The 71,882-nt window shown below is 45.6% G+C and overlaps 2 long non-coding RNA genes across 4 annotated transcripts; both read left to right on the forward strand.

Annotated features, from left to right (window-relative positions):
• Positions 1 to 23,683: 23,683 nt before the first annotated feature.
• On the forward strand, positions 23,684 to 43,725 carry LOC118880616. Of its 2 annotated transcripts, none has more exons than XR_005016349.1 (3): positions 23,684 to 23,837; positions 24,119 to 24,228; positions 43,679 to 43,725. It is a non-coding gene; the product is annotated as an uncharacterized LOC118880616 (long non-coding RNA). The 2 variants fall into 2 exon arrangements; XR_005016350.1 differs by having other exon boundaries at positions 24,122 to 24,228.
• A 568-nt stretch (positions 43,726 to 44,293) lies between these two features.
• On the forward strand, positions 44,294 to 48,610 carry LOC118880615. Of its 2 annotated transcripts, XR_005016348.1 has the most exons (5): positions 44,294 to 45,223; positions 45,378 to 45,419; positions 46,558 to 46,733; positions 47,162 to 47,368; positions 48,464 to 48,610. It is a non-coding gene; the product is annotated as an uncharacterized LOC118880615 (long non-coding RNA). The 2 variants fall into 2 exon arrangements; XR_005016347.1 differs by having other exon boundaries at positions 44,294 to 45,419.
• The last annotated feature ends 23,272 nt before the right edge of the window (positions 48,611 to 71,882 follow it).

The following is a 71,882-nucleotide window of genomic DNA, read 5'->3' on the forward strand; positions in this document are numbered from 1 at the left end:
CCACCTGCTGAGACACACTCCAGGGACCTCCTTGGCCCATTCCTCCCTCCCTCCCCTCCCCCACCCCAGGCCTGCCAAGCGCCCTCCACCTTTGGTCAGCCAGTGGCCTCTTGGACCCAGCTGAACACAGTTGGGGGTTGGGAGAGCAATCGCTGTCTGCATCGCCTGAGCACAGCTTCTGGATGGGCTGCCACAGTCTTGGACACAGACCTCTTTGGGGATAAAAGCGAAAGAAATTGGCAAACTTACTCTGATGATCAGTGCTTTTAGGTTCTTAACAAGAGCCCCATTTACTCCTCCATTAGAATAGAGAAAGAGAAAGAGGTTCCTATTGCCCGAAGTTTGCCATCCTCTGAGTAGACCTTGTGTTTTAGTCGAGTCCCTGTCATGAGCTCTTCTCCAGGAAGAGGTTTGCTCTGCTGTCATCTGTGGACATCACATTCTGTCATCTATGTGTGTAAGATAAACAGAAAGACATAATTGCCAGTCATTCACAATAAGAAAGATTAGGACAGATCCTAAACAATGATCCTTTGAAATTCAATAATTGTAAAAAAAAATTAAAAGTCAAATGATAAAGGTCAGTTTTCCTGAAGGTGTTCGGTGCAGTCAGCCTGCTACGACGGTGTTTTCAAAAAATGAAGTAACTTTCTTTTTCAAAGTTGGTACTGTTTCAAAAGAAATTCCTTTCTTGTTTGCTTAAACCCCTTTCGTACGATAAAAAAATATTTTGCAAATGAGATCGGCTCAATACCGTTTTCCCAAATCAGCCAACCTCAAGCAAAAAGGTTTTTGAAAGACTCACCAATGTAATTTCTGGATCTATTCTTTCCAAAATGCCAAAACTCTAATATCTTTTAATTTCTGAAAGTCACTAACATTGTCCGTGAGCTCTCCAATTAAAAAAAAAAAATCCTACGAAATGAGACAAACATTCAAATCTGTAAATTTTTAGGATTTAAAATAGGAATAGCTTTCACGGTATTGAGTGTTTCACAGTAATGGACATTAAGCAGATATATATGTATATATCTATATTTTCTTTAAATGAGGTATCGTTCCTGAGAGTGCTATTTTATTATATGAGTACCTCTGGACAGGCCAATTAAGTATGTCATTTCTTTGCTCCTTACCTCTTGTAGCACGATGTTGTGAAGGAATATAAAATGCATTTGGGGTTTTGATAGATTTATTATGTGCCAATCTATCTGTATATTTGATGAGGTTCAACTATCTCTTTGCGAGATGTAAGTTGTATGGTGTATTCAAGGATTACCATCTACCCGTGTTAGTCTTTGGCGTAGCTGCTCCCATGATTGCAGCTTCCAGCATCCTGGCTCCAGGGTTAGGGACAGTGGCATTTTGTTAAATATCAGCTTTGATATGACTAAAGCTAATTACCCAATTTCACTTCGTATTTTTCTCTAAATTTTTTTTTTTATAAAATAGCTCCAGGGTGCTAATTAAACTTCTCCTTACAAAGCCTGTCTCTTTGTATTTCTCAATGTTTGTCTTCCTAGCGATGAAATTTACACTGAAAGCATTTCTGGGGGAAGTGAGTATATTGATCATTTTGGGATTGCTTAAAACTACTAATAAAATATTTTTAAATGTTTCTGGGTAAAATTAGAATAGATTCTATGTAGAATAGGAATTTGTTTGCTTTGTCTCCTTCCTTTGGGTCATGTTTGTGGGGGTCCCCCCAACCCGTGTGGAGCAGTTCAGCTATTTTTAATAGGCCACCCTTCTGGCGCCCAGGCGAAACCGCGCTACGTTTAGGAAAATAATTCAGGAGAAACCCGCAGACATTATTGGGACGGGGTGTAACCTCCCCTGGCACTCCAAGGCAAGCGACATTCTGTTTGGTGCAGGGGGCGAAAAACACGACCTAACAGTGTTTACCTGTGTATTCAGCCATGAAATTGAATATTATAGAAGTTGAAAAAATGCAAATCAAATTAAAACCACGGAAAATTGTCTTTGGAATTACAGCGGCCTGGAGCCCCCAAGTGTTTGCTTAAAATTGAAGCGTTTAGAAAATGAAAAACCTCTAAATTAGCCCCCTCTGCTCCCTCGCTCCCCCCAGGAAGGAAACGTACTCCTTAATTCTACTTTTAATTCTATTACAAAGATACTGAGGCTCAGACACCCATCATCCGCCCGAGGCAGCAATCACGCTGTAATATGACTCTTTATTAAAAATGAAGTATCTCCTTTTACCTAAGCTTTACTAACGTCAGGCCCGCTTCAGAAACCGAGCGGCCCCAAGGTCTTCATTCTGAAAGGAGCCCCCAGCCGCTGGACCGGCTTCTCCTCCCCGCGAGGGTCCGGGACCCTCTGCCAAGGCCCGGGCGCTGGCCCCTCCTCGGGTCCGCGCCGGCCCCACCCAGGGTCCGCGCCTCCTGGGGCGTGTGTCGGGCCGCGGTGTCACCAGATCCGGAGCCTGGCCTCCCCGCGCGGCCGAGCGCCGGCGGCAGAGATGCGCGCAGCGCCGAGAAGATGCGCGCACCCCGCCCTGAGCTCACTTGGCCAATATAGGACTTCGCAGGGTCTTGGCGGAGGAGCCCGAAAAAGGGAAGCGCCAGATAGATATTATTTCTAAATAATAATAATAATAATAATAATAATAATAATAATAATAAAAAGCAACAGGCAGACGGGCGGTCATTCTTGACTTTTCCAAGTCCTACAGCGCAGGGGACCGACCCCAGGCGGCCCACCCAACGGACGGGCCAACCCCACCCGCAGGCGCCCGGCGCCGCAGGCTTTACTCCTCCCCGCCCAACCAGCTCTCTCCAGCCTCGGGGAGACGCAGGAAGCAGGGCCGGGACCCTGCAGGTGCCGAGGGCGCCGCGATGGGCGGGAGACCGCCGGGAGCGCGGCGGCGGCGGCGGCGGCGGGAAGCGCGGGTGGAGCGGCCCAGCGCTCGGCGCGACACGCGGGCGGTCAAGGGTGGGAGCGGGTCCCGGACAGCCACGCCCACTGGCCTGAACTGGGACTTTGGGGGTCGTAGGGGACGTGTGTGGCGAGGATGTGCTGGCGCGGCCCGGGAACGGCTTTCGTCTCCGTCGGTGACCTCTGAGGATGCGCTGCCTCTGGTTCTACCCTATCCACCCGACCCCAGCCCGGGAGCCTGGCGCCAGGCCCGTCGAGGGCCGTGTGGCTTTCTCTCCCCTGGGGAGGGAGGACAGTTGGTGGACCCCGCGACGCTCGGTCCTCCCTCCTGGCCTCCTCCTCACACCTCACAGATTGAGGGGCAGCTCCCGTTCCAGAAACGCAGTAACTCCCGTGCAGACCACCCCCCAGCCGGGGTGGGGTGGGGAGCCGCCGACGCCGATTCTCACGTGGAACCTCCCCCTATATTTCCTTTCCAGGGAACCCCTGGATCAAGACCCGCTCAACGACTGCTGAGAAAACAGACCCGTGTCCCCCGGAACTCTAACCCGTCCTTAAGTTGTGGTCCTCTCTTGGAGACTCGGGACCCTATTTCCAAGGACAGTTGTGGGGGACAAGCTTATGTTTGTTATTTTCAAAACCGAGCGGAGGAAACAGCAGCCAATTAAAATGACATATTTTTATTTGCCTCGCACGTTGTCAGTGATTTGCCCCCGGGGATCCACAATTTTCCCAAGCCTGTTAACGGGTGACGATGAATGAGTGTCTCGTGTAATTTAATTTTCCTGTCACACTAAATAGAGCTACATTGTAAACCTTAGATCTACTCTTACTGATAGGATCGCCTTGTTTTGCCATTTGCACCATAAAGACCCCCAAAAGGGACACTGTATTGTGACCTCTACTCTTGAATTATTCAAGAACTTAATGACATTTTCCATTTTAAAAAGGGAACTAATTGCCATTGATGTAAAGCATGTGACCTTCTCTGGGTGCCCAGTATGAGAATGTAACCATCTGTATGCGGACCCCGGAGCTGTGGAACTGCAGGACACCGGCAAAAATAGGAGAAAGATGTGAACACAAATGAACCCCAAATGGACACTGGAAGCAAGCATATTGTTTAATTTCACCCCAAGCCATGACATATAGTTCCACAAAATCCTTTAACCTGGCCTAAAATCTGTATAAAAAATCCTATCAACTCAGGCCTGTTTTTTGGGGGTGTGACATGACTTTTTAGCTAGGACAGGAATATTGAAAATTGTGAAATCTAGTATCCCTTCATTAATGTGAAATTACTTTGTGTGATATCAAGCAAAATACGTAATAACCTACACCCGTCCCTTTTAAATTATTATTGTTATTATTATTATTGCTTTTCATCATGTATTACTACTTTCTTACTCAAAAGAAAAAAGAAACTCACAACTGTAAAGAAATTGCACCGTGGTATTTGCTCTTTGAATCAGTCTCAAGTTTCCAGGAAAGCCGCATTGAAATTCTTCAGTATCAGAATTTTCACTCTTCCAATTACTTGAAAATGGAGGCTTATCTTTGTTCAAAATAAAAAGAGTTCTGGTGTATTCCTTACTGGTCTTTCACTCTTTCCCCGGCCCCCAGAGGAAAGCAAAATGAGAAAAAATGCACTTCTACCAATGTTCTTTGACTTCATAAATTCACAAATCAGTGTACGAAGATGAGCTGGTGCTTTTCCTGATTTATCGGAGTAAGTCCACTGCCAGCATTAACCATTTTAAAAGTCTGAGTGAATTGGGAAGTAAAACACTTTCCCATGCTGGGCTTCAGCTATTTCTTTTGAACTTTTAAGTGATGCTTGAGACAAGGAACTGTCATTTCTGCATCAAGTAGGCAGTTCCTTTAAAAATGACACTGAATAAACACACCCGGGCTTCACTGAGACTAAACATCCTCTGTGTTAGGCTGCAAATCCACATCTTTCTCTTTTAGAATCTCTGGAAAAGAATATAAAGTGCATTTGAATATCCAACTTGGTTCTAATGGAGCCCACATTATGTCAACAAACTGGACAGAATCACTGCTGGGGCAGCCAGGAGAGTCAGAAGAGGATCCCCGGCCCTCCATCTGTGCAGGGGGAGTAAGTGCTGCTTTGAAGGAGTTTGTCATAAAGCTGTTGTGGCCCAAATAATATAATGGAGCTACTGTTTTCCTATTTCTTTAAAAGAAACCTGTTTTCCTCTGTGGTGTCATGCCCTCTTTGTGGACAACATGGCAGAAAAAATTGAATAAGGATACATATCTCTTATTGTCAAATAATAAGGACATACTTAAGAAATACATTTGAAAACGTTTTCAAGTCAAGAAAAGTTGTAACACGTATGGCATGAGTGGCGATCCATCTTCTTGCATGGTTCCTGTGATAAAGGCAACACTTTCTGCGTCAAATGTTAATTTAATCATAGAGATTTTTCATTTGGTTCTCCACATTGAGAAACATTTTGAACAACTTGATGTAGACTATGAGACACAGAAGAAATGATATGTGTCTCTCTAGCATTGTATAGTATTAGAATCCAGTAATTTTTCCATGGTGACACATAAGCACTCAAAATGAAAATTTCACCTTTCAAACTGTCATCATGGATAAGTTACAGTTATTTTTCTTTTCATTTTCAAAAGCAACTCTCTTGCTCTAGGACCACTTGAAGTACATTTTAAGTGCTGTGGAAAGTTTGTGGCATCTTTAGGGCTGGCAGAGCCCTCTCCTGGCCTCATTCCTGGGTCTCACCGTCTTCTGAATGGATTTCTGTGTTGATAATTCAGAGAGCCGGGAGAAGGGGTTTTATCTTTACTGCGGTAGAGTGGAAGGTGCTAGAGGGGTGTGCAAGAGATTCTGATTTAGGGCCATGTTTCATCCAGTTCCATTGCCAGCTCCTACCGTCCTCCAAAAAAAAAAGAAAGAAAGAAAGAAAGGAAGGAAAGGATGGAAGGATGGAAGGAAGGAAGGAGGGAGGGAGGAAGGAAGGAAGGAAGGAAGGAAGGAAGGAAAAAAGGGGGAGAAAAGAGAAAAGTAAAACAAAAAACAACATTGAAAAACATTCTCATTTGACCTTTCTGAATGGGTAAGTACCTCACCCACAGGGCAGGATGACACTGTAGTTCTTCATCTGGAAAATGGGTTCCTTATTTCTCTATCAAGCCTGGTGTGAAGGGACGCACTGGGGCTTTGCAGTTGTGTCTCTTGGTTTTGGTGGCGATCAAGAGAGCTTTGCACTTCGGTTATTTGTAAAGATGCTGTACACTCACTAGAAGGGAAGAATGAGGCAATTACTGAGAGGGAAAGTGAGTTCGCTTAGGATACCTAGACAGATAAATATGATCAGGCCAGCTGGCTTATTCCTATATGATATAATGTCTTCAGTTTCCCAGGTTCCAGAGGGGGTTGAGCAGCAGCTGGGGGGCTGGGGCTTGTCCTCATCTGTTAATTGACTCCCAGCCAGAAAGACCAAGAGGGGCATGTGTTCACCCTCAGCCTGAATTTGGTTACATCCTTCATCTTCTTTATGTATTTTAACTGCTGATATATGTTTTTTTTTAAATGTCATTGCTAGCAACAGTTGACACTAACTTTCCATCTGGTTCTGTTCATCTGAATGTGTACACCTTCATACATTTACTGGACTTCTGACTCTCCGTTTTTCTTCCCTGGGAAATGACATCAAGACAGGACATCTCTGACATGATTACTAAAAATACCTTTGGAAGAACTCAGTTTCTTCTGTTTAGCAAATTCTTATTTTATAAACAGGGACTACAGCCTGACTCTGGGTCAGGACCTTGCTTATGCATGGAGACAGTTATGCAGGATCAGTAAATGTGTCTGTGGATGTAGAAACACCCTGTTCTGGCATGTTCTCTTTCTTCAGGGAGCTCGGGGGTACAAAATTCCTACAGGATTTTCCGCCTGGTGGGTGAAGCTCATGTGCTACTTACCATACTGGGTTCTCCAGGACACAGATCACATCCTGTGTTTGGATCATGGAGTAATTAAACCTTGGACAAAATATGCCTTGAGTTCATGGAGGCTGAATGCTCTAGGCATAAAAGACATCAATTTTGTAATGAAAATATAGGGACTTTTCAAAGTGTGCCATCAGGATGTAGTTCAATTTTCAAACGAAATTCTAACGACTGCCTAACTCTCTTTGACTGCATTCTTAGTTTTCTCTAGCTTTGCTTATTCACAGATACTGGAACAAAAAGATGGGATGAAGGGAGGATGCTTGTTTTCCTAAGAGACGCACGTGACTGAAAGCACACAAGCTTCTCCCCATACTGAACTTTGACCATTACAGGAGTGTCCCTAAAAGTCTATAACTCTGCTGTCAGACTGCTCCTGGGGGCTTTCCCCATAGTTTTCCATGAGTGTCTGAGGAATGAGGTGGGTGCTGGGCTTGAATATGAGCTCTCAGCATAAGGGAAGAGGGTGCATGAAAATCGCGGTTTGCAGACTTGGACCAAACCATCCAACCAACAACCACCAAAACTAGTCAGCACAAAGATATTAAACCATAAAAGAGTTGATTTGTCCTGCTGTACAAACTAAAGTTGCCCAAGTAGACATTGAACCTCCCCTGAAGTTACTAAAGCTTCTAATGAATGAATAATGACGAGCAGGCACGTTTTCTATCCTTGGCCTAAGACATCATTACTTTTCAATGACCGGAAAAAGTCCATGAACTCAAAGTGATTGTTTGGGGCAAAAGGTGGTCCAGGACCCATCCCTCATGGGTTTTTTTGCTGGCCAATAAGGCATGGGCAATTAGTCCCTGCCTCACAGAAGGGACAAGAGTGGCCAGCCTGGAAACAGGCCCAGTAAGCCCCCCAGGCAGGTGCACATTCCCCAAGGGGTTCAGAACCCGATGGGCACACCCATGGATGCCTCTGCCATCTGCCCACCATGGCACACACATGCAGTGCTGACGGGGACGCATCCCCAAAGGAAGGGAGTGGCCAGGACCTGGGCGTGGCCCGTGTGGACAGAGCTGTACTGTCCTTAGTATCATTTCTAGGTATTGGGGTGAAGAAGGGCACCGGAAAAAGGGATGGAACTCAACTTGTTTAAAGGAAAAAAGTCACCTCCAAGGGGCGCAGGGCACCTCTCCTTCTTTTTTGAAGACTGAGGGTCCCTCACAGCTGGCCCTTTGCTGCAGGGGGGATTTCTAACATAATGTGATTTTTCAGTGTGCTTTGTCTCCGTGGAGAGGCTTCAGAAGGCCCTTGAAGTCCTCAGCCTTAAATCCATGTTAATAGGGCAAGTGTCTTTTTTTTTTTTTTTTTTTTTTTTTGGCGGTGGGGAGGTTTGGCTGGGAGAAGCGTTGACCCAGCCTGCGCTCTGGGTAGACCCGATATCGTCGGCAGGGCACTTATTAACCAGTGCTCATTTGCAGGATCAATATTTCCAGCAAAGGAGTCCACACTCCAGATACACAACTGTGTCTCGTTGTTTTTCCTTGACACACCATTTATTTTATAAATACATCTGCTGGAGAAGAAAAGGCTGTCCGAAGGACTGTGTCTTTTATCTCCGGGATATGCAAAGCACATTTATTTTCAGCTTTTATCTCCGGAATTGTATGTTGATCCCATACATATAGATTGATTTTGTTCAGGTAGATAATGAAAAGTCAAGTGGAAAATTACACAATGGCACTCACGATCCTGGTCTTATATCGGTATATAAATTGGTTTATTATTTCATTCTATTAAAGAGGCTTTTTTTTGGTACCAGGAAAACTTCAAAATACATCAGGTTGTCAGCCTCACTGAATTTTCTTTTGGGGGAGGAAGTGGGGAGGGGGAGTAGGAGGAGGGAATTTCTCCGGCTGCCTCTGCTAATTGCACGGGCTAAATGAGCTTGCACAGGGCAGGGTCTGCAGCTACCTCCCCGGCCCACGTCGAGGTTACTCACGCAGTTTCTGTGACTCTGGGACCTTTCTGGGGGCAGGACAAAGATGCCCATCACCCATGTCCTGATACACAGGTGGGTATTTTTTCACTCCAGGCAATTCGAAATTTTGTCACGATGACTGGATAGGCAAGCCCTCCCACCCCCAGCACCAAGAGGCCAGGGGTGAGAAGGTGGCAGCCAGATAAAGGCCACCACCAAGGGACAGCTTGGAGCCAGAATCCTGGAGGAATCGTTATTAATAAACATCTTCTGGACATTTGGTAGCCCGTGGAGCCTGCTTCAGCTTAAAGCAATTAATTCAGGACACTGACATAAACTCTCCAGGTCTTTGACAGCTTGGAGCCGAAATAAAAATGCTAGTTCTCCGGGGAAGAGAAGAGGATGGTTAGCTCTTTTCTGGACTGTTTGCTTATAGGCCCAGAGAGCAACCTTCCTTGCAGAATGAAATGCAAGGGCACAAACAATGTACCAGGGAGAGAATAGGAGATGGGAATGAGCAGTTTGAACTATTTGCTCAGCAGAAGGGCACCACAATGCTGGGCTGCTGGCTGTCCCATGCAGCCATCGTCCCTTCTTTGGGGTCTTTTGTTGTCCCCTGGTTCCTTTGGCCACATAAGAGCACAGCTGCAGCGTTGCAGCTAAGTAAGGCCGCACTTATCCCCCTGAATCTCGGGGTGTCTTTACTGTTAAGGGTGAGGCTTGGCTCTCTGGTTTTTTCCTAGGGGACAGTGAGGGAGAGAATGGCAGAATGGGGGGTGGGGCACTGTGACATCTCCTGTGTCCAAATTCCTGATTTTTCTTTCTTTCTGAAATCCAAGCTGTGATCAAACAGGATCTTTGTGCGGCATTTAAATGGAAGGGTTCAGAGATTTGTACTGGTTGCCAAGCCAAAATATTGCCTTTGGGGGAAAGGAAGGGAAGGAGGTGAGTGTGTAATGCAGGAAAGGGGAGGGTGAGGCAGAATTTTTGGTTGAAACACTCAGATTTCATGGCTGTTAAAAAGAAGAAGTTTCGAATTGGCCATTCTGAAACTGTTCAGTGGTGATTTTGTCACTTCTGAAAATCATCGTGGACTCCTCCTTCCCACACTGATGTCGTTCAGAGTCTAAATGAATAGAGGTTGCCGGAATCAGAGTAAAAACAGGATGATCTGGCGATGGGACATAAAAGGTACTTTTGTAATTGCTGTAAATTACACCTTTAATCAGAGTAAATGTCACCGAAAATATAATCAAAATGTTCTTTCACATTTGCTCTTTTAAAGTCAAAGCCTATTTTAAATGCCATAAGAGAAAGTAGACGTGATAATAATATAAAAATAAGCACAAAGTATGGTTTACATTAGGTCGATTTTAAAGTCAAAATCTTACACAGATTTGTACCGTCTGTGTGTTCGGACTCAGTGGGTTTTACCATGGATGTTGGATTGAGAGCCAGGCAACAAGGCTGCATTCTATTCTAATAAGGTTTATTTAGCCTGAATGGTTTTCTAAGGTGAAAAGGCAAAAAGTTTACCACCAAAGAAAATTAATGGTTTACTAAGATTGCACGAAACGTTCGCAGGCCAGAAGCCCACCTGCAGGAAATTTGAAGTTTCAATGCTGTTTGTGGGTTTTTTTCACACTGACAAAACTCACAGAAAAAAACCCTTCCGTAGATTTTTCCTGCTGGGTGGTCAGAAGGGAAGCCCATGAAGCCAAAGGCCTCCCATTGAGATGCGGCTCCTGAAGAGCTGACCTCACGGGGCGGCACCGCAGGAGACAGAGCACCTGTGTCTGCTCTGGGTGGCCTCGTGCCTGCCCACGGCCACGGCCATGCGGGACAGGGCAGCCCTGCCTGCCCACATGCCTACTGACTGCCCAGCCCACTCAGGACGTCCCGTGGGATGCCCCTGTCCAGGAGAGCTGCTAAGTAGTTTTAACGTCAGGGAGATCAAATTTGGTGAAAAGGGTTTGTGTGTGTGTGAGTGTGTGTGTTCTGGCCTGTGTGCGATGCAGGGAAAGGGGATGGAACATAGGGATGGTTTCTTTTAGACATTTGCACATGTTTGATGGCCCCATAAAAGACCGGAAAAAGGATCTTGTAACATTTTCGTTGTGTCATTTTTGTTACGATTTTGTATAAACACGTATGTAAGAATGATAACCTTTTTTTTTTTTTTTTTTTTTCTGTAGGGACTATAATAAAAATATCAAGTTTGGGTTGTTCTGCATTTCCTTTGCAAGTACAAAATTTTAAAATTTTGTATTTAGGACAGAAATCATATCCCATAATAAAGGAACAAACATATTGTCCTCTCCTGGTTAGGTGCTCAGGCTAAATGTATACTATCCTTCTGAAAACTGAGGCCAGGGTGGAAACTGCAGTCTCCCTGGGAGAATGTGTTTCTTTTCTCTAACTCTTGCCATAAAGAAAAACTAGTCCAGGGAAAATTTTCCAGCGTGGCATTTTAAGAGTGATCTGAAAATCATGTTGAATCTTGGTAGATAACTCAGGGAAACGACTTTTCTCCTTTTGAGATCATGGGTTTCCAGGAGAGGGGAAATGGTTTTTTAATTGCCGATTTTTGCAAAGAATGCTCGGGAACTGGTCTATGGTGCAAAGCTACACGTGTTGGGAGGCCTCTGAGGGCAGAGGATAACACAGGGAGGGTGGACGCACAAATCATTAGAATCAGGTTTAAAAGACTGTGGTCAGAAGCAAGGAGCAAGTGATACCAATCTTGTATGAGATGGGCTTGGACATCACACCAACTGCCACCGGGTTTGATTAATGAGGCATTAAGGAGATCGAGTGACACTTACAGCTAGTTACTTATGGTGCTAATTTCAAAACACTTTGCAATAGACAAAGAGAGTCTGCTCATAATGCAAAGTAATTTGTGGTGTGTTCCTGGTGAATGCATTTAGTGAAGCAAATATAGTTATGCAGAATTTAAATTAAGGTTGACACTAATGTAAACAGAGCCCAAGAACCACTGTCCAATAATTTGATGAGGACACAGGTTTTAATCAAGCCTCTTCCACTAAAATAGCAATTTAAATCCCCGTCGTTTAAACTGGATAAATGCTTAAGCCGTGAATGTTGGGGGGAAAAATAAAAATTTACTAGAAAAGAAACAAGACATACAGTATCTCTGGGGAAACTGTGATTATACTTTGACACAAAAGAGGGATAGCCATGCCGATTTAAATATCAGGTTGATTTCAAGGCCAGATTCTGGGAATTTGTAGGCATTTGCCTTGTATCTTTTGTGTTGGGAAGTGATGGTTTACGGGTAGTACCGATCTCAGAATAAAGGTGATCCTGGTAGGAGAAAATGGAGACTCTAAGCTGATTCAGAGGAAGTATTTACTTTATTTATTAAAAGGAGAAATATTGCCCCCCCCAACTGATTTCTACTTGAAGTGAAAACTTCCAAATTGACTGGGGGTGCTGGGAAGGGGGCAGGCCAGTTAGAGAGCTGGGGGCACCATCCTGAGGGCTGGCGTTTCCCTTTCCAAGAGGTAACACACTGACCATAGCCTTGCCGGGGTTTGCTGGTTTATTTCCCTTCCTGAAAATCACTGGGGAAGGGGTGGGGGTCACCCAGGCTTTCACGTTAGTTAAAATGCCGGCAGCCCAAGTTCCAAGGCTTGGATAGCCTGTATATGGGAAATAAAACAAAACAAAATAAAACAGCAACTTATCCCGTTACTGCTCTTGGAAGGAAACATGGGGGAAGGTCTGTCCACATCTCCTAGGGTCTCCTGACATGACTCTTAGCAAAGGAGTCAGAAGGTGAGGGAGCCCTAAATCCTCTGAATTGTGGTCTGACTGCTCCAAGCCACGTTAATGACGCATCTTCCGGGGAAAGAACTTTGTGCAAAAGAGGTGTGTTTTAATACCTATCCTGAAGAAAGGGCCAAACACTATTTGAAAAAAAAAATTCTTTCAACGTAAAGGGCTGTGGAGATGCTCCCGGCGATGACATTTACGCTCACCCACCCTGGGGACCTGAGGGGAAAACTGGAGACTGTCACCTCTGGGGGACGGACGAGCGACAGTTTACCTCGATCCCGGCCCCACCTTCACAGTCACAGGCTCATAAACGAAGAAACTGAACCCACTCGGCTCCATCACGTTCCCAAGGCCTCGTGGGCAGCAAGGGCAGGACCGGTATCCTCCTCCCTCTGCCCAGAGGAAAGCCCTGCTCCTCGCTCCACACCCTTCCTGTGTGGTGCTCAGGGGCTCTCGGCGCTGATCTGGGGAGATTCCCCTTTGGGGGGTGTTTCCCGAGGGAAACTGACAGCTCAGACTCCCTTCCAAGGAACCTGTCTGAGAGGGGAGGGGACAGGTGATGACCCACCCCCCCACCCCGGAGTCAGAGAAAACGACCTGAAAATGCATCTGTGTGAATCAACTCTGAAAACACTGAGTCCGCACTGCTCTCTGTGTCCAAGAAGGACAGACTCTCGGCGTCCTCACGTCGGGGCCCCTCACGTCAGGGCCCCTCACGTCGGGCCTGGCGGCTGGGAAGGTGCCACAGGCCCCTCGGGCAGAGGCTCCTAACCTGGAAACCGGCTCCCAGGCTCTCCTTCCTGCTGGATGAGGTCCAGCATAGGGCACAGTGGCCGGCAGGACACAGAGGGCTGGGGTAGGAGACAGGGCACGGGCCACTGTGGACCATCAGTGGCTTCCAGAATCAGGTAAGAAAGGAGAGCATTTTGTCAGGTTTGGGAGGCCTGGCGCTTCTCTGGGGCTAGCCTCTTCACCTTCCCTCTGACCCCTGCTGTGGCCGTGGAGGGCAGTCCCCAAGAGCCGCGCTTCACCTGCCATTGACACAGGATTTCTGCCCTTGGGAGGGCCACCCACCCAGCCCGGCCAGCGAGCACAGGTTGGAGGGTGACCACGTCTCTGCTCATGGCTGTTCCCCATTCCCAGGGGTCGGGTGATCATGGTGCTGCTCCAGCACAGCCCCCCAGGCCCCCACTCAGCTCTGTGCGGCGTCCTGGTGGGCCGGAGCCCCTGCTGCCCATGGCCATGACCAGCCCAGGGCCATTCCTCCTCCTGCCTCATTTTCCCCGCCCTCACTCTGCCCCCTTCCCGGGATCTACACACACACGCCTCCCACTTCCAGTAGAGAGAGTGGTCCTCACGCCTCTCCCTGGACTCATCTGCACCCTCCAGTTGGTCCGGGCTCAAGGGATAACACAGACCATTCGCCACTGCCTTCATTTCACCCTTTAATCATAATCCCAGAGTCCTCATCCCTCGGAGGTGGCCTGTCACGCGCTCTCTAAACAGCAGGACTGACCCCAGCAGCTCCCATTTCCACCCTCGCTACCCCAACGCCAGCCTGGAAATGCCAACTCCTGTCTTTTGGCATCAGTCTCTCTCTCTCTGTCAGAAGATAAAATAAAAATGATTTTACAGACAGTTGTTTAAAAGACAAGTTTCCTGGAAATGAGTGAGGCCGGTGACGTGTTTTGGATCCGTTTCTTGTTCTAGAAACAGGGGCAGAATAGGGTGGGCGCAGTTAGCTCTCGAGATCCACTGGGCAGCCCTCACGTCCTTTCGCCTCCTCTGTGAAAGAGATCGGAAGCTGTTTCTCTGCCCCACCTCTCGGTTTGGGACCTCAGCACAAATCCCAACATCAACAAGGTTGCTATGGTTTTTACGATTATCTTAAGAATTTGTCTCGAATGAGGCTCCAGGACCAGCAGGGACAGGTGCAGGGATCCCTGTCGGCCAGCCGGTCACCCGGCATCGCCGGCACCGTAGTCCGCCCTGCACAGCTGCTTTCCCACTAGGACCTTCTGCCACCCGCTCTGGGCCCAGAGGCCTCCACCGCTTGCTCCCAAACAGAGAAGAATATCTGTGTTTTTCTCATCACCTTTGCAGCATCCCCTGGACCGAGCCTGGGCCCCTCAACAGCAGGCTGGCCACTGAGAGGGCCAGGTCGTCTGGGGCAGGCTCTTCCCAGGGGTCAGCTCTCCCTCACAGCTGTCCCAGTGGACGCCTGCTTCTGCCTGCCCGCGAGGGCTGTCCTTTGTCAGTGCCGGTGTCTGTGGTTGGGTCTTATCTTAGGGAGGTGTCTGGGAGGGGTGAGACCCTTGACCTGCATCAAGGGCAATTTTGCATCTTGATGGGTAGAAACGGTTGGCCAATAGGTTTTTTTTTTTGTGGTCTGGGAATGTCCACTGATAAATAGTTTTAGTGACAGGCTGGGGGGATTCTTCTTTGAAATCCTAAACGAATCTGCTGACATCTGCATGCTTTATTCTGATGTGCTGCTTCTAATAAGCATTTTGGGGGCCAGTTCCAGGACTGAGTGGTTTCTCTCGGACCTTCATTTTCTACGTTTCACCATCTCCTCTCCCCCCCCTTCTTCCTCACCTCCGGGGCACAGATGTGGATTCCTGGGTGCCCCCCCCCACAACCTTTTGTCAGTCCTCATGCCTCAGCCCTGCAGGCTCTGCCATTGCTAAATCATTAATAGCATTGATTACATAGAAGAGCCCACAATTTTTACTTATTCTACAGAACTCTTTATATGTGCAGGCGTGTCAGCAGCTCCTCCACCCCCCCGTATATTTCCTTAACCACTCATTACTCAGGATCTGAAGCATTTGGGTATTTTTCAGATAAAAAGGTAAATACTTTATTCCCTTAAAATGCTGTCTGGCACATGGCTCAGCATTTTAGAATATCCCCTAGCTGATGGATCTCCTTGTTATGTATGATCAGTTTTCTAAGAAGTATCTAGAGATGAAAGGGTGGATTCTGATGGCCTGGGGATATTTCTGGGGTTATCTGAGCACCTGTTATCTGCAAAGTCAGAGCCATACCAGCTGAGACATCCTTGGCTTAAACCAGAGGACAGTTTTCCTGTTCTTGTGAAATTTCCAATTCACATTCTTTTGTTACTTAAGATTCCATTGGTCAAGGTATTAGCAATACCTCAACTCTCTCTTTCTTCAATTATTTACCAAATCCTGTTAGTTCTTCTTTCTTAAGGTCGCATTTATCACAACTTTTCCATTCTCTCTGCCAGCAACCTAGTCTAGGTCCTGTATGACGAGGAAAATCTCTTTTTTTTTTAAAATTGGGGTAGAGTTGTTTTACGATGTTGTGTTAGTTTCTACTGTACAGAGAAGTGAAGCAGAGTTCCCTGTGCTATACAGCATGTTCTTATTAGTTATCTATTTTATACATATTAGTGTATGTATGTCAACCCCAGTCTCCCAGTTCATCCCACCCCACCTCCCCCGCTCCCGACTTTCCCCCCTTGGTGTCCATACGTTTGTTCTCTACATCTGTGTCTCTATTTCTGCCTTGCAAACTGGTTCATCTGCCCCAGACGAGGAAAACCTTGATGAAGAGGAAAACCAGCTTCCAGTACCACCTGGTTGGTTTCTAGAACTTGTGTCACTGTCCACAGAGGGGGGCATTTTGCACAAGATGCCTCCCTCCCTGGTTGTCACTGTATATTTTTTTTGGCCATGTCATACGGCATGTGGGATCACAGTTCCCCGACCAGGGATCAAACCCGTGCCCCTTGCAGTGCAAGTGCAGAGTCTTAACCACTGGACCATAAGGAAGTCCCATCATTGTACTTTTTATGAGGCATTTCATACTTATTATTTCAATGTCAGTGACAGACCACATTCTGAACATTGCTTTCATTTTAGAAAAATCTGTAATTTGTCATGGACATGAACACAATTTTTATATTTAAGAGATATTGATGTTTTATATGTATTGATCTGCTGTATCTAGAGTCTTTAATTTTTCTGCTGATCAAAATAGATGAGATTTTCTCTAGGAAAGTAAGAACTTGTATTTTCCTGCTAACGTGGTGAAAAGTACCAAGAATTTATAATGGATGGATGAGGTGGACTGCCTTTGAGCCCACACAACAATCGGAGCATCACAAAGAGAGAGGCCACAAGACATTGGACACTGATGTCATGCAAGAGGAAACAAATCTAACGTGAGCCACATCGAGCCTCTGGGTCTAACTTCTAGCCGACAGGAAACACAGGGGACAGAGGAACCTCTTAAATGGCACCAAGTGGGTGCTGTCAGTGAAATCCAGATGGTGGAAAACAGGACACATTACCTCATTTCTTCAAAAAGTTATCATCAAGAAGAAAAAAAGAGGGAGAACTTAACATTTAAAAGAGACTGAAAACATAGGTTAGTGAAATGCCAAATGTGGATCTTGTTTAGATCTTGATTTCAATAAAGCAACTCCTCCCCCACCAAATCCTATGAGATAACTGGGGAAATTTAAACACTTCTGGGCTATTCAGGAAATACTGTTAACTGTTTAGATGAGGCAATGGTACATGGCTATACTTTTTAAAGTCTTTATCTTTTAGAGTGGCATTCAAGGAATTAATGGAGGAAGGAGTGATTTAATATCCAGACTTAACTTCCGAATCAACCAGCTGGTCAAGAAAGTGGGTGGGGGCTTCCCTGGTGGTGCAGTGGTTGAGAATCTGCCTGCCAATGCAGGGGACACGGGTTCGAGCCCTGGTCTGGGAAGATCCCACATGCCGCAGAGCAATTAGGCCCGTGAGCCACAACTACTGAGCCTGCGCGTCTGGAGCCTGTGCTCCGCAACAAGAGAGGCCACGATAGTGAGAGGCCCGCGCACCGCGATGAAGAGTGGCCCCCACTCGCCGCAACTAGAGAAAGCCCTCGCACAGAAACGAAGATCCAACACAGCCAAAAATAAATAAATAAATAAATAAATAAAACCAAAGTTTAAAAAAAAAAAAGTGGGTGGAGTAAGGGTAGATCAGGATTGGCTATGGGTCAGTGATTGTAGGAGCAGAGTGATGGGATATACTATTCTTTCTAATGTGTTTGAAAATTTCCAAAATAAAAAGTGAAAAAATTGAGGCTCACTTTCATTAAGCTATTCACCCCAAATCTCTCAGCAGTTTAATGTCAGAGGAGGACTGGGCCTGGGGGGCTATATTCTCATCCACTGTGGCCCCATGCTCTCCTGGATTTTCATCCACCTCCCTCCTTGTGGTGACTGCTGACCTAGCTGAAGTCCTTGGTAGGCGATGCAACGACCGCAACGACCGCCTTGTTTCTCATGCTTCTCCCAACTCCCCGCTGTTCTGTTTGCTAACAGAGCAGCCTCAAGGGATGACCCCTGAACACAAGCCTAATGACCGCCCCCTGTGACTGTGACGGAGGTGGACACCATTCACCAGCTCTCCCTTCCTAAGACTGTCTTTCCCCGGCTTCCATGATGATGCAAATACTGAACTTCTTCTGGTTTTGTAACCACGTCCTTAACTAATGGGTCATCCTCCTCCTCTTCATCCGAGCATTGCCTCCCGTTCAAGGACCCTCCTCTCAGCATCCAGCTGGCCTCCCTCCTGAGCTCTGTAGTCTCAGCTTTTCAGCTGCCAGCCGGACAGCCCTAAGCAGAGGTTCCGTCATCACCTCACACCCACGGTTCCCATATTTCCTGAGGCACCATATTTCCTGCCTGCTCTCCTTTCATGAAACCTCATCTCTCATTGATAACGCTTTTCCATCCTCACCTCCAACACGTACACCCAGGGCCTCCAGTCTCACCTTCGGGCTGGCATTCCCAGCATCTTCTGACTTGTGCAAAGTACCACCGAGCCTCCCCGCGGCTGTGCTCAGCCCTCCTGCTTCTTACAAGATGAAATTCTACACTACTTGTCCACCAGCTCCATCTGGTCTCAGATGACTCTTTCAGCCTCATTTGCCCCCATGCAAACTCCACGCTAACCTGCTTACTGACAGCATTCGCCCCCTGAGCTCTGAATCTTCCTGGTCCTTCCTCCAGGGGGTAAGGCGGGTCCTTCCTCATAGAAGCCAGGATCCAGCTGCTGGAAGCCACAGATGGGGACTGGGTTGTCTGACATCGTCAGTGTGCCCCAGTGAAGGGCATGTGGTGGGAACCTGCCTCTGGGTTGGCCGTTCCTCCAGGTGTGAGAGTTCACCTCTCCTGCCCATTTTTAAATTATTTATTTATTTATTGAAGTATAGTTGATCTACAATATTGTGTTAATTTCTGCTCTGCACCAAAGTGATGCAGTTGTACATACATATACACATTCTTTTTAAACTATTCTTTTCCATTATGGTTTATCACAGGATACTGTATATAGTCCTCTGTGCTATACAGTAGGACCTTGTTGTTTATCCTGCCCATTGTAGAATGGAGATAAACCCAACTCAGGTGCCCACCCTGGCTGGGTAAACCTGGGGGCACGGTGCTGGGTGGTTGGAGCTTGTAACAACTACTGTGTTAACTGCATGTGTAGGTTTTTTCTCTCTTGCATGAGAATATGAGCATCTTAAGGTTGAGGCTGTCTTCCTTCCTCACGGCTTGCAGTCCTCAGCATATAGTTGTGAACAGAAAGTGTCCACTAAGGATTGTTGAGTAAAGTAATCACCTGTGACCTCCTCCCCCACCCCGCCCCGCCCGCAGCCTTAAACCCAACCCAATCCTGTCAGTAATGGGCTGTGTGCCCATCGGCAGATTTCTGAGAATTGCCCACTTTCATATGCTCTCCCATTTTTCCCCAGTAAGTGTACTTGTATTTCTTGGTTTTAAAAATACTGCTGACTGCGGCATACCTTTGGTTTACATAGGCTGGAACTTTCTAGATGGTGTCCCTCGCTGGCCTAAGTAACTTGGGGTGGGTATGGGGGGTCACAGGGAGGGCTGGGTGGGTGGTGCAGGAAGATGTGTGGGTCATCACACACAATCACCCCCCATTTCCGCAACACAGCTCACTTAAGCTGCCTTTTCCCTTTGCAGATATGCTCTGAAAGGTAATTGCTAAACTTGCTTGGTATGTGTTTTACACATTAAAATTCAAAGCAAAATTTCACTACTCAAAAGATTTTTTTCACTTATAAAACATATTTGTACACTTGCCTTGTGTCACCCACTGTTCTATGAGCAGGGAGCACAAGGGTAAACGTGATATATACATTTTAAATTTTTTTTAAATTTAAATTAAAAATTTTTTAAATTTTATTAAAGTATAGTTGATTTACAATGTTGTGTTAGTTTCAGGTGTACAGCAAAGTGGTTCAGTTAAATATATACATGTGTGTATATACTCTTTTTCAGATTCTTTTCCCATATAGGTCATTACAAGATATTGCATATAGTTCCCTGTGCTGTACAGTAGGTCCTTGTTGGTTATCTAAGTTATATTTAGTAGTGTGTATTTGTTAATCCCAAACTCCTAATGTATCCCTCCTCCTGGTAAACGTGATGTTATTCCCTAGGAATAACTCGGTCAAGAGACAGACATGCCCTTGGGATGTGAATTCAGCCCCACGTGTCACCACATTGTGTTGGGCCAGGTGGAATAGATGGGTAAGAACAACGTCTTTGGAAGCAGAGTGGACTTATTTCCTAGGGCTGCTGAGACAATGTACTATGTACCAGATGGCTTAAAGGAGCATCTATTTATCGTGTCACAGTCTGGAGGCTGGAAGTCTGAGATCAAGGCTCCTTCCGAGGCTGTGGGTGAGAATCTGCTCCGTGCCTCCCTCCTGGCTTCCCATGGTTTGCCCGCAGTCTCTGGCTTGTAGACCCATCACTCCAGTCTTCGTGGGGTTCTCTCCTTGTGTCTCCATCCCTTTCCACTGTGCCCCCTCTGTGCATGTCTGTCTCTGTGCCCTAATTCCCCCTTTCCAGAAGGACACCAATCTTATGCATCAGGGCTCACCCTAATGACCTCATTTTAACTTATCTTTGTAAAGACCCAATTTCCAAGTAAAGTCACATTCTGCGGTTCTGGTGCTTAGAATTTCAACATATCTTTTTCCAGGGAACACAGTTCAACCCATAACATGGAGGAAAGAAAAAAAAAAACAACAACTAATTTCAAGTTCTGTACCACGCTGTGTGACCTTGAGCATTTCCTTAACATCTCTGAATCTATTTCATATAGTATAAAATCAGGATATCAACATCTCCCTTGTAAGGGTGCTGGGATGACTCACTTAGTCTCACTTAGCTAAAAAGATGGTGCCCTTAGCATCTTGTCTGGCACACAGTTGTGGTTCAGTAAAAATTAATACTCTTGCTATAAAAGCTACATAATATATATACATATTCACACATTATGTCAGTTCAATTATCTGTCTTAATTTATCTTTATTCAAATTCATAGCTAAGGTGGCAGTATGATTTATTTGAAACAAATTAAATGTGTACATTTTATTTATCTGTATATCATGTATCTATATATTTTACTTATCTATATATCTATGTATCTATATATTGCCCTTTAAGTGGAAAAGCCTCAATTCCAGCTTGAGTCAGCTTGACTTCAAAGGCCGGGCCCTGGACCCACCTGAACCCACCTGCTGCCTTAGGAGGACTGGAGACCGAGCATGGCCCTGGCAGCCCAGGGACTGCGTGTGGGTCATTTAGCAGCGTCACACACCCCCTGGATGCATGGGGTGGGGTGGGGTAAGGATGCAGGGGGTGGGCAGGGCACGTGTGCAGAGTCCTCTTTGTTTCCAAACTGTCAGGACCAATAATAACTTGCTGCTATTTTACTGATTTTGACTTACCGATGCAGCATTGCTAATGGTTTGACCAAATAGTTTTAACACAACTTCCAAGAGACCTTTCACAATCTGTTGTAATTATAAATGCTTTTCTCAAACCCTTGAAATCCTAGTTGTCTGTGAAGGGAGATTTCAAAGGACTGAGAAAAGTACTGTGAAAGAATCAGAGACAGGTGTTTAAATTGTTGGGGAGTTCGAGGTGGTTTTGAAGGATGTATAGGAGTTTTCTAGGCAAAGGAGAGCAGAGGAAGGCTACTCTAGGCAGAGGAGAATCCATACACCATCTCCTAGTCCTGAATTTCCTGCTTGTGCTGATGGCACCACCTTCTCTTACTGAATCCAGATGAGAAGTGAGATGCATTATCCATCTGGTTTCCTGCTGTGTCCACAGTCAGGAGCAGTGCCTAGCACAGAGCAGTCACTCAATAAAAACGTGTGATGTTGAACCAGTGGCATTCCCCGTGCCAGCAGTGGAAGAACCACTGTTTACCTGCTCAGTTCTCACCCTGTCAGTGTGCTGCCACACCCTTTTCTTCCATTTCTGCTCCCGTTCCCACAACAAGAGTCTCATTTCTGAAACAAGTACAGCCCTGCAGGTAATCTCCCCACCTTGTGTACGTACTCACTCCATATATCCCCCCACTGCTGTAAACCAGGTTCTCTGGAAGGGTGGTTAGAATGTTTCTTCCTCTGTTCAAAAACCATCACTGACTCCCCAGTACCTGATGTGCTCAGTACAAGTGCTTCTTGGCTTTAAAGACTTATCCCAATATGACCACTTCACTTTTTCAATATTATAACTTACATCTTATCTCTCTAAGTTCCGTGCTCCAGCAAAACGGAAGTATTTCCTGTTCCCAGAACACGTTATTTCCTCACCTTTAAATCTTTCCTTCATGTGGTTCCCAGGACATGGAAGCACTCTCCATTCCAAGTACACCTGAGGAAATCTGCCCCCTACTGAGGCCCAACCTTGGGCACCACCACCCTCATGAGTCTTCTCTGATCAATCCTTCCTAACACTTTGTGTCTCTCTCGTGATACTTAACATATTCATCTTGGAACATTACTCTCTGTACCTGTGATTCTAGCTGAGATCCTTCAGTAGAGTGGACATGCTAGGTATTTGTGGGATTGAACTAAGCACCAGTTATGTACAATGCCCTCTGCTAGATGCAGGGGATACTGCAAGGGTGACCTTCTGAGGAAGATACAAGAGAAAGTATGAGGACTTATTTTGTAAATCCAGAAGTAGTATGCACATTTGAGGTACTATAGAGATGATGATGAAGATGAAGATGGTGGTGATGATGATGATGGTGGTGGTGAGGATGGTGGTGATGGTGGTGCTGATGGGGGTGATGATGGGGGTGGTGATGGTGGTGATGATGAAGATGAAGATGAAGATGAAGATGGTGGTGATGGGGGTGATGATGGGGGTGATGATGGGGGTGGTGATGGTGGTGATGATGAAGATGAAGATGAAGATGAAGATGGTGGTGATGGGGGTGATGATGGGGGTGATGATGGTGGTGATGATGGTGTATGCACCGGACATTTGCATTTCCCCCTCCAGATCTACTCTCTAACTTTATCATCCTCTTCTGTCCCATGGGAGGCCGACCCTATAGACTGTTCAGCCAGCCTCCTTGTCCTTTGGTTTTCTGTTGGTTTCACCCAGTAGAAATATCAATGAAAAATCAAAGTGAGAGGAGAGAGAGCTTGGGTGTTTGTTCCCCCAGCTCTCTCTCTTTGCTGGGCCTGCATTCACAGTGGCTGCATTCTGAAAGTCTCAATCCCTCCCAGCTGATCTGTCCTCTATAGTTAGATGTCCTACCAGATTCCAGTAACTTGTCCCCATGTTGTCCCTTCAGGACTAGGAGGGTAATACTACCCCCACCACATGGTTGTCAGTCCTAGGGTGTGTCACTAATAAGTTCCCTCATCCTGCCCTAACCGCCTTTTCAAAACTCTCCACAATTTCCTTTTTTCAGTGCAACATCTGCATTTCTTACCAAGACCCTGATGGACACAATAGTGATGGTGGTTGTGGTGACAGTGGTTGTGGTGATTTTTCTCTCAGGTGGTAGTTAGGGGATCCATATGTGTAACCATGCAGAGAAGCCAGAGAATCATGGTAGAGGCTAGCAACATGCTCACTGTGTTAGTTACCTACATCTGTGTGACAAGTCACCCCCAAACTTAGTAGCTTTAATCAATAACGAAAAGGTACTATTTCTTATTGTTTTTGCAGGTCAGTAATTCAGCAAGGGAGAGTGGATGGCTCGTTCACTGACAGGTCTAGCAGTTGATCCCAGCTGGTGGCTGGGGAACTGTTCAGCTGGAACGTACACATGGGGCCTCTCCGTGTGACCTGGGCTTCCTCCCAACATGGCGACTAGAGTCTAAGGTGAGCCCCAGAGACACAGAGAGTGAACCAAGCCAAAGCTGTGTTGCCTTTATCACCTGGTCTTGGAAATCACTCATGGTCACTTATCACTAGCATGTCCACCATGTTAGTTATAAAGGTCCACCCAGGTTCTAGCGGAGGGAAAGAGACCCCACCTCTCAGCGGAGGAGTGTGGACATCTATGATTGATTGTCGATTGTGTGAAGTGGACTAAAGTGATGTAAGTTACTGGACTCACTCATAAATCTCCCCGCACCCCTCCCTCCCTCCTCCTTCCCCAGCAGGGCACCTGTGTGTGATACATGGTGGAGATGACAATGACAAAAACGTCAGGGAGCCTGGATCCCTGAGTCACCACCTGGAGGAGAACCATCCAATCCATAATGTCTTTGTAAGCATGAGAATTACACTTTTAGTGTGTTAATCCTCTCAGAGTTGACAGTTGCTCTAAGGGTTTTATCCATATCCCCAAACTTGGAGCCAATGTCCCCCTCTTCTCCTATTAACAGTACATGTATCAGGACCACAAATGCAGGATGAAAGCAAAGGACTGAGGTTCATTTCTTTTTCCTCCTTATAACCTATGTGCCTCCCCGCCCCAAGGAGCAGCAATACAATGAGAGAAGGAGACGGAGGACCTCATGGGACTGCCTGGGTCACTGACCAGCAGGACCACTGATGCAGCCAAAAATGTCTCAGCCAAGCCAAACAGTGGAAAAGGGAAAATGTTAACATGAAGGCTGTAAATATTCAGTCCTTCTTTGAAGGATTTAGGGGAAAATGGAGATTGTTGTGTTGGAAATGATTGGCAAGCGGGTATCTGCAGAGGCCTTCCCACACCACCCAAGACATTGTCTGAAGGAGACAGCATACCTGATGTCTGTCCCAATAAAAAGCCTGGGAGAAGCATCTGTCAAGTGATATTTAGAACTGACATTTTCATAAGGATTCGGTCTACAGAGGGTTTTCGCAGGGCTCGGAAAATCACATTTCTCATCCTTCCTCCCCCCACCTTCTGCAATTAACCAAGCTTGCAGTGTTAAACGTACATTCAAAACAACTTGCGTTAGGGGCTACATTTTTATTAATTAATTAATTAATTAATTAATTAATTTTATTTTGGCTGCGTTGGGTCCTCGTTGCTGTGTGCGGGCTTTCTCTAGTTGCGGCGAGCGGGGGCTACTCTTCGTTGTGGTGCGCGGGCTTCTCATTGCAGTGGCTTCTCTTGTTACGGAGCACGGGCTCTAGGCACGCGGGCTTCAGTAGTTGTGGCTCACAGGCTCAGTAGTTGTGGCTCGCAGGCTCCAGAGTGCAGGCTCAGTAATTGTGGCGCACGGGCTTAATGGCTCCACGGCATGTGGGATCTTCCCGGACCAGGGCTCAAACTCATGTCCCCTGCATTGGCAGGCGGATTCTTAACCACTGCACCACCAGGGAAGTCCCGGACCTACATTTTTAAAGGCTTTTTTTTTGGCCTGGCTCACTCTGCCCCTAAAAGCTTTTTATTAATAATTTTGACAGTAATAATCATTCCAATTGTAATAATAATAATAATGCAAATAATGTCAAGAATTGTTTCTTTCCTAAACCGTTTAAGTTGCACACATCATGACTCTTCACTCCTAAATATTTCAGTGTGTATTTTCTATGAAATGGGAATTTTTTTGCATAACCATAGCACGGTTGTCGACCTCAGTAAATTTAACATTGACAATATTTTTTTTAATCTACCAATAGTGTTCTGATTTTATCAATAATTTGACTCAAGATTGTAGGGTTTGGCTTTTTTTCCCCTTAGCACATGATGTCATGTGTCTGCGATCTCCTTTTTCTGAAATATTTCTTCAGCCTTTTTTTATACTTTATGATATTGACAGCTTTGAATAATACAGTTCCTTATTTTCATTTTCCCTTGTTTCCTCATAATTAGATTCAGGTTGTGCTCAGCTGCCGGGTACCCACAGGTGATGCCATATTTTGCCCAGGGCATCCCTTCAGGCACACAGTGGTCTGTCTCCCCTTGTTGGTATTGATTTTAATCACAAAGGGTAATGACTTCTGTGAAACTCTTCAAAAGGAAGAGGCCTCTGAAGGTATAATTTCCTGGAATCTATTTTCTAAGTATAAGTCTGTGGACTTTCTAAGAATGAAACACGGGGTGTGAATGTTTTCTTGGTGGAAGGAAGCCAGGCAGATACATCCTAGCGCAGCAGCTGTGCTTTTGTGCAGCTGGATTATGGGGCGAGGCTGGGTCTCCATGCCCGCAGGGAGAGAAGACGGGGCCAGGACACGTGCACAGGCAATGTCCACTGAAGCTGGGGTCTCAGATGTCGAGGGAGGCCTTCCATCTGGCACTAAGCTTTGGGGAATGGAAGCCCAGACCCTGCGCTCATTCTCCATCAATTGGGAGATTCCTGAAGGAGGATGCTGGCCGCTAGCCATCCACGTAGATGGACGTCCCTGCTCTCTCACCAGGCGCACTGTCCTTCTGATATTTCCACATTCTGCTCGGGGGAGAAATAGGAGGGATGCTCACCCCACTTCCAGGGCCACTGATTGGAGAGGGGTGACTAACATAGTCTCAAGTCAGAAAAGGTCTGGATAAACTGGCCTTCACGAGGTTAAATATAAAGTGTACATTATATAATCACAAAATGACCTACTGTATTTCCATGGTTCTAAGAGGCTGGCCTCTACCTTCTATTGTTTGTGAACTTTAGATGCCTCCTAAAATCTGTGACAAAGGCAACAAATTATTTAACAGGTAAAGTAGTTGCCGATATAAGATCTACCTGGGTGCAGATAAAGGTTCAACTCATTGTCACCCGGCTTCTCCTCCACCACTGGTTACACTGAACAGGAATGCATTTTTTTTTTTCATCGAGGTACCATTTACATACACTAAAGTGCACCCTTCTTATTGTACAGTTCCCGGAGTTTTGACAAATGCATACTGCCATGTAACCAACACCAAAATCAAGATACAGGGCAGTTCCACAAAAAAAGTCCCCTTGTGCCTCTTTGTAGTCAAACCCTTCCCTCCTGGTCCCTGGCATCACTGATCTGTTCTCTATCCTTAGAGTTTTGCCTTTCCCAGAATATCACAGAGATGGAATTAGATCTGTCTAGCCTTTCTATGTCTACCTTCTTCTGCTCCTTGAATGCCTTTGAAATGAATCCTCTTTGTCACAAGTGTTAGTCATCAGTTCCTTTCTCCAGCTGAGTGGTACCCATGGCAGGGATGCCCCAGAGCATGTTTACCTAGTCATCATTTAAAGGACATTTGTGTTGTTTTCAGTTGGGGCTATTATGAATAAAGCCATTATAAACATTCATGTCCAGGTTTTTGTGTGGACATAAGTGTTCATTTCTCGTGGGTAAATAGTTAGGAGTAAGATGTCTGGGTCATATGGTAAGTGTATGTTTAACATTTTAGGAAGCTGCCCAACTGTTTTCCAAAGTTGTTTTATCAGTTTGCACAGCAATGCATGTGTGTCCCATATCCTGGTATTGTCAGCATTTTGTAGAAATTCTAATATAGACTTATTGGTATCTTATGGTGGTTTAAATGTGCATTTCCCTAATGACAAACGATGATGAATATCTTTCGATATGATGATTTGACCATATAACTTCTTTGGCAAAGTATTTGGTCAAATTTTTTAAATTGCACTATTTTCTTTTTCTTGAATTTGAAAGGTTTTTTTTTTTTTTACATATTCTGGGCAAGTCCTTTATCTGATATGTGTTTTGCAAACATTGTCCCCTAGTCTGGGGCTTGTCCTTCTGTTTTCTTAACAGTGTCTTTTTAAGAATAGTTTTTTATTTTGGTGAAGTCCAATTTATCATTTTTTCTTTCATGTGTTGTGTTTTTGATGTCGTATTTAAGAAATATTTGTCTAATTCAAGATCTCAAAGATTTTCTGACTTGTTTTCTTCTGGAAGCATTATAATCTTACATTTAAGTCTATCATCCACTTTGAGTTTGTTTTTCTATATGGCATGAAGTAGGGATTAACGCTGTGTACATTTACAATGTGAGTTTTTTATTTGTCTTCCTGCAAAGATGATACTAAGTCAAGGATATATCTCACAAATGATAAAGTCTTCAGCTGAAAGAAGTAGAAGAGATGCCAGACTTGTGCAGTCTGGCTTAGTTTTTGTGAGAAAGATCTAGAAACTAAGGTGGGCGACATGTTCACTGAATATCGACAGTGTGCCTCAGCTGTTGAATTGGTTGAAATCGTGGCATCCATATCAAAGGAGGTACTAATCTTACTGTTTTCCATAATAGACAAGCGATGCTTGAATGGCTGTTAAATTTTTATGTGATTTTTTTTAAAGAGAGATACTGACAAAAGAAAGCAGTATGACAATGATCTTGGTGGGTTTGGCCCGGGGTGGGGGTAGGAAAGAGGGAGGTGGGGGACTGAACAGCATTTCTGAGGAGCAGAAAAGAGTCTTCATTCTCTGGAAATGCAGCCCAAGGTTAAGACCTCAAACTCTGACATCAGCCAAACTAGTTTAAAATCTCAGTCCTTTATCACTGTAGCTGTGGGTCTTTAAGTGACTTACTTAACCTCTCTGATTTTTCGTTTCCACATCAATAAACTGTAGATAAGAAAACTACCTATCTCATAGTTTCTATTGTGAGCAATTAAAATAAGATAATCCGTGCCAAATACCTAGTTTGATGGTTGGTGTCTTGTAGGTTCTCAAAAAAAGGTTAGCTGTTCTTCTGGCTATTCATTATTTACCCCCTCAAGTTTCATACATGTATCAGGCATCGGGGGTATCCAAATGGGATAAAATTCCTCCAGAGGCTTGGCCTAGTAACATTGGGAATGGGACCAAGGCAGACAGGCTCCCAGAGGTTGACTTAGTTTGCATGTGAGTTTTCGGTGTGTATGTGTGTGTGTGTGTATACAGTGTGAGATAGGCTTGAGGATGTGTACATTTCCCATGGTGCGAGTTTTGTCTTCCTGAAGAGATAATATTAAGCCCAGGATGCATCATACAAATGATGGGCTACTCACTTTAAAAGAGTATGATAAATAAAAGTTTTCTGAGCCACTCAAGCCAGCCTGGGGGCCAGAGATCCACCTTGGATTTCCAGAGGGCCGAGCCTTGCACTCAGACGGGAAGGAATCAGCCTGGGGAGGGCTGGGGGAGGACACACAAGGTGGTCCACACCGGGCAGTTAGCCAGTTTCCTAGAGCCTGGTGGCAAAGAGCATGGGTCTTGGAGCTACCGACACCTGGTTTTGGACAAATCAGTTTCTGGGCAAGTGACTTAACCTCTTTGAAGCCCAGTTGCCTCGCTCGGGAGGCATGAATAATTTCTCCGTCTCAGGTGGATGGAAGGAGAAAGAGAGACACTTGTGCAGCCCCTGGTGAGCACCCAGCGGTTTATGCTGTTTTTGTAATTATCCTGATAACTCAAGCAATCCGGTTAGTCTGGGACAGAGGGTGGAGGAGGAGGCTTGAGAGGCAGGGGGACGGGTGAGAAGGGGGCTGGGATCGTGTGACGAGGAATGTGGATGTTATCTTGAAGGTAATGGTTAACCAGGGAAGGGGCTTAAGCAAAGAGTGCAGAATTTTAGAAAAAGCACCTGGACACCTGGCAGGACGACAAATCGCAAGAGGTCCGACAGGGGCAGGGAGAGTAGTTAGGAGACGTGGAGAAATCCAGGCAAGAAACAAAGGCTGCAGAACCTAGGCGATGGCGTAGGGGATGGAGGGGAGGGGCAGACATGGGGAGCACTCAGGAGGCAGCACAGAGGCTGGGCTGGGGTGAGACGGGAGCGGGAGGTGGAGATGCGGGCGTCGGGGGCTGTCCCACTCGGGCGACATGGGAGAAGACGGGGTGGACGGGTTTGGAGGGAGAGAAAATGAGTTCACATTCATCCTGATGTGGCCGCAGACCATGGAGGGAAGATGTCCTGCACGCAGTTCACATTTAGACCTAGAGCTGCAAGGAAGGGTCCTCCCTGGAGACGCCCATCAGGCAGATGTCAACAAATAGCTCGACGAAACTTCAGTGGGGACAAAATTGCTCAGAGACGGACTGGTTAGGAGACGCCAGATAACCTGCGTGTCCAGGCCTATTCTGCTGGTTGACCTTGGGTAGGTTACTCAACCACTCTGAGCACCACCCAGTTTCGTCATCCGTAGAGGGAGAGTCAGAGTCCTTGTGGGCTTATTCAGGAATGAAATGGGTACAGACATGCCGAGGGCTCAGATCAGGCAGAGCAAGCGCTCCAGAACCTTCCTTGCTGCCAAGAAGGGCAGAGGGCTGAGGGGAGGGGCTGGGAGCAGCCCCAGGTGAGGAAAGGTCTTCAGAAGGGAGGGAGTCTTCAGAACACAGGGTTGGAGGACCCAAGTGAGGGGCCTCCGAAGGAGGGCCCTGGACCATTTCACGAGATCCGGGGAGGAACCGAGGAGGTTCCTCAACCCAGATGAGACAACAGGAGGTTGTCGGCATCGTTGGTGGGTGGGAGGCTGCAGTGGGAAGGAAAGCAGAAGGAACAGAGTGAGATGAACGCTTAGCTAGAAGAGAAACAGAAGAAGCTCTCTGTCCCGAGAACAGTTAAAGCAGTTGTACAGGCAGAAACCCTTCGTCTCATGTGATACGATACATCCCGGGGAGTCGTGTGCTCATTGTACAGCTGGGCAAAGCAAGCTGAGTCTCAGAGAGGTTGGAAGACTTGCTCAAGGTCACACAGCTGGTGAGAATGGAGTCTGATTTCAGATGGACTTGGCCTTCAATTCTAAAGCCAAGAGGTGAGGGTAGACAGGAGGAGACATGGGCTCAAAATTAGAAAGAATGTTTTAGCAATCACGAACACCTGATGACGGACTAAACAAAAGTAAGGAGACCACTGTCCTGGGAATGCGCCCTCGTAACCCAGACAAGCAACCTCCAGGAGGAACCATCTTTTCATCTTCGGTACACAAGTTTACATAGTGGGTAGTGAGTTTCTTGAAGTTTTATTTATTTTTGAATCTCCTGATTTACTACAGTGCCTGTGATATCGTGGGAATTTAAGAAGGTGTACTGGCTGGCTGGCCTTCGAGGGGATCTTTGTACTAAGGAATTAGACACGTTATCTGTGCTCTAAGGCCCTTCCCTGGTCTGAGTCTGAAATCCCTGAGCCACAGCTCGGAAATCTCCAATGGGAGTGAGCTCTGAGCATCAGGGGCTGAAAACAAGCCAGGCAGATACCAGCACGCCAAGAAGGAGCAGGGCGGGGACCCAGGCCAGGAGTCAGTTCGTCAGGGACCAGAACCAGGCCTGGACCCAAGAAACAGAGATCCGGCACACAAAGGGCTTCTAGAAACATTAACCTCTAACAGCAGGTGCCAAGAGAGAACTGAGGTCCAGGACACGGGGTGGTGGACACGAGCCAGTCAAGGCCTCAGGCCCTGCTTTGTGGGGTGAGCTGGCCAGGAGCTTGCACTCCAGGAGGCTGGGCCATGTGGGCAGTTCCCCCATGAATCCTGAGTGCGCCGGAAAGTTGGTCTCCTGGGGACGCTGGGAAGGAAGTGAAAAGGGCAGCCTCGGTAGTTCTGAGCCCTTCCTTCTCTGACTGGGCGAGGTAAGACAGGAGTGCCTTTCATAATCCTTGCAGAGATGCTTCGGTAATGAAGGGCCAACCACAAGGCACTTCATATACTTTACAGGACTCAGCGCTCAAAGCAAAGCAGCCGCGTTTGTGATACTGAAGCCCAGAGAGGGCAAGCACCTAGTCTAGGCCACACAACTAGGAAACAGGGAACTTGGAGAGAAGCCCAGACTCCCAGGGTTAGGGAAAGAGGAGCGAGCTTCTCAGGTCCAAAAACTTCTCCGTCATTCTTTTCTTCTCGAAGATACCAAGACCAGAGAGAAGACATTGATTTAGAATCAAGGCAGGCTTTTTAGAGCTGGGGAACTCACTTGGAGGGGAAGAAAGATTTTGTCTGTTGGATCATGTTCCTTGATTCCGGATGCAGGGCTCACCCCGCCGTGCCCCTGGGTGCGTGGAGACCTTGAGGGGAACAGGCTTGAGCGCAGCGCGGTGTGAGGACAGGATGCGAGCGGCGCACGCGGACATGCACTTGTCGTGTTCTTCTTAGAGAATGCCGCGGGGAACGCATCACGTGAGGGTACAGCAGGCACCTGGGAGCTGGACCCCAGTTCTGCAGGCTACATGCCCCTCTGGTTCGCTTTCCCAGCATCAGGCCTGGAGCGTGACCTCCAGTCCCTGGGAAGGGCTTTGTTCTTCACTCCCTGCCCCACCGTCTTTGTTCCTGGTGGAGCTAATTTGGCCCAGTGGTGGCTAATTAGCCCCAAAGGTGAGGAGAACAATGGCAGAAGTCCTGGACTTTTCCTCAGCTGGTGTCTCAGTTTTTTTACGAGGTGGGGAAGGGGGACAGGGGATCCTGACTTCTTAGCCCCCCTTCCAAGCTCTTTCCTTGGTCACGTGAGATGCTGAGTTCTGTCTCTTTTTAAACTCACCTGCCAGCACTATGACAGCCTTACAATATCCACGGTTGGCCCTGTCACCACCGGGACCCAATTGTGAGAAAGCTGGAGTTTTTTTCTTTACTCTTGGGAGGTAAACTACTGCTTTGCTCTGTAAGGGAGGAAAAAGCAAGGGGACCACTCGAGTATACCAGATGCCCCGAGGTAACATTCTCCCAGAATGGCCCCCAAAGCTGGCATGCTGCGGCCCTGGCTTGCCCAAGCTCAGAACATGCACTCGTGTTGTCAGGTTTCCAAGCTTTGTGCTGCACTTACACAGACCATCCATCTGTGAAGAGGGCCATTGTGGTCTCTACAGACTGGGGCCCAAATCTACCTCTGAAGGTCATCCAGGCCCGCTTGTTTGTGGGCTCTTGATCATAGGAAAGGCAATTTTTAGACTTCTCTTTTTTTAGTGTAAGTATCTTATTTTTACCTCGGGGTTCAGAAAGGGGAAGAAATTCATCTGAGTTCCCAGGGGGTAACTAGGACCCTGATGCCTTACAACTTTCAGCAGGAACCCAGATAGTCTTGGTCAACGGGCATCCACAGATAGGCAGAATGGGGGGCAGGGACCTTGGCAAAGTGCCACGGGAGTAAATCTGTCTGGTGCCCTCCCCCCGCCCCTCCATTCTCCCTGCCTCAAATCTCTAGAGTCTTTCTGGAGCCTGGTTTCTGGTTTCTCCTTATTAACTGAGTGACCAGAGACCACACACACACCCCTAATCTTAAAAGGTTACGCAGTGTAGTGGTTGAGATGGAGGTGTGCGGTCACACAGAGGGTCGGGCTCCACTTACCACTCACTAGTGACAAGATGCTCAGCCCCATCCTGTGATTTTTTTTTTTTGTGCTTCATTTTTCTCATCTGTAAATGGGGATAATAGAACCTAATTCACAAGGTTGTTCGGAAGATTAAATGAGCTCCTGTGTGTAAAATCCTAAAAACAATGAATTATCATTATTTTTGCTTTCCAAAAATAGATGACTAGTGGTGTAATTCCAAGACCTTTGGTCCCTGAGACTGAAAAATATGGACAGTGGCTTTCTGGATCCTTCCTAGGCTAGGATCATTTCAAGGTGTTAAGCACGACAGTCAGCCACTGATAAATCTTCTGTTTTTGTGTTTCTCATTTATTTTTTCCTTTTCCCACTGGCGTGCTTTCTAGATACTTTGTTTCTCTCTAAGATGATAATCAGCTGATATTACTGACTAATCAATTTCAACAGGAATTTTTAAACAGAGTAAGCATAACCAATGCTTAACCAACAGGAATGATATAAATATAAATAAATAGGGACAATACAACAATGCATCTCTCTATGCGGCACGAAGTCTCTAAGACCCAGTGCCTCCACTTCCTGGATCCACGGCCTCGTGTCATCCCCTCCCCTTGAGTAACTTGCTTCTGCCTAATAGACTATGAGCCCAGTGAGGGGGCGTCTCTTCCATGATTAAGTTACGGAAGATTGTGACCCCATCTCGCTGGCAGTCTTGCCGCTTTGATGGAACCAGCTGCCAGCTGTGTTGGGGAGGCCCCAGGGTGAAGAAACAAGGGGGACCCAGTCAACAGCCAGAGAGGAACTGAGCCCTCAGGAAACCCAGTACTACAGACGACCACTCTGAGCTTGGAAGACATCCTTTTCCAGTTGAGCTTCTGGATGAGACCCCATCCTGGACGACATCTCAACTGAAGCCCAGACTCCAGCTAAACCTTCCTGGTTTCCTACCAGCAGAAACTGTGAGATAGTAGATGTGTTGATTAAGCCACTGAGTTTGGGGTAAACTGAGCTGCGGGAGGAAACAACTAGTAGCACACACTGGCTTATCTGAATTCTTGCCTTGCATTGTTTCTCAGAGTGGTTACGCAACTCCTGCCAGATCACACAGCCAGGAAGTTGTAAACCTGGCCCTTGAACCCACATCCTAGCTGTTTCTCAGTAGAGCCTGCAGGATGTAGTGTCCTGGACTATCTCCTGAGATTTCCTTTATGCATTTTAGCTTCAGTTTTTACAATGATTCCCTTGCTTTCATCATCTGATGTGGGGAAAGAGTCAACGCTCACTGGCCCCCCAGCTCTGCCAGGGACTCTGCACACATTGTCACACCTGGTCCCCCTCGCTTGGTTACGTGGGCACCGTTGTACTCAATGCACTGGCTTCCCCAAAGTGGGTTTTGCAGACACTGACCCCTCAAAGTGCTCTGTGGAAAGTGTCCCATGGCCACAATATTTGGGCAACACCAAGTCCCCCTCTTGGTGACTCACTATGCACGTGAGTCCAGTAAAGTCCGGAAGAGCCACAGCGAGGACCGCTGCCTAATGTTTTGTACCGTGTATCCTAATCCTAAAGACTCTCATCCAGCTCACATCCCAAGGAACATTCCACAAGATACACTTCTGGGAATGCTGGCTTACAGGCAATTTTCACACTTGTATTTTTTTTTTTTGGCTATGTCTCACAAAAAACTTTGTAATGACAGCATAACATTTTCCATTTTACAGATGAGAAAACCGAGAGTCAGGGAGTAGTCAAATCATCACAGATCATGCCTGTCATCAGGCTGGTGGCCAGTCTCCGCAATATTTGCTGTGGTTACCCTACCCTCCCTCCCTCACTCCTTCCTTTCTTTTCTAAATTTCTCCTATGGTTCTACCATGTCACCTTCTCTTCCCATTTTCACACTGCTCCTTATCCTATCCCCTCACTTCCAAATCCTCAGCACCTATCTTGTCCCCCAATGTCTGGATTTGGAGTAGCAAACTTCCAGAACATCTGGAAAGGTGCCCTTGCCTCCCTACCCGCCCCCCACAAGCTGAGGCCTCCTGACAATTGTCACTGCATGGGGTGGGAGGGCGTGGGAGAGGTCAGGACCCCAGGCTCTGGAGCCAGAGTGCCTTTGCTTGCTTCTCTGTGCCTCAGTTTCCTTCTCTATAAAATGCATATAAAAATAGTATCCATGTCATAGAGCTGTGGTGGGCTTAAAGGAGCTTCTCCAGGGAAAGCCCATGGAATAGGGCTTGGCAAGTAGCGAGGCCCGGCAGGTATTAGTTATTATTACTGCACGGCCTATGCCTCTGTGAATTCTGTGGGGGTCAGAGCATATTTATATTTACCACCTTAGTTCTTTTTTTTTTTTTTTTTTTATTCAACGAGTATTTATTAAGCACCTAATATGTGCCAGACATTGTATTAGGTTCTGGGCATACAACAGTGAACAGTCACTATCTCTTCTGAAAGAAGAATGAAATAAACAAGTAAAAATAAATAAATGAGCAGGACAATTAAGGACTGATAAATAAAACCAGTTATTACAGACAGAAAGTGGGCTGGGTGGCGGTGGCTACTTTAGATTGGGTGATCAAAGACGCTACTGATTTTTCACTGTTAAGCAAAATGTTTGTTATGGTTTATGATAAACAACCACTGTTAAAATATGAAATTTCCAATTACTAACTTATTAAAAAGAAGAGCATTAAAATTTTATTAAATGTTTTTAGGCATCTATTTAAATGTTTTATTTTGATTTGTTTTTGTTACATTAATTCATAATGAATTACGTTAATAGTATTCTAATTTTGAAGCATTATAAAAACTCCATGATAAAAATTCTAATAATCAATTTATGTATTATTACTTTAATCCATGGATGGATTAAGTGTCCTAATATTTGGCTGAATCTGGGCCACCACTTGTTTTTGTACAGCCAGCAAGCTAAGAATGATTTTAACATTTTTAAATGGTTGAAAAAATCAAAAGAATAATAATGATGCTGATGGTGGCATGTGAAACTTATCTGAAATTGAACTTTTGGTGTCCACAAATAACATTCTGTATTACTCTCTTATTGCTGCTGTGACGAACTACCACAAATTTAGTGGTTTAAAACAACACAAGTTTACTTTCTTATAGTTCTGGATTTTAGAGTCTGAAATCAGTGTTTCTGAGATAATGTCAAGGTGTTCATGGGGCTGGGTCCATCCTGAGGCTGAGGACAGAATGCCTTTTCTGACTTCTAGGGGTGCAATTCTTTCTTTTTTAAAAAATTTAATTTAATTAATTTATTTTTTTATCCAGCAAGTTCTTATTAGTCATCTATTTTATACATATTACTGTATAAATGTCAATCCCAATCTCCCAATTCATCCCACCACCACCAACCGCCCCCCACCCCGCTTTCCCCCTTTGGTGTCCATACATTTGTTCTCTACATCTGTGTCTCTATTTCTGCCCTGCAAACGGGTTCATCTGTACCATTTTTCTAGATTCCACATATATGTGTTAATATACGATATTTGTTTTTCTCTTTATGACTTACGTCACTCTGTATGGCAGTCTCTAGGTCCATCCACGTCTCCACAAATGACCCAATTTCATTCCTCTTTATGGCTGAATAATATTCCATTGTATATATGTACCATATCTTCTTTATCCATTCGTCTGCTGATGGACACTTAGGTTGCTTCCATGACCTGGCTATTGTAAAAAGTGCTGCAATGAACATTGGGGTGCATGTGTGTCTTTTTGAATTATGGTTTTTTCTGGGTCTATGCCCGGTAGTGGGATTGCTGGGTCATATGGTAATTCTATTTTTAGTTTTTTAAGGAACCTCCATACTGTTCTCCATAGTGGCTGTATCAATTTACATTCCCACCAGCAGTGCAAGAGGGTTCCCTTTTCTCCACACCCTCTCCAGCATTTGTTGTTTGTACATTTTCTGATGATGCCCATTCTAACTGGTGTGAGGTGATACCTCATTGTAGTTTTGATTTGCATTTCTCTAATAATTAGTGATGTTGAATAGCTTTTCATGTGCTTCTTGGCCATCTCTATGTCTTCTTTGGAGAAATGTCTCTTTAGGTCTTCTGCCCATTTTTGGATTGGGTTGTTTGTTTTTTTAATATTGAGCTGCATGAGCTGTTTATATATTTTGGAGATTAATCCTTTGTCCATCGATTCGTTTGCAAATATTTTCTCCCATTCTGAGGGTTGTCTTTTCATCTTGTTTATAGTTTCCTTTGCTGTGCAAAAGCTTTTAAGTTTCATTAGGTCCCATTTGTTTATTTTTGTTTTTATTTCCCTTACTCTAGGAGGTGGGTCAAAAAAGATCTTGCTGTGATTTATGTCAAAGAGTGTTCTTCCTATGTTTTCCTCTAAGAGTTTTATAGTGTCTGGTCTTACATTTAGGTCTTTAATCCATTTTGAGTTTCTTTTTTGTGTATGGTGTAAGGAGTGTTCTCATTTCATTCTTTTACATGTAGCTGTCCAGTTTTCCCAGCACCACTTATTGAAGAGACTGTCTTTTCTCCATTGTATATCCTTGCCTCCTTTGTCATAGATCAGTTGACCATAGCTGCGTGGGTTTATCTCTGAGTTTTATATCCTGTTCTGTTGATCTATATTGCTGTTTTTGTGCCAGTAGCATATTGTCTTGATTTTTGTAGCTTTGTAATATAGTCTGAAGTCAGGGAGTCTGATTCTTCCAGCTCTGTTTTTTTCCCTCAAGATTGCTTTGGCTATTTGGGGTCTTTTGTGTCTCCATACATATTTTAAGATTTTTTTTTCTAGTTCTGTAAAAAAATGCCATTGGTAATTTGATAGGGATTGTGTTGAGTCTGTAGATTGCTTTGGGTAGAATAGTCATTTTCATAATATTGATTCTTGCAATCCAAGAACATGGTACATCTCTCCATCTGTTTGTGTCATCTTTGATTTCTTTCATCAAGGTCTTATAGTTTTCTGAGTACAGGTCTTTTACCTCCTTAGGTAGGTTTATTCCTAGGTATTTTATTCTTTTTGTTGCAGTGATGAATGGGATTGTTTCCTTAATTTCCCTTTCTGATCTTTCATTGTTAGTGTATAGGAATGCAAGTGATTTCTGTGCATTAATTTTGTATCCTGCAAATTTATCAAATTCATTGATTAGCTCTAGTAGTTTTCTGGTGGCATCTTTAGGATTGTCTATGTATAGTATCATGTCATCTGCAAACAGTGATGGTTTTACTTCTTTTCCAATTTGGATTCCTTTTATTTCTTTTTCTTCTCTGATTGCCGTGGCTAGGACTTCCAAAACTATGTTGAATAATAGTGGCAAGAGTGGGCATCCTTGCCCTGTTCCTGATCTTAGAGGAAATGCTTTCCAGTTTTCACCATTGAGAATGATATTTGCTGTGGCTTTGTCATATATGGCCTTTATTATGTTGAGGTAGTTTCCCTCTATGTCCACTTTCTGAAGAGTTTTTATCATAAATGGGTGTTGAATGTTGTCAAAAGCTTTTTCTGCATCTATTGAGATGATCATATGGTTTTTCTTCTTTAGTTTGTTAATATGGTGTATCACATTTATTGATTTGCGTATATTGAAGAATCCTTGCATTGCTGGGAAAAATCCCACTTGATCATGGTGTATGATCATTTTAATGTGTTGTTGGATTCTGTTTGCTAGTATTTTGTTGAGGATTTTTGTATCTATATTCATCAGTAATATTGGTCTGTAATTTCCTTTTTTTGTAGTATATTTGTCTGGTTTTGGTATCAGGGTGATGGTGGCCTCATAGAATGAGTTTGGGAGTGTTCCTTCCTCTGAAATTTTTTGGAGGAGTTTGAGAAGGATGGGTGTTACCTCTTCTCTAAATGTCTGATAGAATTCACCTGTGAAGCCATCTGGTCCTGGACTTTTGTTTGTTGGAAGATTTTTAATCACAGTTTCAATTTCATTACTTGTGATTGGTCTGTTCATATTTTCTATTTCTTCCTGGTTCAGTCTTGGAAGGTTATACATTTCTAAGAATTTGTCCATTTCTTCCAGGTTGTCCATTTTATTGGCATAGAGTTGCTTGTAGTAGTCTCTTAGGATGCTTTGTATTTCTGTGGTGTCTGTTGTAACTTCTCCTTTTTCATGTCTAATTTTATTGATTTGAGTCCTCTCCCTCTTTTTCTTGATGAGTATGACTAAAGGTTTATCAATTTTGTTTATCTTCTCAAAGAACCAGCCTTTAGTTTTATTGATCTTTGCTATTGTTTTCTTTGTTTCTGTAACATTTATTTCTGCTCTGATCTTTATGATTTCTTTCCTTCTACTAACTTTGGGTTTTGTTTGTTCTTTCTCTAGTTCCTTTAGGTGTAAGGTTAGATTGTTTATTTGAGATTTTTCTTGTTTCTTGAGGTAGGATTGTATTGCTATAAACTTCCCTCTTAGAACTGCTTTTGCTGCATCCTATAGGTTTTGGAACATCGTGTTTTCATTGTCATTTGTCTCTAAGGTATTTTTTGATTTCCTCTTTGATTTCATCAGTGATCTCTTGGTTATTTAGTAATGTATTGTTTAGCCTCCATGTGTTTGTGTTTTTCCCATTTTTTTCTCTGTAATTGATTTCTAGTCTCATAGAATTGTGGTTGGAAAAGACGTTTGATATGATTTCAATTTTCTTAATTTTACCGAGGCTTGATCTGTGACCCAAGATGTGATCTATCCTGGAGAATGTTCCGTGTGCACTTGAGAAGAAAGTGTAATCTGCTGTTTTTGGATGGAATGTCTTATAAATATCAATTAAATCTATCTGGTCTATTGTGTCATTTAAAGCTTTTGTTTCCTTATTAATTTTCTGTCTGGATGATCTGTCCATTGGTGTAAGTGAGGTGTGATAAAGTCCCCCACTGTTATCGTGTTACTCTTGATTTCCTCTTTTATAGCTGTTAGCAGTTGCTTTATATATTGAAATGTTCTTATGTTGGGTGCATATATATTTATAATTGTTATATCTTCTTATTGGATTGATCCCTTGATCATTATGTAGTATCCTTCTTTGTCTCTTTTAACATTCTTTATTTTAAAGTCTATTTTATCTGATATGAGTATTGCTACTCCAGCTTTCTTTTGATTTCTATTGGCATGGAATATCCTTTTCCATCCCCTCACTTTCAGTCTGTATGTGTCCCTAGGTCTGAAGTGGGTCTCTTGTAGACAGCATATATATGGGTCTTGTTTTTGTATCCATTCAGCGAGCCTGTGTCTTTTGGTTGGAGCATTGAATCCATTCACATTTAAGGTAATTATCAATATGTATGTTCCTATTGCCATTTTCTTAATTGTTTTGGGTTTGTTTTTGTAGGTTCTTTTCTTCTCTTGTGTTTCCCACTTAGAATAGTTCCTTTAGCATTTGTTGTAAAGCTGGTTTGGTGGTACTGAATTCTCTTAGTTTTTGCTGGTCTGTAAAGCTTTTGATTTCTGCATCGAATCTGAATGAGATCCTTGCCAGGTAGAGTAATCTTGGTTGTAGGTTCTTCCTTTTCATCACTTTAAATATATCATGTCACTCTGTCTGGCTTGTAGAGTTTCTGCTGAGAAACCGGCTGTTAACCTTATGGGAGTTCCTTTGTATGTTATTTGTCTTTTTTCCCTTGTTGCTTTCAATAATTTTTCTTTTCTTTAATTTTTGTTATTTGATTACTATGTGTCTCAGCGTGTTTCTCCTTGGGTTTATCCTGCCTGGGACTCTCTGCACTTCCTGGACTTGGGTGGCTATTTCCTTTCCCATGTTAGGGAATTTTTTGACAATAATCCTTTCAAATATTTTCTTGGTTCCTTTCTATCTCTCTTCTCCTTCTGGGACCACTATAATGTGAATGTTGGTGTGTTTAATGTTGTCCCAGAGGTCTCTTAGGCTGTCTTCATTTCTTTTCATTCTTTTTTCTTTATTCTGTTCCATGGCAGTGAATTCCACCATTCTGTCTTCCAGGTCACTTATCCTTTCTTCTGCCTCAGTTATTCTGCTACTGATTCCTTCCAGTGTAATTTTCATTTCAGTTATTGTATTGTTAATCCCTGTTTGTTTGTTCTTTAATCCTTCTAGGTGTTTGTTCTTTAATTCTTCTAGGTCTTTGTTAAACATTTCTTGCATCTTCTTGATCTTTGGCTCCATTCTTTTTCCGAGGTCCTGGATCATCTTCACTATCATAATTTTGAATTTTTTTTCTAGAAGGTTGCCTAGCTCCACTTCATTTAGTTGTTTTTCTGGGGTTTTATCTTGTTCCTTCATCTGGTACATAGTCCTCTGCCTTTTCATTTTGTCTGTCTTTCTGTGAATGTGGTTTTCTTTCCACAGGCTGCAGGATTGGAGTTCTTCTTGCTTCTGCTGTCTGCCCTCTGGTGCATGAGGCTATCTAAGAGGCTTGTGCAAGCTTCCTAATGGGAGGGACTGCTGGTGGGTAGAGCTGGGTGTTGCTCTGGTGGGCAGAGCTCAGTCAAACTTTAATATGCTTGTCTGCTGATTGGTGGGGCTGAGTTCCCTCCCTGTTGGTTGTTTGGCCTGAGGCGACCCAGCACTGGAGGCTACAGGCTCTTTGGTGGGGCTAATGGCAGACTCTGGGAGGGCTCACACCAAGGACTACTTCCCAGAACTTCTGCTGCAAGTCTCCCCATCCCTGTGGTGAGCCACAGCCACTCCCCGCCTCCGCAGGAGACCCTCCAACACTAGCTGGTACGTCTGGTTCAGTCTCCTATGGGGTCACTGCTCCTTTCCCCTGGGTCCTGATGTGCACACTACTTGGTGGGTGCCCTCCAAGAGTGGAGTCTCTGTTTCCCCCAGACCTGTCAAAGTCCTGCAATCAAATCTCTCTGGTGTTCAAAGTCTTATTCTCTGAGAATTCCTCCTTCCATTGCTGGACCCCCAGGTTGGGAAGCCTGACATGAGGTTCAGAACCTTCAGTCCAGTGGGTGGATTTCTGTGGTATAATTGTTCCCCAGTTTGTGAGTCACCCACCCAGCGGTCATGGGATTTGATTTTACTGTGACTGCGCCCCTCCTGCTGTCTCATTGTGGCTTCTCCTTTGTCTTTGGATGTGGGGTATCTTTTTTGGTGAGTTCCAATGTCTTCCTGTCGATAATTGTTCAGTAGTTAGTTGTGATTCTGGCGCTGTCTCAAGAGGGAATGAGCACATGCCCTTGTACTCCACCATCTTGCACCAATCTTAACCTTAGCTCTTTACACATAGAAGGCCTTCAAAAAATACTGCTGCTGACTCACTGAACTTACTGTCCTGGAAAGAATCTCAGGTTCTCCAAAGCAAAAGGGGCAATGAGGACCTCTCCCCAGGGTGGCAAGGGACTGGAGTGGAGACTCTGGGGACTGAGGTCACTGGCAACCCAGGAGGAGGGCAGAGGCAGGAGCCCAAGCCTGCAGCCTTGACCCAGTGCCCAGCACCCTGCTGCCCTTGAATTAGAGCCTCTCGGCCTTGCCCAGCCCTGGTTGGAAAACCAGGAGCTTTAGATGTGATCTTCTGAGGTGTGACCCTGACTCTTGCTGCCTGAGAACAAAGGCCGATTAGGGTTCTTTTGTGAGAGGCAGCTGAGTGGAAGCTGAGGACTGCTTCCCCAAAGGGTGGCCTGACCAGTGGCTGGATTTCTGAAATAAATGCCCCACCTGTGCCCACTTTTCTAATCGGTAACATCCCAGCCTTTAGCAGGGGTTCTTCAGCTCTCCCTGACCCATGTGGGGACCGTCTTGATCTTTGGGATCATTTTGGAACATCTCCCCCCCACGACACCTCCAAGTGCTCTCCGACATAAACTTCACCCTCTGAGGAAACAGGCTCTGGGAACCCGACTTCAAAGCTTGGCGATGTGGGCTCCTCGCAGAAGTACTTGAAGCAACAATGAGCTTGAACCAGGTCTGGGTCGGGCTCCGAGTGGGCACGCCTGAACCTGGCAACTATTGTGTCCAAAGTCACGGGGCAGCCACAGATGAACAATGCACCTGGCAGCCCACAAGGGTCTCTTTCAAAGCTAAGTTGCTCTTGCCAGCTGTGCCAAGCAGAGGGCCTGCATACACAAACTGCCATTTATTTTTTTCAATATCAAAGAATTACACTAAATGAAAATCATAATATTTTTTTTCTTTTTTTATAATAAATGGAGTGTAGCGACATCAAAGGAAAAATTTACACAAAAGAAAGAACAAGTCCTCCTGTGATCCTAGGCCTCTCAACCACCATGATCTTTTGGATGCCTCTATCTCTAGTGTTTCTGTTTTCTTTTTTATTTAACACCACTGTCATAAGTATATACAAATTTGCCTCTCTGTTGCTTGTTTAACTGAGAATCATTACAGGCACAGAGGTGCTGTATCATCTTTTTACGTATTGTTTTCATGGGTATAGAGCTTTCCCTCAAAGAGATGTGCTGTGACAAACTCAAACATTTTTCTTCTTTGGAGAATGATGTGCTATTATAAATAAGACTGGTGGATATCCCTGAACTATACCATGCCAGAATTTATGACTTGTTTTGTTTCGCATTTTGATAATGCTACCATTTTTCTTTTTCTCTTTGTCCAAAATGGAGACTCCAAATTCATTGCCTCTAGACATGTGTGAGACTGCAGTGTTCAGATAAGGTGATTTTTTTTTTTCATATCCCAACATTTTATTAGGAAAATTTTCAAACATACTGAAAAGTTGGAAGAATTTTGTAGTAGACACCCATAGACTGATTCAGGGTGACCTTTGAGCACAAACATAATCTTTGAAGATGCTGAGTAGCAATTAACCAGTAGATACAGAAATGTCTGTTGTTTTCCACCTGGTGCTCCTTGAATGTAATAACCATGGCAATTTATTGTTATAAGATTTTATAGCCTTTACTGTTTTTCAAAATACCCTCAGGCCTATTTTCTTACTGTATCCTCAACATCCTCAAGGTTTAGCCAAGGCAGGTGTTACCAGGTGTTCTCTGTACGTTTACGGATGAGGAAATGCATGATCCGAGAGGTTAAGGGCACTGCCTAGGGCCACACAGTAAGACAGGTGCCATTGCAATACCAGGGCTGAGCTCTCAGCTGAGCCACGCTCCTACAGAAATGTCTCCCCTTAATTTATTAACTTATTAATTAATGACAGGTTTTCTACAGCCCTTTCAGCTCCCTGATTCTGCTTGTCTGTGACTTTGGATCTTTTCAGGATACGAAGGCAGGGGCTTGTGTCACTGTAGTCCAGACACCATAAATGCCAACGTGAGGATTAAAGACCAGCTGCAAGGGGATTTCAAAAGCTCCATCGAATCCCAACACTTTTCTCAAGACACAATTTATCTTTGTCTGTGAAAGGAGGGCTAATTTAGACAACGATTAGAACCCAAAAGTAACTGTGCACATGAGCTGGGTTGTCTCCCTTGGAGAAGAATCTGGGAAGATTCTGGATGGTTCTGGATGCAGGGGGTTCACTCTGGAATAGTAACCACCAACACCACCCTCTCCACGTCTCCTGCCTGAAACTAGCAGAAAGAGTCCCTGCCCACGGCTCGAATGTGGATTGTCACCAGGAACGGTGGCTTCTCCAGAATGGCCCATGCTCCAGCGTCCATGTCCCACCTGGGGAAGCAGCCTTCGATGCTCAAGAAGGCACCATGGTGGGACCTGGGGCCACATCCACCATGCAAAGTGTCCCTGGGATCTGGGGCACGAGGAATCCTCACTGGATCTCACAGGCTGTCCTTCCCCAACTTCCTTTTTTTTTATTCCTCCATCAGAGCAAGTCAACTGTCTCCACACTTGCTCTAAAAACATGTTTAACATGCACTGACAGCCCACTCTGACACGGGCATTGTTATTCCATTTTACAGATGAAGAAACTGAGCCTGGGAAGTTATCGAGAGCCATGACCATCTCGGAAGAGACCAGCTCATCTCAGAAGTGATCTCGCTGGGAAAGGCCGTTATTTTCCACCAAGCCACGGGGCCCACTTTGCATCCACAAGGAGAAGCTTGCGCAGTTGGGCTCCCCTCCTGCCTTGTGTTGTCTGGACCCTGGGGCCAGTCTTATTTTGCATGAACAGAGTTGTCCTGGTCCCAGCGATCCTTTGCTGGTGTGGAGACTGGAAGTCAGAGCCCAAGGTCCACCAGGCACGGGAGCTCGTGGAGACGGTTGTGCTCAGGGCATGGGGTCTGGGGATGGCGCAGCTTTTTCTACAGAAAAGTGCATTCTGTCTTCTGCATAGTCTACGGTAACCAACCTTAGTTTTGTCTTGCTTTGTTTTTTTCTCTTCAGCCTCCGGAAGAGTGTCTGTTCAACATAAAGAATAAAGCATGAGTGAGTTCTGAAAGCCACTGGGGAGACTTCCTTTTACTGGGGACATCTGCTTGTCCTTGCCCTTTGGAGAAATCAATGAATTTGATTTCTGGACAGGTGAAAATATTCATTGGAACACCATGGGTGAACAAAGTCCACCCTCGCAGCCCTCATTGATTTCTCTGAAGTTGGCCAGATGTTGTCACAATTTTCCTGTAACAGGTCCTGGGGAAATTCTGTGCTGAAAATAGCACCCGGGAGCTGGTGGCTGCAAATGGGACAGTTATTCCAGGACTCTTCTCAGAAACAAGTACAAACCTTATAACAAAACCCATTGCACCAGTAGAAATCCCATGGAGATGCCTTCATAATTTGGAACTTCATGACTCGCAACTTCATACCTTCAGCTAAATGATGGAAAAGTTCCCACATGGGATGAGTTATGAAATCCACAGCCAAATCAACCTCCTCCTGGGGCTGGTGGGCTGGGAACTGCAGTCAGTTTTGATGGAATAGAGGACCCCCAGCAAATGAACCTGTAACGCTGGAGACTGGGGAGAGTTTTGTCCAAAGCACGTGTCTTGAGAGCTCCTAGAGGTCCAGTGCTGTCACGTGCAATTTTACTCTTCATGGAGAAGGATTCAGGCTCCCCCAGGACCTGTCTCTCTCTCTCTCTCTCTCTCTCTCTGCCTCTCTCTCTGCACACTGTGACTTGCTAACCTCTTTCCTTTAGCCAATAGCCTCAACTTTATTTTCACCACGTCATTATTTCTGTGGCCTGGACATGCCAATGGGATGTCAACATTATTCTGATGAGAATTTTATTTTATCATGAGGATTACAGGCAAATGACATAACAGCTTTCTGTTCACCAAGGAATCTCCGGCAAAGGGGAAAAAAGCAGATAATCCAGGGGAGGGGGAAGGGCACTCACTTTTATTGCACTCCTCCTAAATCCAGGTGCTTTACATAGATTATCTCAGATCAGTTCATCCTAGGCAACAGCCTTGTGAGGATGTCATTCAACAGACAAAGAAAGGGAGACTTAGGGGGGTTGAACAAGCTACCCAAGACCTCAAGACCTGAGCTTAAAAGCAGGCAGATGCAGGGGCCAAAGTCTAGAATCTTTCCACTGACAAAGCACCATCTCTACATGCAGAATACGTTGAACTCTTAGACTAACTCCCGAGGCTGCAGACCAGCAGGAGAGAAGTGAGGGCAGCTACCTGGTGTCTTGGGGCTGAGAAGAGGTCCACTGGGGAGCCTTGGACAAACCAGAACCACAGCAGCTCGGGGCCCGTCTTCCTTCTCCAGACGCAGCTCTCCCATTGCCCGGTGAGAAAGGACAGATGGACAGCCTGAGCCTTGCCTTCGTTAGGCCGCAGCCTTCCCACTTTGAATGATCCAGGCCCTCCCCTAGCTATCAAGGTATGTAGGGCTGACCTGTCACCTTCAGCCTGCACCAGGGTACAGCAGATGGTGTTCAGGCTGATTCTGCGCCTCTGGCTGACTAATCTCCCTGGCACAAGAGTAAACAGAGAGCTCGGGACACCATATGTCCCTGACTCACCGTGCTGGCCGGAATCACCGCTGTTCTCCATGGCATATGACTTCCTGGGCCCAGGTGGAAGGTGGGTCAGAGGAAACCTGCCTGAAAGTTACAGGCGGAAAGATTATAGACGTAAAGACACACATAGGGAGTGGGCATCGGTTAGTCATATCCTAAATGACGTTTATTTTTAAAACCTGCTTTGTTTTCCTAGACAGCGTTCGACTTTGGCCATTCCTTCCAGGGGCCAGCACAGCACTGACCACCGCAGGCCCTCAGGGGATGTGACTGGAATCAAAGGATTGCCTGCCTAATCCATTTCCTTTGTTTATCACTCTGGAATTTCACCCACAAGTTGAAAATGAAACTGACTGTAGTTCAGTTGAAAGATGTCCTCTTGAGATGGGGAAGTGGCATCCTGGTAGGATATCTGTTTCTTCTGACCTCTTCAGAGCCCCCTAAGCAGGAAAACCAAAAGGGCAAGGTTGGAGTGAGGGTCTTAGAGTGGGCTGCTCAGGGCCTGAATAACTGGAGTTCTTCTGGGGACGCACACTTAGCGCTCATTAGGAAGATAATGGCTCATGAAACTTCTATCACTCTTTTCTTGGTCAACCAGAATACTGGGAGTATAGGTCAGTCAAGGCCAGAATTCTCAGGTGTAGGATCTCAGGAGTATTGAGCTGGAGGGGTTGGACCTGTCTAATTTATTCCTTTCCCACATACAGAGGGTGGGGTGCAGTAACCCACCTAGGTTCATACGGTTGGGAGAGGTCAACATGGATCTAGAGGTCTCTCAAGGGTCCAGTGCTTTTTTCGAAAGAAAGAATCCAGTGGGGCCTCTAGCATTTGAGTCATTCTGAGCCCCTGCCCTGGGACCCCAGGGGTGGATGTCTGCCTTTCACACTGCAGGCTTTCAGGCCATAGCCTATACTTGGTAACTGGAGCCACAGGAAGGTTAAGAATGATCCAGAGCAGCAATAACAGTCAAAGCCATTCTAGACCAAATCTTTAACACTATCAAGAGCTGTTCACGGCAGTTTCTCAGTTCCTAGCCCTTCCAACCCTGAAAAATTTGCGAGGTGGTTCTTATCACCGCTACACAGATGAGGAAGTTGAGACTTTGAAAGGCCAAATGAGCCATCCAAAGGTCCACCATTAACTGGACAAGGATGGAATTTGAACTTAACCCAGAGTCTAAGATAGTTCCGAGGCTCTATTTATAATCTTTAGAAGATAGTTCTCAGACAAAAGGGATCTTATGGATACAGAAGACAGACTGGGGATTTAATGTGGGTGCTTAAGATACTTTGAAAGGTTCCTCTTCCAGGGCAGCAGCTGACAGGTGGGTCCAGATAGAGACGCCCACAGGAGAGCTCACCTGCACTCAATACTCTTCCCAGCCTCCTGTCCTGTTGGTCCCTACCAGGAAGGACATGGGAGTTTCCCAACTTTCTTTATTCTTTGGTTTTTTTTCTGTACCTTTTCTTCTAAAGCTAAAATTCTAACTCAAATTCAGGAACGCTGGTAACACGGGTCCACGATGGAGTTTTTTGTTTACTCTTTAGGAAGCTGGACTCCATCACTGGGGCGCCCACTTGTCCAAGAGAGTGAGTTTGTCTTTAAGAAACAAAATCCTGGGCTTCCCTGGTGGCACAGTGGTTGAGAATCTGCCTGCCAATGCAGGGGACACGGGTTCGAGCCCTGGTCCGGGAAGATCCCACAGGCCGCGGAGCAACTGGGCCCGTGAGCCACAATTACTGAGCCTGCGCGTCTGGAGCCTGTGCTCCGCAACAAGAGAGGCCACAATAGTGAGAGGCCCGCACACCACGATGAAGAGTGGCCCCCACTTGCCGCAACTAGAGAAAGCCCTCGCAGAAGAAACGAAGACCCAACATAGCCATAAATAAATAAATAAATAAATAAATAAATAAATAAAATTTAAAAAAAAGAAAAAGAAACAAAATCCTAGAAAAATATCCCTCTCAGAGGATGTAGGAATAAAATCCCATGGCTTCTGGTCCAATAGAGTAGACGTTTATTGAGGAAGGAGAGCTGGTGCCCAAGTTCAATCGAGCCTCACCCAGGTCACTGCTGCTGGGGACAGGCACACAGGGCACAAGCCAGTAACGCTCACACGCAGAAGTGTCTTCACCGCATGGGGTTACCTGGCAAAGAAACCACTTTGAAAAGGCTTATGCTGATATTAGCCAAGTATGTTGGATTCCCCAAATCACTGTCTTCTGCTTGACTTCTCATTGGAGCTTTGTATTCTCCAAGGCCTATGTTGCATCTCCACAGGCAGAGCCCTCTCAGCTGGCACCTTTTACGGGATGCTACCAGTGCCCCATGTCCCACATGTAGCCCCTTGGCACTTGCCTCTCCACTCCCAGGCACAAGGTACCCAGAACTTGGTCCTGGGAGCACCTTCCTTTCTGCCTGAGGGCTTTCTCAGGCCTCCCAGCTCGGAGGAAATCAGGAATCAAAGCATCCCACAGAGTAAATACCCCAGTCCCCACTCCCTGAAGTGGAGCGATTCTGATGCACACTCTTGGTTTTTCCCAGAGGCCCCCGCAGGGCTGAGCCCCACGGACACAGCAGTAACCGTGCAATTGTGCTTTAGTGCTTTCTCGCCCCTGTCTTACTCCCCACCTTCCCTACCATTGCTCACCTTCCAAGGACACTGCTTACAACTGAATCCTGCTTCTGGGGGAACCCAAACTAATATATGCCTCCAACTCAGCATGTCTGGGACATGTTTCTCTCCCTCTGCTTTTCCCAGTTAATAACAACACCCAAAAGCTCCCAAACAAGAGAGTCGGGGGATCATTTTTTATTCTTTTTCTTTCATGTTAGAAAGCCCATCTTTCAACTGGTCACTGATTCCTAAGAATAAACCTCTAAAAGGATCTCTCCAATCAGTCCCTCCTATACTTCCAGCCCTCTCTAGATACAACCCTCCACAAAACTTTGGGCCACTTTAATAGCTTTCTAAGTCCTCTATGTATCTTTAAGTTATACTCTCTTCAATCTTTTCTTCATAGAGTCACATGACTTATCTTTCGAAAACACAACTTTGACCACATACTCTCCTGCCCGGAAGCTTCTGATCACTGCCTGTGGGACGTCCAAGCCCCTAGCCCTGCACACACCGTCGTGAGCAGGCCCGGATGCAGCCCCCTCTTCTCAAGCTGAGCCTCCTCCCACAGGCAGCCCACCAGACACCCTCGACTTGCAGGTCTCCAAATCATCCACCTTCTTTGTCAACACTGGGCTCTGCGCGTGCTATTTCTTGACCTTGGAATGTCTTTTCACGTCTTTTTTTGGTCTGATGAATTTTTATACATCCCCAAATAGCCTAACTGAAACCTGGCTTCCTGCCCCTAGCAGCGAGGCCGAGCTCATCTCCCTTCCCTTTCCGCTTGTACATCACGTTGGTTGCAGTACAGTCTCACATGCTCGCGTCCTTCTTGCCTCTTTGCTGTGGGCTCCTCAGGGCAGGGAGCTTTGGGGTTTCTGTATTTCCTGCACGAGACAGTTTAAGCCCCGCCCCACCTCACGCCCACCAATGTCATCCCCGCTTTCCTGCACGCTCCGCCCCACCCCTGACATCATCTCTTCCTCTCCTCCAGCTCATCTGCTCCAGTCCCTCTGGCCTCTGGCCTCCAGCCCACCTGGAGAGTCTCCTCCTCTGTGGTTATCACTTCCAATATCACTCTCTTTAGGAAAACACCAAATTTTTGGAATTTGGTGGGAATCTATGCGCCCACACCTCCCTCATACTCTCTCCTTCTCTTTATTTTTTCCATAGCACCCACTGGCTTAGAGCATGCACTAAAATTCAGTTATTTCCTATTTTTATTGCTTATTGGCTGCCTCTGCTTCTGAGGTGATAACCTCACAGTGGCAGGGAACCCGTGAGTGCCAGTCCCAGTGCCCAGGTGCAGAATTCCCAGGTGAATAAATCAATGAAAAGACACATGCACCCCAATGGTTATAGGGCACTCTTCACAATAGCCAAGACATGGAAGCAACCTAAGTGTCCATCAACAGATGAATTGATAAAGAGGATGTTGTACATGTATACAATGGAATATTACTCAGCCATAGAAAAGAATGAAATAATGCCATTTGCAGCAACACGCATGGACCTAGAGATTATCATACTAAGTGCAGGAAGTGAGAGAAAGACAAATATATGATATCACTTATACGTGGAATCTAAAAATGTGACACAAATGAACTTATTTACAAAACAGAAATAGACTCACAGACATAGAAAACAAACTTATGGTTACCAAAGGGGAAAGGTGTGTGGGGGGGGGGATAAATTAGGAGTTTAGAATTAACAGATACACAAGACTTTATATAAAATAGATAACCAACAAGGACCTACTGTATAGTACAGGGAACTATATTCGATGTCTTGTAATAACCTATAAAGGAAAAGAATCTTAAAAAGGATATATATATATATATATCTGAATCACTTTGTTGTACACCTGAAGCTAACACAGCATTGTAAATCAACTATATTTCAATAAAAACTAAAGTAAATAAATAAATGGGTACAATTTCTTAATTGTATAACTTGTGTATCACCTTAGGTGTCTAAGAACGCTTTGCAAACTACTTGCCTCAAATACACAGTCTCTTGTTAAAATCCTGGTTAAAATGGCCTTTTAGTTGAATAAATAATATCTATTACTAATATTATTAACAAGTAATATTTGATAAGTATAGAATGAATTACACAATTCTAGAAATATAATTAACCCTGAAAAATAAAAAGAAACAGGAAAAAATTAATGTGAATATTTTGTTTAATCTAATATATCCAAACATCATATCAGCATATAATCAATATAAAAATATTAATGAGATTTTTAAACTTTTTTTGCATATTAAGTCATCAAAATCTAACATGTATTTTACACTCACATCACATTTCAGTTTGGACCAGCCACCTTTCCAGAGCTTAGTGGCCCCATGTGGCTCACAGCTACCATACTGGACATGGCACGTCTAAACAATTCCCAACTCTTCTGAAAAATAGATTTTGTTTGCTTGTCTTTGTAATAAATGCATGACTGGAAATGTACCCTAAATTCTAGTGCTGCAAACAAGTTACTTTTTAGGGCAGCCCACCTAAATCCTATCAATGACTCACAAATCTGACTGTTACTTTTCAATCACACCTAAGCCCTGATGTAAACTTGATGCCTATGGGATCTCTCATTAGAGTCTGGGCCTGCAGCAGGCCCACGGCAGCAAGTTGAGGCTCCTTCATTATTTTTGCATAAGAGCTCATGTGTCGAGGTCATACACCCCGCTCCCTGGGCACCATGATTTTATGAAGGGATGTGTGAGGAGAAGGGTTTCCCCCCAGCTCCCCTCCCACCAACTTGTAGGTGTGCATAGCTCCATTAAGGACGGCTGGTGTGAACATGGAGAAAATTGCTTGAAGGCCTTAGGCCAAACAGTTACACCGCTTTGCCCTGTTTGCTCCTTGTTGCCAAACTGTGACCAACAGAGCGTGGCCGTGAGAGGTCATGTGTTAGTCTGGCTTTAAGAACTTGATACATTGATTACCTGGGATTTTTTTCTAGGACCTTTTGAGCTGGACCTGATGCTAGGCATCTGATCCTCTCAACAAGTGTGGCCCCAGGAGGCTGAGGCCCAGAGAGCTGGGGGTGGACCCGTTTTCCCCATTTAATGAGAACTTGCTGTGTGCTGGGCTCGATAGCGCGTTATTCTATTGACTGTCCCCAAACCCAAAGAGCGAGATTCCATTATTTTCCCCATTTCTCTGGTGAGGCTTGGGAAGGTTAAAAAAGTTAGTAAGAGCTCTGATTCTGACTTAAGTTTACAGAATTTGTTGAAATTCATGGTGAAAGAAAATACAGTGAAATGATACAGTAATACAAAGTTGGGCATTCTGGCCAACTCTTTTATGTATATTTTTAAAAGTCACTTTCTGAGATTTGCTTCTTCTGGTCAGATGGAGAACTAATGAAATGGAGATGGATCATTTTATTAAACCTAAACATGGTGACCCACAGGAGGTAGATGGTTGCTGGTTCTCTCGAGTCAGGGAAATGCAACCTAGGGGTCAGAGGGTCAGGTACCAGAGAAAGGTTGGCTGGGGTTCCCCTTACGTGCTTTTCTATCCCCACGTTTCCCTGGAGAGATCACCGCTTGCCCCATCACTGTGGCAGGGAACAATCCCACCAGCCTGGTGACAGCACAGGACCGGCCGGGGTGCAGAGGTGCTGAGCACACCCTCCTCTGCTGCATCACCTGCATCAGGTGGGTGATGATGTCAAAGGAGGTGGCTCTCCGGAGTGGCTCAGTCACCTGGCCTGGGGACAGGTCACTGCAGGAGTGGTCCAGCCCACTGAAAGCATGGAAATTCTCCACCCTGACGCCAGCCCCCCTCCATTCGTGTCCTCCCCAAGGGGCACGGAAGTCCTGGGCCTGGGCCTTTGCTTCTCCTTCCAGGGACACCTGCCCTGCCAGGGCAGCTGGTGTTCCCAAGTGTGTGTGAGCTCACGAGGAAAAGAAAAAGATTTTTCAGGAGCAAGTTTGATGATGGAACCATGTACACTGGCTGCCACAGCACTGAGACGCTGAGACAGCACTGGTAGGTCAGGCAGGGCAGGAATTAAAGGAAGCTGAATAAATATCCTCAAGGAGACCAGGAGACACAAAACAGGAACACACAGCCGCAGACAGACTTCAGTGGTTGAAATGAAGCGCTCAGTAGCGGGACAAAATAGCAGGAAGGATACAGTGCAAGGGCAAATGAGCGAGCCAAGGTCAGGTTAAGAACCTCTGAGGGGACTTCCCTGGTGGCGCAGTGGTTAAGAATCTGCCTGCCAATGCAGGGGACACGGGTTCGAGCCCTGATCTGGGAAGAGCCCACATGCCATGGAGCAACCAAACCTGTGTGCCACAACTACTGAAACCTGTGCGCCCAGAGCCCATGCTCTGTAACAAGAGAAGCCACTGCAATGAGAAACCCACGCACCACAACCAAGAGTAGCCCCCGCTCGCCACAACTACAGAAAGCCCGCGCGCAGCAACGAAGACCCAATGCAGCCAAAAATAAATTAATTAATTAAATAAAAAAAAAAAAAAAAAGAACCTCTGAGGACCTCAGGAAGATAAAGATGGAAAATGCAAAAGAAAAGTAAGACTATGGAGGGTAGAAGTGTCATTATCCATATAACAGGAGCCCCAGAAAGAGAAAAATTCGATAGGGGTGAAAACACACACAACTTCTGAAAGCAGGGTCTCGTAGATAAGACAACTGAAGCAGGAGATAGCAATGAATCTTTAAAATAAAAGTCTGATCAAGGACACAAAAGTGAGCAAGGATTTGGAATATTTGAGAAACAATTACAAGCACGATGGGATGCTGTGTTGTTGGTGGCCTGAAACTTCACATGGCCTTCACCACTTGGAATGTGTCCAAGGCAAGCGAGGAACTGAATTTTAATTTTCTTTAATTTCAAGAAATTTGAGTTTAAAAAACTAATACTTGATTCAGATATTGGAAAACTTTTAAGTATGCTTGGAACAACTTGGGTTTGTGAATCCCCTCATGCAGCTGTAAATTGAAACCTGAACACAGATCAACTATATCTGATGTGAATTTAGTAATTATACTGAGATGCACTCAAAGTGTAAAATTTCTAACGTTAAATACAGAAAAGAGAGAGTAAAATGTCTCCTTAATACTTTTATATTGATTATATGCTGAAATTATCCTGTTTTGGATATACTGGGTTAAATTATGTAATTAAAATTAATTTCACCTGTGTGTTTTTTTTTACCTTGTTACTATGGCTGCTAGAAAATATATAAAGTTATATATGTGGCTTGCATCATATTTCTATTGGATAGTGCTGATCTAATAGATGTACATAAACATATACCAATAGAGAATATTCATTTTAAGTTCTCACAGAACAAAAGAAGCTTTAACAAATACGAAACCATCAATATACACAGATTGTGCTCTCTGATCATAATGAAATAAAATAAAAAGTCAGTAACAACAAGAAAGCTTCAAACATCTCTTGAGCCCATAAAAACTATAATAAATACTACCTAGTCACTGGGATTCAGAGAAATTTTTTTAAAGATATTAACAAAATACCTATAAACGAACAAGAATGAAAGTGTCATATATCAGACTCTGTGGCTGATACCTAAGTTGCACTTAAATTTTGCATCATTTTGAGTACATTATAGTAAACAAGACACATTGAAAACCAGAGACTAAGGGCGTAATGAAACACACTAGGAAAAACAAAAAGAGAATAGAATAAAACTAAAGCAACAAGAAAGAAGAACGTAAAAAAGGTAAGAAGAGAAATCAAAGAAATAGCCCCAAATCCCCACGACAATCTGATTCTTCACAAAATGACTGAACAAAGGTGGATATGAAAGTCTGTACATCGATATATTTTTAAACCAGGTTAAATGGACAATGTCACAAGGGAAACTAGTGATTCTGACTAGAGGAATCAAAGAAAGTTGACCTAGAATCAAAGAAGACACCCCTTCCCAAATGGATGCCTGCAGCCCAGGAGGCCCCTCCGGTCTGGAGGATGTGCCCATGCCCCACAGGGCAGGGGGAACACGAGTGTGTGGTTTGGGAGCCAGAACACAGACAGGAGATGGAGGGGAAGTAATAAAACAGAATAAATCTATTCTATTTATTAAGAGAGGAGCCCTGGGTGGATGTGACATTCCACGGCCAAGGCATTATTATTATTTCAATTCTTTGCACTTGAGGAGATGTATTGATAGAAAGCTCTTTTAAATGTTATAAAGAATTTGGGGTTGACCTTCCCAGCCCATGCTTTTCTCCTTTCTTGAATTCCAAACATACAGTAACACAAAATTTAACACGTCACTTCCCACTGGTTTCTCCTGTTCTGCAATTTCTAGCTGGAAAATTCTTTAGAAGTGAGATGGCTTTCATTTCCTCAGGTACATCCTGAGCGCTTAGCTGTTCACAGAGGCTATTGATTAACTCTACCTGACAACACCTGATGCCACAGAGAGACACTGAGACTTAAGGATGTGTGTGTGTGTGTGTGTGTGTGTGTGTGAGAGAGAGAGAGAGAGAGAGAGAGAGAGAGAGAGAATGAGAGGGAGCAAGGAGAACATCAACTTTTTTGGTTCCTTCTTTGCTTCTGTAGATGTAGTCCAAAAGACTAATTTTAAAGCTTATCTGTTGGGCACAATTTCTTAACTTTATAGCTGGAAATGATCAATTTAGACAGAGGAGGCTGCCTAAAGTAAATACAGCTCTTACTCAATGAGGTGGGGTAGTCACGCACCACCTATAGAAGAAGATGACATCTGAGCTGCCAAAAATACCTAATCGATCAAGGCATCACTTTTCCTAACATACCCAGATGATGCCCAAAACTGGCTCTGCTCTGGGCCTGTGGGCACAGCCCCCTCTGCACCAGACCCACACCCTCCGCCTTTGTCTGTAAACTGGGGAGAGGAGCCGCAGGTTGGGGGCCCCACACCAGCTGAGCCGGCCAGGTGTGCTTCCATTGGCTGCAGGGCCAGGCTGAGCCCTATTTTATTCTGTACATAAAGATAAGAAGCCAAGGGCCCCCTTCCGAAAGCAAACACGTTTAATTTGAACCACCACCTCCCTGTGATTCACCGGATGGAATTTACGATGGTGTTTACCCTTTTACACAAAAGTAGCAAATGAATCAGTCCTAATAGGAAATATAAATCCACAACAGATGCAGTTTGGAGCCCACAGGGGAGATTTCCCTGCAAAGACCACAGTGACTCCAGACCATTTGGCCCAGAAGTCAGAAGAAAGAGTGGCCCAGATCTTCTAGGGAGAAGCAACTCCAAGGACGAGTTAAACAAGTCTTTGCATGTGCCAAGTTCTGCGGGGGCCCCTCTTAGCAGCGGGAATTCAGATGAAACTTCAGGAATGCTTTGCCGGGCAGCTGTGGTGCATTCAAAGTAGAGAAAGGGCCTTAATCTTTGCAAAACCAACAAAGATAAGCAAGAGCTTTAGCAGGGTTGAAATTAGCCAACTCGCTGCTACACAATGTCCTTGCGACCATTATCCAGGCTCTGACCGCGGAATGGCACTGCTCAAGTATGCTGGCAATGTTTAACCAGCCATCTGTCTTGTACCTGTTCCACTGAACAGCGGCCTTTGTTGGAACCCTGGCTCCGTCCAGCACGTCTGCTACCTGCTCACCGGCCAGGGACCCGCGGCTCTTCCCTGCCTTGTATGAATTTCACACCTCTCTCAATAATGCATTGTAGCTGCTGCCTGAGAACTTTTGAAAGGGGCATATGGATTTTGTATCTGTCCGTCTATCATTTTGCGTATCTCCATGTGTGTAAAAGCCTTGCTTGCTTGTTTGAGTTTTTCCACTTGTTCTTCCTTTCAGGGGAATTTCAATATTCACTCAAATATTACTAATTGCTGATTTTCTTTTCTTTCTTGGTGAATCATCCTTGAAATTAGAACCCCTTCCCCTCAGATATATTTTTTATACCCCAGGAAAAGATTTTCTGCTTAAATATCACACTTTCAGGAGCTTACAGGTTATGTTACAGAAGAGTTGGGTTGAACCATGTGAACATAACGTTTTCCTAGGTCTAAAACAGTCAGATCTTAGCATCTTCATATGGCTCAACAGATCTATTTCCTTGTAAAACTGCCCACGTTAAGAGTAGAGATGTGAGACAATAATGAAATCAATTCATGGATTTCGTTTTGTAAAAAAAAATTTGCTTTGCCATGCAAACTTCTCTTTTCAAATTTATCTCTCCTGCTCTGCCTGGCCCTGCTCAGAAGTAAGATGTCCCCATCTTTGTTTTCCAGACGTCATGATGTCGCTAGAATGATGATTATCTCAGGCATGTCTTCACATTAGCAGCCTCAGGAATCAGCTCCCTCAAAGCCATCCTTGAAGCTTGCCCTTCCAGCCCGGAGACCCGAGGCCGGGATGCCCGTCACTGACCAACTGTGTTATCTTTGGGTCTCACTTGGACTCTTATCTAGCCAAGGGACTGGATTTGATTAGAGGCAAACAGCAGGTTAGATGCATGCTGCAGGGGGGTGTCCCAAGAGCATCAAGTATAAAGTGGAAACAGCTCTGTGTTTGGAGACCCTCAAATATATGTGCCCACGCTGGTGTCCTGACACCAGAGCCTCTGGGTGATGGTCCAGCCTTGTGGCATCATCCTCACGGGCTTGTCCCAAACACACTTCTGTCTTCAGGGCAGACAGACCCACTGGAAGGAATTCACATACCCACGCTGTCTTTCCAGAGGAAATTTGGAAAACAAAGCAGACTCCTTAAAAACAGCAGCACGATGACCTTTATCCTTAAATCTAAATTTTCGTGGAAGCCAGGAAGGAGAGCAGAGTTGGAGGGGGGGGGGGACCATTTCAGATTTGAACTCTTGATATATCAAGGAGAAGGGAAACAATTTTGGGTGCTTTCCAGCGATGGGTGGTCACCGCTGGGAGCTCGAGGAAAGAGGAATTCCTTCATAGTTTTAATCTCATCCTTCAGTTTCCATTTTGATTACATCACATGTTTTGTAACATCAGCTACCATTAAATGCCTGTTGTATTAATACATTTTGTTATGTGTATTGTTCATTGAATGATATATATTTATACAATACATAATTATTTGTACAATTATACTCATACGTTTGTGTGTGTGTGTGTGTGTGTGTGTGTATAATTTACTCATGAATGTATCCATTTATGTGACGTCCGGGCTGTTCCCACCTTTCGGTTGTGGTGAATAGCGCTGCTATGGACACATGTGTACGTGTATCTGAGCTCCTGCTTTCAGTTCCTTGGGTATGTGCCTTGCAGTGAAATTGCTGAGTTATGGGACAATTCTATGTAAGTTTTTTGAGGAACTGGCCTCCAAAGTGGCTATATACCATTTTACTTTCCCACCAGCTACGTACAAGAGTTCCCATTTCTCCACATCCTTGACAATACTTACATTCCTTTTTCTAAATGAAGCTCGCCCTCCCGAGTGGGTGGGAAGTAGGACTTCCTCATGGTTTTGATTTGCATATTTCTGAAGTCTTCTTTGTCTGCATGTCCTTGGGAATGAACTTCAAGGACATGGGTGTGGGCGTGCATCTCTGCTGTCAGGAAGGCTCTGGGACCCCTTCACAGGCCCTCCTGGCATCTCCTGAAGCCCCCATATGGCCGTGAGTGCTGATACCTCCACAGGGTCCCCCTTCCTGAAGGACATGTTGCCACCAGGAGGGGGAGTGGCGTGTACCCCATAGTGAGGGGAGTAGTAAAGAGGGGGGTGAGGTCCTGGAGTCCAGAGGGTGGAAGCCAGAAGAAAGAGAAAGATGCACCATGCTGGGCCAGAGTCCTGAGCCTTACCTGGCCTGGAGGTGACAGCAGCGTGTTCTGAGTCCCGGGCAGAGGAGGGCATCCTGACGCAAGAGTGGGTGGAAAGGCACAGTGATCTTGGGTTCAGGGAGCTGGTGGGAAGCATGGGCTCAGGACAGAGAGAGTCAGGATTTGGGGGCCCCCCATACACAGGCAGGTGCACAGAGAAATCCGAGACCAGACCCCGCTCACGAGCCTGAGGCTTTCGTCCCTCTGTCCTGTCTTTGAATGGTGCTTCTCAACTTGGCCACGCGTTCAAATCATCTGGGGGCTTTGAAGACTCCCAGTGCCCCGGCCAATGAGGTCGCACTCACTGTGCGTGGGACCCCGCATCCATATTTGAGCATCCCCAAGGTGATTCAAGTGGCCAGCTACGGATGAGGAAAGTAGAAAGGTAGGTTTAAAATTGTGGGTTTAAAAACTCAACTTCATTAGATTGTTGTTTTCATTATGAAAGAAATACGGACCTGCTGTAGAAGTTCAGATGGAGTGAAGATGTGGATAGAAGAAGATGTACCCGTTGCCTCATTGCCTCACGGCTGCTGCAGACAGCAGAGCCTGTGCCCTATTTGGTGCTCCTTTCCTGGAAGGGTGGACGGGAGGAGAGCTGGCAGCCAGGGCAGGGCTGTGCCGCTGAGGACACCCAGGATGCAATGTATTCTGTGTCCCCAGCACTGTGGCAGGCTCAGTGAGGGCTGCACTCAATAAACGTTTGTAGGATCAGTGAATGGGAGCAGGAAGGCATGAATTCATGAAAGCAGCCCAAGACACGGTCCCTGCCCTCTAGGAACTTACAAAGGGGCCATTGAATAGGCATTACAATGACAATAATCGGACGGTGATAATAGCTCCTGCATCAGTGGCTCTGTATGTCTGCACACGCAGCCCGGCAGCCAGGGAAACCAGGGAGGGTTTTTGAAAACTCTGTTTGGTAGCTACGGCCTCTCTTATCTTTATTAATGCCCAGCAAGGCACAGACACACTGCCCCCTTCTTGATGAAACAGGTAAACAGGAGCAGAGCAAAAACCAAGGAGGCAGGTTGCCAGTGGTACCCGGAGCCACCTGGGTGGTCACAGAAAGTCCAGTGTGAGTGGAGAAAACCCTGCCTCTCAGAGGTGGAGTTATTCTGCGGATTGTTTGCGTCTTTGCTTGTTTGACGTAAGTTTCCCAAGCTCTCCAGCCTACAGATAAATTAACTTGATCAACCCCGAGCTCCTTGTCAATTAGAGCGTCCTCCTCTGGTAGTTGTGATGGAAAGAGCAGGACAGGGGAGAGCTGGGGGCTTGTTTTATTGTCAACTACCCATCCAACCTTAGGAAAGTTCCATAACTTTGACCTGCAAAGCAGGCAGCAGTGTCTGTTCTGTTTCCCTTGTCTGGTGGTTGTACAAATTCAGGAACATAGAATTACTGATCTAAAGGCACCTTTTAATCCTTAGGTGTTTTCAGCCTCCGTCACTTATAGGGCTGGGGGGGTCACAGGACCCTCAGTCACGGAGCAGCCCATGGGCCAGGTGTACTGACCTCGGCTGGGCTGTGGTCTCACAAGCTGTGGAGGCAGGCAGCCGCCAGTAGACAGTAGGTCTTAGAGGCGTACAAGGATCTCAAACAGCCTTTTATACCTGCAGCTTTATCCCTGTGCCATTTTAATTCCTCCTCTTATTTCCCTCTGTCACTCCCAGGCACCCTCCTCGCCTGTTCAGAGAGAAAATGGCCTTTTCCCTCATGGCCATTTCTCTTTCTTCCTTCCTTCCTTCCTTCCTTCCTTTCACTTTCTTTCTTTCTTTCTTTCTTCCTTTCTTTCTTTCTTTCTCTCTCTTTCTTTCTTTCTTTCTTTCTTTCTTTCTTCTTTTTTCTCTTTCTTTCTTCCTTTCCTTCTTTCTCTCTGCTTTTTCTCTTTCTTTCTTTTTCTTTCTTCTCTCTTTCCTTCTTCTCTTTCTTTCTTTCTTTCCTTTCTTTTTTTCTTTTCTTTTCTTTCTTTCTTTCTTTTTCTTTTTTTTTTTTTTCTTTCTTTTCTTTTCTTCTCTCTCTCTTTCTTTCTTTCTTTCTTTCTTTCTTTCTTTCTTTCTTTCTTTCTTTTTTTTTTTCTTTCTTTCTTTTTTTTTTTTTTCTTCTCTTTCCTTCCTTCCTTCCTTCCTTCCTCCCCTTTCTTTTATTTTTTTATCCAGATCAAATGTGTTTGGGTGGCCTTAGGTAGTTAACGAGTAGGTGATGAAGCTGGAGTGAAGACACTGACCCCCTGCCTACTGGCCTAGATCCCTGCCATCAAGAACACAGCTGAACTGTGCTCTCTGAGCCTGCAGGGCGTCTGTCCCCACGGTGGCTCATGTTTGCTCTAGAGGCTTGGGTCCGGCTGCTTGTCTACATGCTATTTGAAGAATTGTATCTCAATTAGCCTTTACAATTTTAAAAATTATTTTATTTTATTTTATGTTAAGATTTTATTTATTTGTGGTTAGGCATACCACAGAGCTTCTCTGTGTACTTTTATTTCAGAAGTGAATTGGAAATCCCAGCTCATTTCTGAGCTTCTAGGGGAGAGAAGCAGTTGGTTAAAACAGAAGAGGTCTTATTGGACTCAGAGAGAGAAGACACCACACTTGTCTTAGCTCTGCTGATAAGTTGGTCTACGACTCACTAATTCTTCTCTTTGGTCCTCATTTTTCTCATCTGTAAAATGGGGAGACTGGACTATTCCTCTGGTTCTCAAGTTTTCTTTTTGTTTTAAGTAACTGGTGCTATTTTCAAATAAATTCTTATACAGAGACCTCAATCTATAAAACTGGAAAAGGAGATATTTTATGACTTTAATAACTAACTAGCTGGTATACTAGTTTAAATTGATAACACTTACTTATCCTAAAGTCAATATGATGATTTTATGATTAACATATAAACATATTGCCTTTATTATATAAAAAGTTACATCATGTTAAATTCAGCATACTATTTTTAAAAAGTTTTATTGGTTGCACAGTCTGTATAAAATTTTGATTTGCAGCCCTGAGCAGTTTCAAGTGATACTTTTTAACAAACAATCCGTCTGAAATCTCCAAGTCTTCCTCAGTGACAAGTAAGGGCAGGTAAGGCTGTATTCTGAGGCTGATGCCAATACACGTTCATGTGGTGGGGTTGCCAGTGTGCTCCAGCTCAGTGGGGTGTGTGTTATTTGCAATCCCAATCTCAAAATCATTTCTAGACTATAAATACAAGAATATAAAAAAAACTCCAAGCACATGTTTTCTGGACTCCAAAACACATAGTACGAAAGCAAGGCAAACAGAAAAATATTAAGCCCCTAGCTGTCCTCAATCACTGATCGGGACAGAAAACATCTGGATGGGAATATAGAAGTGTTTTCATATTGGCACTTAATCTTCATATGAAGTGTGAAGTGTTAAGGCAGTGAACAGTTGTGTTTTTTTAATCCTACAGTGATTAGGATCATGTAATGTGGCTCCGTGGATCCACTTCTGATGAGAGACCCCCAGTGTAGATACACACGCACATGTAAGATATGTATGGAACGTGAACAGACCTATATGAACAAGGTAAGAAAAGGAGATTGGGCTCCTGGACATCAAACAGGCCAATTAAAAGAGGGTCCCCGGATACCAGAATTTTTCCAGAATTCCCTGTTGGTTGAAAAATGACAGGCGATGTGGGGTGTGGGGAGATGATTTCAAACATGTGTGTGTTTTGTATCGCTTGTGATGTGAGAGGTCAGTGTCCAGGGCGGCTCCGTCCTGTAGGACCTCCTGTGATGGCAGAGATGATCTGCATCTGCCCTGTGCAGATGAAGGGCCTCGGCTCCAGGAGACCCTGCAAGTGGGCTTTTATGTCTTCGATTACTGAGATTTCCTCCCTCTTCACCCAAGCTGAGTTCTGGACAAGCTCTGGCTCCCCTGGGGCTCTGACTCAGGCCAGCGGTCCTGTGTTGCTTCACCTTTGGAACCTCCCTCTATAGCTTGGGCCGGGGTGCCCAGCCCCTCTGCTCTGCCAGACCTCTCAGCGAGACACGTTCCGTAAATCTGGACTGCACCAGAGAACTGGACCTCTGCTAACAAGCTAATTCCAAAGAGGAATGACACTTGGAGCCTCAAGATTTTTGGGTACAATTTAAAAACTCAGGGATGAGATAGTAGTGGTATTATTTCTGAGCAAATCTGGCCTCCCAAAACAGGCCTGATCACGTAAAGGATGCCAACGGTCGGTGGATGAAACCCAGAGCCCCCAGGACCAAGTCTGCCCTTCTTACAGGACCTGTGAGTCCCTCACCATGTGACCCCTCCTTCTAAATCCGTCTCATCTCCCTCCACTCTCCTGGATGCGCTGGGCAACCCAAACTCCTGTTGCCTCAGAATGTCCCTCTTTACATCCGTGCCTCTGCCGGTGTCATCCCCGAGGCCGGGGCTCCCCACCTGGCATCTGCTCTCGGCATCACTCATCTGCGCCATGCGGGGCGGCTTGTGGCTCCGTCCCATCAGCCATCTTGGGGTTTCTGGGTGTCCCCGGCGTCACCGAGCAGATACAAATGTTGGTGGTTAAATTCCAAATGGGAATTTCAAAGGCTGCCTTAGTTTCCTGAAAGCTCTGAGTAGAAGTTTTCTCCCTCTGCTTCCACCGCCACCCCACCATGTAACAGAGGAATAGAATGACTGCTTTGTTCTTCTGGGACAAACTTTTAAAAAACAATCTTGCTCAGCCTGCCCCTATAAAAGGTTTATCTCCGGGGCTGGTAGGAGACATTTTAATTCCTTCCTGTTTGCTGACCCTTCTCCTCAAGGCCCCTCAGCGCCGGCCCCTCCCCGTGCACCAGGTAAGTCACCCAGGAGTGTGGGAGCCCATCTGTCACCTGACACACTCTCTTTCCAGCCACTGCAGGTGGGGTGCTGGCCACCTAGACCCTGGGCGTTGCTTCTAGAACACTTCAAAAGGGTCCACCGTCTCCTCTCATAACCCACCTCCTTGCCTCTCGGGGGAGGTGTCTTCTGGCTCACTTGACTTTGTAACTCCTCTTTCTTCATTTCCCATCGGCCCTTTCTTTTCTCAGCCCTTGATGTTGAGAACGAATTTAGGTAATTATCATTTTAGAATTTTGCGACATCGTTTGACATTTATGGAGAGCCGCACGTGTCAGGAATCATTAATCTCTGCAGGGAAATTTCCTGATTTAGGCTTTAGCCCTAAGGTCTATTTTGTCCTGACGGATCACCCCGAAGGTTTCAGAAAGTAAGGCACTGAGAAATGTTTCTGCTGGTCTCATGAAGGGATTTCTGCATTTTGAAGAATGCAGTGACAAGAATAACCCAAGATGGAGCTTTCTGTTATAAAAGCAGTTCAGTAAAATAAATTCTCTTTTGTACCCAGGGTATCTCGTGATGTTCTTTACTCTTCCTGTGTGGTGGTCCTGGGAAGCCTTGGGGGTGTTGCATAGACAGGAAGCAGGGCTATAGTGGATGTTAACGGGAGAGGATTGGACTTACCATGCGTCTGGGAGCAGCTGGGGGAGTGAAGATTTGGAAGGGGGATGGGAAGATCAGAGAAGCCTCACCAGCCGGTCCATCAGAAAAGACAAGCATGACCGGCCACAGAAGAGGGATTGTGGTGGAGGAGTTTGGGGAAAGATCTCGGGGAAGCTGTTTCTCTGTGTAGCTACCACTCTAGGCACCCAAGGTGGTCCTTGGTCAGCAGAGTTGAGAGTCTGGAAGCTGAGCCGGACACAAAGCGGAACCAGGACAAGCCGAGCCCCACCAGGCAGCTCTGTCCATCGTCGTGTCTGTTTTATCCAACCCCTTGGTAACGGTGAGTGCTTTGCTTCTGCAGCTCAGACCTTGTGCAAAGTTCTCGTTGGGCCAACTCTACCCCAGAGCAATACAGGGGAGGGGATTCTGTAAATAATTCCCAGGTAAATTGAACTGGCACAGCACAAACCACCACAGATGTGTTGAACCAGGAGAAGCACTTACTAGAAATAGCAGAGCCTGGGTGGAGACCAGGGCCTTTGTTGAGAGGAGCCTTCAGAAAAGACAAGAATGTGGAGGAGAGCTGGGTCTGAGGCAGCAGCGCAAAGCCAAAGCCATGGGTGTGTGTCTCCCCCTTTGCTGAGTGGAGCACATTGAGGGCTGCTGTCGAGGCTGACAGCTGGAAGGCAAACACCTCTGGTTGACCGCTGGTGGTTTCTATTGTGAGACTGATCAGTGTTTTCCTGGGGTGTGGTTACAGAAGGACCTCTGGGAATGGCAGATCCCTAAGTATCCCGTCCCCTACTGCCCCACCGTGTGCCCTTGGTTTTTCACACCTGAACCCTAGACACCTACCTCCCAACTTGTGAAGATTAACTGAGACGCACAGGTGACGTTAGTGGTGGCTATTATGATTATGTCTATTATTTTTGAGGTACTTAAAGAGAAAGGTCGGTGACTTTCCCAAAACACTGGCCACTGGCAAAGCTGGAACTCAAACCCACATGTCCTTATTCAAAGCCCGTGTTTTGTCCATTTCACCAGGTCCAAGAGTGACAGATGTTGTCATGTTCTGTCTGTTGTATCCCAAAGCAACAATAGAGTCACTCCATTTATAGAACAGGGTTTAAAGCTGGTTTTCCAGTGTTGAGAATGGATGACTCTGATCTTATCCATATTTTTCTTTTTATGTCCTTTGCAAATAGGCCAATGACAGCATCCATGAGAGAAAAAGAAAGCTTCCTTGGACTGAATAAGATGTCAAGCCCAAGCCTATAGCTCAGCCTCCAGGGCCGATTGACCCTAAGAGGGGAGGGTCAAGGCCCAGGGTCAGAGTGTGATGGATAGTGATGGAGAGAAGGAATGAGAGCTCCAAAGCAGGAGTGGATGGGAAGGCTTGTCCACGGCACAGGGGAAGATGGCAGCCAAATCAAGGTTGGCGTAAGAATTATGGCTTTGGTCCTCTCAACATCATCTCCACACACCTTCCTGGCCTCTTTAATAAAGTCCTCCTTCTCTGAAATATTCCCTGTCTGGGCATCCTGGGCTTTACTGATGTCTCTGATCACAGAGGAAACACTTTCACACCCAGGTCTTAGAGTCAGGAAGAAAAGACAACTACAGGTATAGGACAGAGAGGCTACACTCAGGTGATTCAAGTTTCCTAGAATTTCCTTGGGTTTTTTCAATGGCAAGAATGACCCTTTTAGGCACCAGGGTCACCACGTGGTGGGGAAGACAGAGGCCCCCATGTTGGGTGAGCCGGGGCTTCACAAAGGTCCCTGCTGAGTTTCAAGAGGCTGCAGAACTTGGTAAAAAAATGCATCTTCAGCTTCAGTTTCTCTGGCATTCTCTTGAGGACATCTTTGGCAAGAGGCCGGGGGTGGGGCGCCGAGGAGGGGATCAGGTCTGAGGACAGCTGCAGATGAAACTGTTGTTTGCAGAGGGAATGTGTTCTTAGCAGCATGCAGCCAATTGGACAGCTGTTTGGGGGTTCTTGGTATCAAAAAAGGGAAAGAAAAAAGCTTTGCCTGTGAACCTGTGAAGACAGCACGGGCAAAACACCTGCTGAGCACGCAAAAGGCTCCTGGTGCCCAGCACGGGGGGTGGGGGGGGGAGGTGCGGGGACGAGGAGATCTGTAAACAAGGATGGAGCAGGTGGCCCCAAGCAGCCTGGGGGTCTCTTGTCCCTCCTCACCACCCATGTTCTAAGTGAGGACAGGGGGCCACGTTGGAAAGGCAGCTGCCACGGTCAAGAGGGCGAGGCGCCCACCGAAGAGCCAGCGCAGCACTGCACCCTCACACTGAAGATGGATGAGGTTGTCAAGCCCCATCTGGGCGCTTCCGGCCGCCGAGGGGGCAATTGTGGAAGATGAGCATCCGGGGCCTCCCTGGCAGGCAGGTGTTCTTGTAGATCCTCTCAGCATTTCACTGCCAGTGTCACCTGCCTGCAAAGCCATGACTCATGCCAGCGAGCATCTGAGGCTTCACCTCCACTTGTGTGACCAGCGGCCACTAGTCCCCTTTGGTTTAGAGAAGCTTCCACGGCGCCATGCCTGGGATGCTCTACCAGCTGATCAAAGAGTAACCTCTCTTCCATAGAAGAGATGAGAACAACTATCACAGTTTCCGATGTGTGGAGAGATCTTCATTTTCCAAAACAACTTCACGCTCTTCACCCCATCCCATTGAATCCCCCAGCCCCCTCTTGGGCAGCCATCATGAGCCCCACTGACCACAGGGGAAGCCGAGGGTCAGGGCTGTATGGTCGGCTCACATGGGGGGCCAGGAGGTCCAGCCCCAGTCAGGGTCCCCTCCACCCACATGGCAGCTGCGTGACACTGAGCCCTGCTCATCTCTGTGAGTCTCCGTTTCCTGGTCTGTTAGACAGAGGTGATAATCACCTATTTCATAGAATTTTCTGTGAGCTCTAAGAATTAAGTGTGAAGTTTGTAGAGTCATTCTGGGCACCAATAAGAGCTCAGTAAGTATTAGCAGTTTTTACTGTCAGTATCCCCTTCACCCTTCCCTGTCGAGCTTTCCAAGGACACAGGTTCTCCACCGTGTGCCCTCCTCCCCTTCTGACCTCTGTAAACCTGTGTCTAAGGCAGTAGCAGCTCTGGCTTCCTCCCCACTCACATGCTGCATCCTTTGGAAGTTCCTCCAACCAACCAGCATCCCCTCCAGGACATTAGACCTGGGTCCTTTTGTCCATCCCACCCTTTTTCTCCTGGACACTCCCCTGTCTGTGGTGGATGTGCCTTGGGACACGTGTCCTCACCACTACATTGTAGAACCAGGAATGAAGATGTCGTGTAACATACCAATGGGTAAAACAATGAAACATCTTAAGGCCATTTAGTGAAGCCTGGTCTTTCGAATGAGCCTGAATCTAGCAGTTGGTTCAGAACAATGATGTCTTAGTCTGCTTGGGCTGCTATAACAAAATGCCATAGACTTGGTTGTTTAAACAATAGACATATATTTCTCACAGTTCCAGAGGCTTGAAAGTCCAAGATCAAAGTGTTGGCAGACTCTGTGCCTGTGAAATCTCTCTTTCTGGTTTTCAGTATCATCACGTGTGAGGGACACAGAGAGAGGACAAAGAGAGAGAAAGTAAGGTCTCTGATCTCTTCTTACAGGGACACTAATCCCATCATGGAGACCCCACCCTCATGACCTCATCTAAACCTAATTATCCCCCCAAAACCCTCCCTCTAAGTATCATCACCTTGGGGGTTAGGGCTCCAACAGGTGAATTTTAGGGGAACATGAATATTCAGTCCATAACAAGTGAGAATTATTTTACTTCAAGACACGAAACATAGCCCACGAATTTGCTCCACTAGGCTTTCTCATCACTGGATGCAGAGATGCACACTCTGTACATGTCCAGAGATGATGGAAGAAAGTTCCTGTTGGTGCTGGTCTCAAGATGATCCAGCTGTAGGGAGTGACCCAACACCTTCTAAACAGATGCACAGCTTGGTTCCGGCCCACACCAAGCAGTGCCTTTAATTATGTCTTTCCAATGTGTTCATGAAATTCTCCCCCCACCAGTGTAAAAGCCTCTCAAGAGTCTTGTGCAGAAGAAAAGGGTTTTGCCATCATGGCTCAGGGATTGCAATGACCAAGTAGGATGGGTAAGTTAAGGAATGGGAGAGAGGTAAACTTATTTTTAATAATTTTCCCCCCAGGATTATATAATGAACATTTTCAAATGCAAGGAAGAGTGGGATGAGCTTTTCCGTGAACACCCATGCGCCCACCACCCAGATCCCACGACTACTGGCATTCCCCTTCACTTTCTCACACACCGTCTCCCTATCCACCATCGTTCTTGATGCATTTTGAAATAAGTTTTACATACCCATGCATTTCACCCCTGAACATGTTAGCGTGTGTTTTATTATGACTGGAGTTCAATATCTGTTTGCAGTTTTTTAAAGTAAAAATTTACCTGTGGTGGGAGGCACTAACCTTGCATTTACCATTCACTGAATTTGGATAAATGTAGGCATCTGTGTAAGCCAAGTCCCTGTCAAGGTGGAACATTTCTAGCAACCCAGAGAGTTCTTTCCTGCCCCTTCCCAGTCTATCTTGTTGTGAGTCATTTCCCAAGGCTACTACTATTTTTACCAGAGGTAAGTTTTTTCTGCTTTAGAACTTCATATAATTGGAATCACACTGTATGTAGTCTTTTGAGCCAGATTTCTTTCATTCTGTGTAATGTTTGTGAGTTATTCATGTTGCTACGTGTATCAACAGTCCCTTCTTTCTCTTGCTGTGTAGCATTCCAAGGCTTGGATGTACCATGTTTATCCCTTCACCGCTGATGGGCACTTGAGCTATCTCAGTCTGCTGTTATGAACGGGTTAATGGCTTTAGGTTTATCTTAAGGATCTTAAATGGTTGACAAACACCCCTTAAACCCATCACAGGTAAACTTTCAAATCTGGATGTGGCACGAAAATATCCAGAATGTATGTTTATGTTTGAAATGTTTCTCTGGGGACTAATAGAGACAGAGAATAAGAAATTATCCTCCACTTGACTATTTTTTTTTTGGCCGTGCCACGTGGCTTGTAGGATCCTAGTTCCCTGACCGGGGATTGAACCCAGGCCCCCTGCAGAGGAAGCACAGAGTCCTAACCACTGGACCACCAGGGAATTCCCTCCACTTGACTATTAAGGGAGAAAATTAGGAAATAAGTCCTAAGAACTAAGAATAAGGACTTATTTCCTAAGAAATAAGTCCTTCTGTGGGGGAGGTAATTGCTGCAACAAAAGGCACAAGAGTATACTTTCTTTGTGCTTCTTTTAAAACTAGGGAAAATGAAGTCTTACTTTTCAGCTGATTTTTTTTTTTTTTTTGCAATAAGAATAAAACATTAGATGATTTTCCAAAAGCTTGTCTAAAATCGTGAGTGGAGATCAGAATGATGCAGGGTCCCTCTGCTGTGAGGGTCCGTCCTTAAGTCAACAGACAAGGCAGACTCCACCGTGCTGCTGGACCTGGGATGCATCCCAGAGGATTCCTTCCAGGGCAGGCCTTATCTGCGGCCCCTGCCCCTTCCCAAGGGCATCTCCCACCCAGAGTCTAATCAACACTGAGGTGCAGGCTGGCCTCCTTGTCCCCGTGGGAACCACTTGGAAGGCCAACCCATGGGGACAGCTAAGGCTTTGGCGGGCTCCCTCTGCCCAGGTGTAGAGCTCACTCCTTAATAAACACCCTGCTAGTTTCCACCTCAGTGTCTGCTTCCCAGGGAACCCAACCTGCAATGTCTGTATAGTCAAATGTATCATTAAAAATCCCATCAGAAGAGGCCCCCCTTGAGACTGACATCGTTCCTTTCATTGGCTGCAAGGGGCCAGTCTTCCTGCCATTGGGATAGATAATGGGTCTTCAGCTGACCTGGAGTACCGGGCGATGCATCGGTTTGCATTTCAGGGCCATTGTGTATTCAGGGCGTCTTCCCAAAACCCAGGGTGAGACACGTACATCCTGAGAGGCACACAGACCTCAGGGGAGGGGGAATGAGAAAACGCAGGTTCCCCCCCACCACTCACAGAGGGTGTGGTCCGGGGGGTAGAAGGGGGGTCGGTGCTGTAGTTTTGACCTCGTCTCCCTCCTCACTGCCCTGAACACATCCCTGAATCTGCTTGAATTCCACTCTGCTCCATGTGGAGAAGGACTTTTTTGACACTTCTTGTGCTCAAGATAGGTCCAGAGAGGACATGGGGAAGAAAATACTCTCCCAGGACAAAGAGACCGCCTTCAGGCTGTTAGAGTCGGATGCGAGGGTGGGGGGCATCCCAAACAACTGTGTTTCCCAGGATTTCATGTTTCCAAGTGGTTTTTGGGTTTGGTTTGCTTAGTTTTTAATGGGGGATGTGTACAGTACCATCAGGGTAATCTCTCCTTTTGGAAAGCTGTTAGTAACTTGATATTGTAACTTTGAACATACTTGAAAACTGAGGAATATGCAGGAAAAAATATATAAAACTGAGAATAGTGGGGGACGGGAGTGGGGGCAGAGTTCGTCAAAGCAGAGCCCCACTGGTGGTTCTCCTGCCACCCGCCTTAGGGTCTCCCGGTAGGCTGGTTAAGACACAGATGCCTGGGCCCCCAGCAAGAGTTTCTGAAAGAGTAGGTCTTGGGTGGAGTCTGGGGATTTGCATTTCTGAGAAGATTCTAGGTGATGCTCATGCTGCTGGTCCAGGGACCACACTCAGACTCACTGCCCGGAGGCTTGAGTTGCTGCAAGGAGCTTGGCTGCATTGAACAGAACGCAGAAAAGTGACCATGCAAAGAGAGGCATCAGGACTCTAGACACACTATGAACACAAATAAATAAATGCATTTACTCTACTTCTGGGCTCTTCATTCCAAAACGACCACAGCCAAGCCAAGCGAGCTCCCCAAGCTCTGGGCCAATGAGCTCCAACAGGGAAGCATACGGCCCAAGTAGGCACAAGCAAACCCTTTGCAGGGGACCCTTCCAGAGCTGACCATGGCTTTCTTGCAG

This window comes from Balaenoptera musculus, chromosome 15, assembly GCF_009873245.2.
Source record: "Balaenoptera musculus isolate JJ_BM4_2016_0621 chromosome 15, mBalMus1.pri.v3, whole genome shotgun sequence".
Lineage (NCBI taxonomy): Eukaryota > Metazoa > Chordata > Mammalia > Artiodactyla > Balaenopteridae > Balaenoptera > Balaenoptera musculus.